The sequence below is a fragment of the Chiloscyllium plagiosum genome, chromosome 16 (genome assembly GCF_004010195.1).
Source record: "Chiloscyllium plagiosum isolate BGI_BamShark_2017 chromosome 16, ASM401019v2, whole genome shotgun sequence".
Lineage (NCBI taxonomy): Eukaryota > Metazoa > Chordata > Chondrichthyes > Orectolobiformes > Hemiscylliidae > Chiloscyllium > Chiloscyllium plagiosum.
Genome location: NC_057725.1, coordinates 49,088,089 through 49,160,177, shown reverse-complemented (window position 1 = coordinate 49,160,177; position 72,089 = coordinate 49,088,089). Strand labels below are relative to the sequence as shown.

The window sequence follows — 72,089 nt, the reverse complement described above, 5'->3', positions numbered from 1 at the left end:
GACATATATACAGAAGGACAAACTCAGTTTTATTTTATTAGTATATCATTAATTAATTTCTGACTGAATTTTACTGATGGTGATATCAGCACATAGATGTTAAACACAACTCTGTATTTTGTCTATGTTTAATGATTGTTATACTAACAAATGCTATTTAAATGCTTTAAAGATTCATTTTCTAAAATTATCAATGTTTTCTAGAATTACGTAGATAAAACATATTGAGTAGGACAAAACTACCACCGAAGCAAAAATAAGGTGTTTAGTTTTCAGGGATCAAGTTCTTTTCCTGTATCCATCTCATGACCATCCCAGAACATTATTTGTATCACACTGCTCATCCCCAAGCTCCAGTGTCTCACTTATTTAACATTGAATCTGAGGTTTCCATTTAGACTTACGTACCTTGCCCATGTACCCAATGCTTGTTGTGCTTCTTCATCTTATTTCTCATCAAGGGACATGGTAGCTGAAGATGAAAATAGGCATGTGTCACCTTGTGCAATGGCAGAACAATTAGACCATTCTATTCCTCAAGTAACATGCAGCCTACAATCACCCTTGTTTCTTTCAAGTATTTGTTTTTGTCACCCAGCAGGTTATTCTCTGCCAGTGGTATAATTAGTTTTCTTTTTCAGTGGACCTTCACCAGGTGACTGCTGGTCTTGCTGCCCTATTGGCCCTTCTGCTTTGCTTGTTGATAGCAGCCCCAGTTTCTCCTGGTGTACATTAGACCCTTCTGAGCACATCCACATTTTCAACCAGGCAAATCTGCTAGTAAATGGAAAAGAGCACAATGAATTACTGAATTGGTAATGTTTCTATTACAAAATTATCAACTGCTTGGTTTCCCGTGGCTTTGACTTCAGAGATTAAAAATGTTATATTTTAACTTTATGTATAAATTCTCATTTTTTTTAGTCCCCTTTCATTTTATAAGACAGACTATAAACTATAAACTATAAACAATGTTTCTGTTTTGAGTTACATGGTGTGATCCATGTCAAGAGAAACTTTCTAATGTAATAAATTACTGATTATTTCTGGAATTATACAAAGCTGCATATCCTTAAAACATATGCCATCTTGTTATAAAAATTATAAATGATGTTTATTTTGCTTGTTGTCTGTATAGGGTCTTTTAAGTTCATTAGCTGCTGTTTAAATGTGTTGGTGGGTTTGTGGGCTACTATGACGCCAAGAGGTCTGAGTAGTCTGGCAGTCTTTTCCGAGATGCCTTTGATGTAGAGTAAAGTGGCTAGGGTTTCTGGGCACGTTTTGTCTGTTTGTTTAGGTTTGTTGCTGAGAAATTGGTGGACTGTGTTTATTGGGTTTTTGAACATGCCATATAGGTAATTTTCTCCTGCTGTTCATAGTTCCTCGATGTTGCAATGTGTGGTGGCTCATTGAAATAATGTCCTAATGCGGCTTCGTTTGTTGATGTTGGGATAATTGCTTCTGTAGTTGAGTATTTGGTCCAAATGTGTTGTTTTTCTGTAGATGCTGGTTTCGTTGATGACCATATCTCCACGCAGCAAGACCTGGATAACAATCATGAATAGTTGGCATATGTTTCTGCCTTTAGTTTATTTCTCCTAGGTATAGTTAGGTATGAGAGGGCATCTCAGAGCTCAAAGATGTACATCCTGTTTTATGTGGAATCTCCAAAACACTGCAGTGTCCTGAAAAATGACATATGCAAGGAGTGCTGTCAGCTGAAGCAGTTCAAGCTTAGGAATTTGGACCTTGATTAGCAGCTAGAACCATTGTGATGCATTTGTGAGGTAAACCCCTACTTGGATAACATGATTCAGGCACTGATTACCTCCTAGCTAAGAATGTGTAGGCGAAGGGGGAATGGATGACTTCCAGACAAAGAAGAAGGACCATGCAGGTTGTCCAGCAGTACCCCGAGTGAGTCTCATGCTCCAATCAGTATCTCATTCTGAATACTGGTTAGGGAGATAGCAGAGTCAAGTCCACAACATCATAGTTGTACAGCTATATAGGAGCAGCAAGAACGAAAATCAAGAACACATCAGTATTCAATAGTCAGAGGTGCAGGCAGATCTGTACAACTACAGGTGACACTGCCTCCTTGGTACTCGGGTCTAGTTCTAGACTCCCCCACCCCAGGGAAAAGACTTTGTCTACTTCTCCTATCTAAGTCCCTCATGATTTTATAAACCTCTAGGAGGTCACCCCTCAGCCTCTGATGCTCCAGGGAAAACAGCCCTAGCCTATTCAACCTCTCCCTATAGCTCAAATCCTCCAACCCTGGCAACATCCTTGTAAATCTTTTCTGAAGCCTTTCAAGTATCACAACATCTTTCCGATAGGAAAGAGACCAGAATTGCATACAATATTCCAACAGTGGCCTAACCAATGTCCTGTACAGCCGCAACATGACCTGCTTTGGGCTGTGGGGCAAATCTGGAGCACCCTCGCACTGTGAGGGAGCAGTGCTAATCATTCAGCCACCGTCCTGCCTCAGAAATACCTGGATAATCTGGACAGGTGCACCTTGAGATCTAGGGTCAGTGGCCTATAGAAAATGTTTCCTAGTGCTGAAGAAGGGGATGTAAATTAAGTTAGCAGAGATTATAGACAGTAGGATGTCATACTAAAAGGAGGATGAAGGTATATAAAAAGCATCAGAAAGAACATATAGCATTCGAATTAGAAGTTATACAATATTATTTTGAAAAGATCAAAAAGAATTTGTATTGATGCCTTAGCACATGACAATCCAAGTTTATACACTATTGTCTCCACAAAGAAATTATCCACAAAACCAGGAGCATCCCTTTTTAAGTGTGCACTGACAGAACATGAAAACTGGTCTATCTAATTTGAATAGACCAAACAGAGGTACACAACCATAGAGAAGGAAGCATCAGTGATTATATGGGGAATTAATGATTCAGAGAGATTGAAATTTCAAATAGTGATGGATGACAAGCCTTTGATGATATTATTGGGATTGAAATAAATCTCCAAAATGCCTCTACACATTCAAAGATTCAGACTTAGGCTTTTCCGATCTGACTATGGGACAGTCATTGTTGTATTTGGACTTCCAGAAGGTTAAATTAAGGTACCTCATAAAAGGTTAAGTCATAATTAGATTAGATTAGATTACTTACAGTGTGGAAACAGGCCCTTCAGTCCACACCGACCCGCCAACGCGCAACCCACTCATTCTCCTACATTTACACCTTTACCTAACACTACAGACAATTTAGCATGGCCCATTCACCTAGCCTGCACATCTTTGGACTGTGGGAGGAAACCGGAGCATCCGGAGGAAACCCATGCAGACACTGGGAGAATGGGCAAACTCCACACAGTCAGTTGCCTGAGTCGGGAATTGAACCCGGGTCTCTGGCGCTGTGAGGCAGCAGTGCTAACCACTGTGCCACCATGCCGCCCTCTAATATAAGAACCAATATAAGAACCAATATAATAATATAAGAACCAAATGTGTTGGGGTGGTATTTTTGCATGGATCGAGTTAGCTGATGGGCAGAAAACAGTGTGTGAGAATAAGGGGCTCTTTTTCAGGTGGCAAACTGTAACCAGTGGTGTTTCACAGGGATTAGTGCTCAAACGATAACTGTTTACAGTTGACTTGAAGAAATGAAGTGAATGCACTGTGGCCAAGTTTGCAAATGACACAAAATTAGGTGGAAAGGCAAGTCGAGAGGAGATAAAAACAGTTTACAGAAAGGTTAGGTGTTGGGCAAAAAAGGTGGCAAATAGATTATAATGTGGAAAAATGTGAAGTTATTCATTTTTGATGGGAGAACAAAAGAACAGTATTACTTAAATGGAGAAAAACTGCAGAAAGCTGAAACACAGAGGGGTGGGAGGAGTGTTGTGGGGGGTGGAGGTGGTACTTGTCCATGAAACAGAAAGATAACAACAGGTGCAACAGGTAATCAGGAAGGCTAATGGAATGTTGGCTGGTTAGTGTTTGAATAGATTTTTGAAAAAGTCATGGTGATTTCAGTGCTGGGAAATTGCTCAGTTGTCCAAAAAATAAATGGAATGTTTTTCATTATTTCAATGGAGTTGGAATATAAGTGTAGTGAAATCTTACTGCAATTGCAGAAGGTGCTGGTGAGATCACAGCTGGAGAACTGTAAGTAATTTTGGTCCCTTATTTAAGGAAAGTATTATTTCATTGGAGGCAGTTGAGAGAAGAGTCACTAGGATGACCTCTGGTATGCAGGGACTATCTTGTGAGCAAAGGTTAAACAGATTTGAGACTGCACTCACTGGAGTTCAGAAGAATGAGAGGTAATCTCATTGAAACATATTCTTAAGGGGCTTGACATGGTTAATGCTGAAAGGAAGCTTCCCCTTATAGAAGAGTCTAGATCCAGAGGACTCAGAATAAAGGGGCACCAATTTAAGGCTGAGACAAGAAGAATTTATTCTCTGAGGGCTATGAGCCTTTGGAACTCCTTGTCATTGAGATCTATGGAATAAGGCTTTATATATATTTAAGAATCAGATACAGAAATTCTTGATCAGATGAGGAATCAAGGGCTATGGGAAAAAGCAGGAAAGTGAATGTGAGGACTGTCACATCAGCCACAATCCTATTGAATAGCAGAGCAAGCCCAAGGATCCGAACACTGTAGTCCTGTTCCTGCTTCTTATGGTCAAAGATATAAGTCCAGGCTAGAGAATACAATAAAGTATAAAACTGGGCTGTAATACAGATGTCACAGAGATAAAACAAGTGAGAATCACTTTAAACTTAAAAATGTTCAAAGAGGAAGTGAAATGGGAAATAAGAAGGCAAAAAGAAAGTAGAAAAAAGACTGATCAACCAACACAAGAAGTAAACCAAATATATCTAATAGGAATATAAATAACAAACGTGGTAAGAGGAGGTACCAAAAGAAAGTGTTATGTTGTATATGTGCAGAGGACAAGGCTGAGAGCTGTAGTTGTGGTGTTTGCAAAGGACTCAGTGAGACTCAGGTAATTCATAAAACTTTGAGGATTGAGTCCTGATTGATAGAGATTATTTGTAGAGAAGAGTGTGTGGTTAGTTAAACAGCAGGATCAGGCTAATGGCCCCGAAATAGAATATGCCATTTGAACATGAACTCACTTATCTTTACAACTTGTGTTGGATCCTTAATTTCTTTGCTGCACTGCAGCCTTGTCTTTGATGTAATAGTTGTGGCATTGGTCTCTGCACCTTGTTGTCCAAATGTCTCCTGAACATCTACCTGGAGTGCCTCCAGTCTCCTGCAGATGCAAGATGTCCCTCCTTCCCTCCACCTCTTCCACCAATGCAGTGCATGTTGTCTCACAAGTTCCTCAAAGTATAACAGTACAGATTCAGTTTCTAAATAACTTGCACCAATGCTTGAAGCTATAATTTCCTTTAGGAAGTGTAGGCTCACTATAAGTAGTGTAGCAACTCATTATATCAGGCCCAGTGCAGATTCCTGTAATCAATGGATAGCATTGTTTACTGTTGGCTACAATTGTAAAAAGCTACGGGCAGCACTTTTTTTTTAACACTGATTGCAATGACAAGGGAACAGACATAAGTTAATCAAGCATCATGATCCCTATACCCTTTCTCTGTGAGTGCCTAGTTCACCCTTCCCATGAAAATTTGTCGTAATGTGCTGAACTAAGTTATTGCCAAATTCTCTATTCTAAAGCCAGCCATGCATATGAAAGAACTTCACTACACTGAAAGCGTGCAACCATAATCTCATCATGTCTCAATTTTTATGTTGTGATGTCACCAAACAGTGCATATTATCATCACCCAATAGCTTGCTTAATATAGTTCCCTGAACAATTCTCTGCTCCCTTGCAGCGTTTCAGCCTTACAAACTACTCCTATGGTTTTTGTTGGACTTTCCTCACTTTTTACTCTTTGGTTCAGACTTATTGTATCAGACACACTACATATATATTTCAGCATTTATTTCTGACTTCCAGTGACTAGCAAAGCAACAGCATGGATGATAAGCAGCATTGGAAAATTCCTCTATTAGACAATCTACTAATCAGAATTCAGTGATTATCTCAGCCATGTGAACCATGGTTTTCTTCTTCTTGGAGGATTGATCCACTGTACTGTTTATATGCTGACTTGCTCCAGCTATACTCTTTCTTATTATTACCATTGTGACAGATATGGCTGACTGCAACTCCCCTTCTAGAGACTTGCACTAGACAATGATCCTTGACTGAGGACATTGTCATAGAATCCCTACAGTGTGGAAACAGGCCATTTGGCCAACAAGTCCACACTGACCCTCTGAAGAGTATCCCACCCAGACCCATTCCCTCCCCTATTACTTTACATTTCTCTTGACTAATGCATCCAACCACACATCCCTGGGCAATTTAGCATTGCCAATTCATCTAACCTGCAAACTTTAGGACTGTGGGAGGAAACCAGAGCACCTGGAGAAAACCCACACAGACATGGGGAGACCCTGAAGCTGGAATCGAACCCAGGTCCCTGGTGCTGTGAGGAACAGTGCTAACCATTGAGCCACTGTGCCTTTTAATAAATTGATACATACAATTGCCTACCAAAAAACAAGAACTCCCTATCACCTGTATCGTGTTTCCATCTCTGATAATCTGTAGAATGCAGCACTGTTCTTGCACAAGCATATTTCATCCTTAGCAGTTTTGCCAAATTCTTAGCAGTTTTGCCGTGGGCGGCACGGTGGCACAGTGGTTAGCACTGCTGCCTCACAGCGCCAGAGACCCGGGACTGACTGTGTGGAGTTTGCATGTTCTCCCCGTGTCTGCGTGGGTGTGCTCCGGTTTCCTCCCACCATCCAAAGATGTGCAGGGTCAGGTGAATTGGCCATACTAAATTGCCTGTAGTGTTAGGTAAGGGGTAAATGTAGGAGTATGGGTGGGTTTCGCTTCGGCGGGTCGGTGTGGACTTGTTGGGCCGAAGGGCCTGTTTCCACACTGTAATCTAATCTAAAATCAAATTCCCAAGCTGGGGTTAACTAACACTATGTGCCCCTGCTATGTCAAATCCAAGCAACAGATTTATTTGATTGAATCAGAGAATGAATCAATTGTTCAAACACTGACTCTCAACTTTGGTCAGTTGTTTGAAGATTCTGCTACTGAAGGATTATGGCACAATTCGTGATCAAATGTTGAGAATGGATCTTGCAACAAAGTAACAAATCCTGAGTAGTATCTCTGTAAGAAATGTCATTAAATCACTACATCTAGATTGAAGAAATCCCTACTGTTACCCTATCATCCCTTTGCAAGCAGTTCCATTATCATCCTTAATTACCCTCAATCTCTTCTCACCACACCCTCCCTTTACTCCCTTCCTCACACTCACTCCCTCACACCCATTCACTGCTCCATCTTCATGAACACCCACCCCCACACCCTTGACTTTTCTTTGCCTCTTTCCTCTGTACCTGTCTGACCCATTGATCAATCTATATCACAATTTCACTGTCACTGATACAAAAAAAAGTGAAGCACTCCACGTGCTGTAAGACGGAAAACACTAAAAATACTCAACAGATCTGGTGGGATCCCTGGAGAAAGAAACATTGTTAATGTTTCAAATAAATGACCTTTTGTCAGAACTGGAAAAGTTTAGAGATGTAACAGGTTTCATACAAGTAGGAGGATGAAGATAAAAACTGTCAGTAGGACAGCCAGCATGCAGTCCTTGGCACTATGGAGCAGGCAGCTCTCTGAAGGGGGAAGAAGGATTCAAAACATGTGGCAATAGACACGTTTTCAATAATTAGGGAAAGACTGTGTTCAGCAAATAGGAAGTCTCACAGAACTGGGACATCCTGAACTGGAAGGAAAGGATATTTGAGAAGTATTTTTGATCCATGTTGGGGTCTGTACTTTAGGGAGAGTTGGCAAGGGGTCCTGTTTGGAAAGTGCTGGGAAATAGGCTCTAAAATGGAGAACAGATTGACCATTTGTTAGCTTTGAAAAGCATCAAGAATATAGAGAAAAAGCAGGAAGGTGGCCCTGAAAAATAGGATCAGCTATTTTCATATTGAATGGCAGAGCAAGATTGAAGGTCCAAATGTCCTACTTACTCCTGCTCCTAGGAAGGGTTATAATCTCTGGATTATTACCCTAGTCACACACAAATTCATACAAGGACAAATGATTACAGAGATGGGTGAAGGAGTGGTATGAGAAAGAGGGGTCCCTGACACTGTTACTGGGGAAAGAAGGGATTTTAGCATTGGGATGACATCCACCCAGTTAGCTGGTACCATGTCTGATTGGACAAGATAAATAAATTGGTCATAAAAATTTAAAATAGTAAATGGTGAATTCCTTAGATGAAAAGGTATAGTTAGTAAGTTTGCAGATGACTCCAAAATTGAAGGCATAGTGAACAGCAAAGAAAGTTATCTCAGATTACAACAAAACCTAGATCAGATGGGTCAATGGGCTGAGGAGCGGTAGATGGAGTTTAATCCAAATAAATGCGAGGTGCTGCATTTTGGGAAAGCAAATCTTAGCAGGACTTATACACTAAATGATAAGGTCCTTGGGAGTGTTGCTGAACAAAGAGACCTTGGAGTGCAGGTTCATTGCTCCTTGGAAGTACAGTCACAGGTAGATAGGATAGTGAAGAAGGCATTTAGTATGCTTTCCTTTATTGGTCAGAGTATTGAGTACAGGAGTTGGGTGGTCATGTTGCGGCTGTGCAGGACATTGGTTAGGCCACTGTTGGAATATTGTGTGCAGTTCTGTTCTCCTTCCTACCGGAAGGATGTTGTGAAGCTTGAAAGGTTTCAGAAAAGATTTAGATGTTGCCAGGGTTGGAGGATTTGAGCTACAGGGAAAGGTTAAATAGGCTGGGGCTGGTTTCCCTGGCTAACAGATCAGCAATCTCTTTCTTAAATAGTACTTTGAAAACAAAAGAAATTGGAAAGGGTAACATTGGAAAACTGTGCTTTAGACATTAAAGGTAAAGGGAAAACTAAACAATGATAATGAATAAAGTAGGGAAGAGGAATACAACAGGTAAGGGTAAAGCATCTGGGCAGAAGAACAGCTTAGGGTGGGTAGCTCAAATAAGACAAATGTGCCCTCAGTTTGGTCAGTGTCAATCTTTTTAAATAGTGGGGCAGGTTTGAGAAACCAAATGGTCAATGTCTGTGCTCCTGGAACAGTTTCCAAGGATTGGAATGTAGTAAACATAATTCGAGTTTTTAAGAAAGCAAATGGGCACATACAAACCAGTTACCTTAACAGACGTAGTTAACAAAATCCATGTTGAGATGTGATAATGGAACACTTAGAAAATAATAATATGATCAATTGGAGTGAACATCTATTTAGGGAAACTATGTTTGACAGATCCGTTACAAGTTTTATTTTGAGAGTGTAGCTGGTAAGATGGATAAGGGCAATTATGCATTTGTATTTTCTAAAAGCATTTAATAAGGTGCCACATAAGACATTATTATGCAAAATTAGGACTCAAAACTGGGACCAATATATTAGAATAGGTTGAGGAGTAGTTAATAGAAAACAGGGTAGGAATACAAGGGAAATGTTCAATTTTGCGGGTTGTGATCAACAAGTACTACTGGATCAGTACAAGTGCTTCAAATATTTACAATCTATTTTAATAACTTGTGAGGTTACTGAGTGTTGTGTATCCAGATTTTACTAATACAAAGTTAATTAGGAAAGTGTGTGGTGTGGGAAATACATCAAGAGAGTAGAGAAATGTAGACAGGTTGGTTTGTGTGTGAAAGAACATATCCAGTGAAATGCAAAGTGGCAAAGTGTGACACTTTGGTTTGTTTTTTAAAAACAAAGAACTTTTGATTAGTAAGAGAGTGGGAAATATTTGTATTCAGAAGGACTAGGGTGTGCATAACGTGCAGGTATAGCCTTATAGTCTTACCATTTTGTGGTATAACATTTTCCTTTCCACTCCTTATAAACGGAGCCGTTGTATATTAATAATCAATTAATGGAATTGCTTCACTGAACTAATGTCTGCTCCATTTGCTTATTCATCAGTTGAATGATGACCTTTAGGGCTGCACTGTCAATACTGTACAGAGATATTGCTGCATCTTTTAAGAGAAAAGTCTTGTGGTTGAGACATTAAACAATGTTGTATCAGTGATACACTTGAAAGTGGAGAGGAAATAAGTGCCAACACTTTGCGCTGAGCATCAAAAACAATCTTTGTTTTTCTTTTGTGGAATGTTGCTTAGTGAATCTTCATAAAACAACCATTGTTTTTGAAAGTAATGCATCAGATGTGGAATTATGTGGAAGGTGCTATATTTCAAGCCACTAGCCATACTGATAAGTATCGCTCTTCAAATCTGATCAAATCATAGAATCCCTCCAGTGTGGAAGCAGGCCATTTGGCCCATCAACTCCACACCGATTGTCTAAAGAGCATCCCAAAATTAGAGTGGTGCTGATAAAGCACAGCAGGTCAGGCAGCATCCAAGGATCAGGAAAATTGACGTTTCGAGCAAAAGCCATTCATAAGAATTCCTGATGAAGGACTTTTGCCTGAAACTTCGATTTTCCTGCTCCTAAAATGCTGCCTGACCTGCTGTGCTTTTCCAGCACCACTCTAATCTCGGCAGCTGCAGTACCCACTTCTGCCTTGAACAGCATCCCACCCAATCCTTATACCCCTGCATTTCCCATGGCTAATCCACCTAGCCTGCAGACCCTGGATTGTGGGAGGAAACCCACGCAGACACGGGAAGAATTTGCAAACTCCACGCAGACAATCGCCCGAAGATGGAAACGAACCAGGGTCCCCAGCGCTTGAGGGAGTGAGCGAACCAGTGAGCCACCAAAAGGAGAAAAGAAGCCAATATATTTAAAAGCGCCGAAAGAAATACCCATGCTGTAAATCCGAAACGAAAACGGAAGTTGCTGGAAAAGCTCAGCAGGTCTGGTAGCATTTGTGCAGTGAAACAGTTCTGAGGAAGTGCCACCGTTTCTGAAACGATAACTCTGATTACTCTGCACAGATGCTGCCGGACCTGCTGGGCTTTTCCAGCAACTTCTGTTTATGTTTAAAATCGCAGTCCCTCATCAAAATATTAGCAAGTTCAAAATAACTTGAATGAGCAACCTTCTCTGATTTTTTTTTCCCCCAGTGTCTTGGGCTGCATTAAGCTGGCCAAGAGATGATCGGGAGCCCCGAGGGAGCAGGGTTTCAGGAGGAGAGAGGATGGTGCAGGCGGGGAGGAGTTTCTGAGTGCTGTTTGGTGCGAGGACGATGGATTACAATAAGTGGTATCGGCGGCTTCGCAAAGCAGCTGGGTGCCAGCGAGCTGGAGGAATTATCAGTGAGACTCTGAATTCAGTGCCGCGAGTCTAACAGAGTACGAAGGGACTGGCTCACAGAAGTTGGCAATGTGTCCATTTCGGGAATCAAACTCCCAACGAGACGTTTTGGCTGCAACCCCATCGGACTGAGGTTGTCATGAACGCTTTTATGAAAGGATCAGCCCCCATACCGTTCGAAAGATCCGGATTGAACCAATGCTTGCCGTCGAGGGCAGCGGCAGAGCCACTTGATTGGTGCAAAAACTCTGCTGATCTCCTAGGATACAGCATCGTATTAATGGTTAATTCTTGTAGGATCTTGCTGGGCGGGCTGGAAATATAAGATGAACTGCTAAAGCCAAGAGGGCAGGTAGAGGGAGAGAAGAACGTGAAGGAAGGAGAGATGGGGAAAGGAGGAGAGAAGGGGGAGGAAGAAGGGGGCTGTGAGAAAATGTTAACGCATTACACTTGGGAAGAGATTCAGAAGCACAATAGCAAGACGGACAAGTGGCTTGTGATTGATAGGAAAGTGTATAACGTGACTAACTGGGCCCTAAAGCACCCCGGAGGGATACGGGTTATCAGTCACTTTGCCGGAGAGGACGCCACGGTAAGGAAATCACCTTTAAACAACAATTCAATCCAGCAGCTCGATTGCCCGCTTGCATTCGCTCAGAGAGCGCAGGCTGTATGTGAAGTCAGAATGCACTCATGTACGGATGCATTTCCCGTGCGCTGTTGCTGTTCTTTGTGATCTGTTTATCGATGTGAGCTTTGGAATACTCCTCGCTATTGCTATTCACCACTCACAGGCATCTCCAAGAACCTTATCTTCCCCGGCGCAAATGGTCTTGCGCGAGTTTTTTTTTGGTGGAAAATCTTGATCTTTAAGGTGCGGAAGCAACCCCTGGTTTCTTGGCAGAAGACCGAGGTTACTCGAGTTCAGGGATCGGGAGTTACTCGCGGTCAGATGAATATGGGCCATCACTCTTGATGGAAATGCAATCCTTCCAGCCCGGGAATTGCCCATAGTTACACTCTTGGCGAGATCTAGATTAGAATTATAAAATTGCTAAATAATAAAAAAAAGATACTGGTGAAGACTGGATAAGTATAATTCAGACTGAGCCAGAGATCGTCGAGTTTTTTTTAGAAAACGAAGACTAAGCACAATTAGATGGGTCACTGATCAGAGTTTTCAGAGAGTGCTTGAACCTAATGAATTACAATTTCCAAAATACCGATACTTCACGGTGAATCCAGTTATATAGTTTTAAAAAATGATTTTCTCAATCATCATTAAGCAGCAACATCATTAATACATACAACCGAATCCAATCTCCAAAAGGTCCTAGAACCTCAATAAAAACAAAACCTGACTAATTTGGCCATAGTAAATGTATTGCTGTTGATGAGGACAATACAAATGATTTGGTCTTCAATTCAAATTTGTGTTTTAATGCTAAAATATATTTGCATAATTAAATCTTCCAAGGGTTACTGTATTAATAATCAATATTCATTCAGAACCAATTGCAAATAACCAAGACACACTTTCCAACTCCTACCAATTTCCATAATTATTGTCTCTCCTCTCTTGAAAGAACTAACCTTTTGCAGGTTACAGTGGTGCTTGTCAGGTGGCCATCTTCACATAACTGAGGGATTATGTGTGTCAGTGAGCTGTTTGGTTGTGGGGAACAGTACATTGTAGCCAACGTCAACTAAGGTAGTCTGCGCATGCCTGCAGCAAGACCTTGATAAGGTTCAGTTTCAGCCGAGTGCCAGGCAATCATCATCTCCAACAAGGAAAGTCTCAACACCTTGCATTGATATACAATGGTACATGCAATTGCTAGATACTCCATTATCAACATCCTAAGGGCTATTATTGACCAGTGAATAAACTGGACCAACCCTATAAGCAATGTGGCTACAAGAGAAAATCAGAGACTTGAACTTGTGCAGTGAGTAACTCACCTCCTGACTCCCAAAGACATTTCACCATCTACAGGGCCCAAGTGAGGAATATGGATGATTCATTTGCTTGAATGAGTGAAAATTTAACAGCACCCCAAGGCTCAACACCAGGAGCTCAGTTGATAAGATCCCTAGCTGCTATTTTAAATGTCCACTTTCTCTACCACTGTGCATAGCATTTGCAAAGTATGCTATTATTAGCAGTGCTCACATTCTGTTAATGAATAAAATAAAGAATGGACTCTCTAGTCTGGAACTGGACATTTATCAGAATTTAGAATTCTTTGATGTTAATTTAGAGCTCAAAATTTTGGTACAATTTTGCATCTAGTAACTAACAATGTTTGGTTGAATAATCCTATGATGCAATGCGCTTAAGGGTGAGGGAGTTCAAGTATCAACTAAAACTAATCCAAATAGTTTAATATGATGCACAATTTCAAAGAACTGAGAGATTCCAGTTCTAACCTTAGTGTGTACTGAATGATTTCACCTCCGCAGTTGATCTCAGTGCACTAAACTAAGGAAGAGCATAAAATAACAAGGGATTCCTGATACACCTGATCAGTATTCAGAGACATGTTTTAGAAAGTGTGTATGCATGCAATGGATCGAATCTTGTGGTGCAGTAAGACTGCCCCTACCTCTGAGTCAGGTAGCCTGGGTTCAAGTCCCACCAATTGCAATAACATCTTTGATTAGGTTGATTTGAAAAATCTATGAATGAAGGGGAGAACAGCATTGTGTTTACTTCAGTACTCTCCTGAGGTTGAATTGCATTCTAACTGGGATCATATGGGAAGAATAGAGAATTGGCTGAGGTTCTGGTGGGAATCATCTATGGAACTGTACAAGAGCATGAAATAACCCACTTGAGGGAAAATAGGATATAATATTAGCAACAATTCAGTAGGTAAAGTACACATACTGGATGTTGATTTTCTAGTAGTTGAGTTAAATCCATTTGACTTTCCTTGATTTGCCACAAGTGGACTAGCAATGGGTCCCTCACGATCAACATTGCAGTGGTAGTAACTTGACTAAATTATATTGTAACAATCTCTCTAGTCTTAATGAATGTTTTTTGTTTCTAAGCTTTTGTCAATAGATTTGGTAAATGGTAAACTCAGCATGGCTGTTAAGAAAATCTGAGTTGAAAATGTGCTGCTGGAAAAGCGCAGCAGGTCAGGCAGCATCCAAGGAGCAGGAGAATCGACGTTTCAGGCGTGAGCCCTTCTTCAGGAATGAGGAAAGTGTGCCAAGCAGGCTAAGATAAAAGGTAGGGAGGAGGGACTTGGGGGAGGGGCATTGGAAATGCGAAGGTGGAAGGAGGTTAAGGTGAGGGTGATAAGGTGAGGGTGATAGGCCGGAGTGGGGTTGGGGGCGGAGAGGTCAGGAAGAAGATTGCAGGTTAGGAAGGTGGTGCTGAGTTTGAGGGTTGGGACTGAGACAAAGTGGGGGGAGAGGAAATGAGGAAACTGGAGAAATCTGAATTCATCCCTTGTGGTTGGAGGGTTCCTAGGCGGAAGATGAGGTTCTCTTGTGGTTGGAGGGTTCCGAATACTGTTAAGAAAATCTGCGTTGTGTTGAGATAGCTCATTGCAATGGAAGCAGCAAAAGGGATGATTCAACTCACAGAACCAGAAAATCTTACTGCAGAGGGCCATTTGGCCTGTTGTGCCTTTTCTGACTCTGAAGGACCAGTTCAGTTTGTCCTACTTCCAAACCTTTTCTTCACAATGCTGTAAACTAGTCTGCTACAAATAGATGTCAAAATACATTTTGACTAGTAACTAAGGAGTCTGATTCCACCACAATTTAAGGTAATATGTTGCATATCTTAGCAATCTTCTCTTCAGAGATTTCTCCTCATATACCTCTAGTTCTTTTTGCCAATTATTTTCAATTTGTAGTTTTTGGATGCTGGTCCACTTGCTAGATGATTTTCACCCCTTTTTGCTGTATCAAAACTTCTGCTTGTAATTTTAACATATCTAACCCTCCCATTAACCTTCCCTGCTATATGGAGGACAAGTCAGCTTCCTCAATCTGTGCACATAGCTGAACGCACTCAGTTTGCAGTGTGGCAGAGTGGAGACAATAGTTTTTAAAAGCCAAAAGCACTGCGGATGCTGGAAATCAGAAACAAAAACAGTAGTTGCTGGAAAAGCTCAGCTTGTTTGGCAGCATCTGTAGAGAGAAATTAGAGTTATGTTTCAGGTTGAGTCATCTTTCCTCAGGAGATAGTTTGCTGGATTAGAAATCAAAGCAGAAAAATAATATTTCAGTAGTATTTTGGCCATGTCCCATCTGGAGTACTGAATTCAGTTTTGGGTACAGAACTTCAAGAAAAATACATTTGATTTTAGAAGGAGTACAGTGCAGAGTCACCAGTATTATATAAGGTCATCAGTGGATAAATTATGAAGCAAGTTTCATATAATTGACTTGCATTCTTTTCCATTTAGAAAGGTAAAGGTTGATTTAATCAATGTGTTTAAAATGTTAAATATCTATCTGGTGGGGCATCCAGAGCAAGAGTGTATAATCTTAAAATTCAAGTTAGGCCGAACAGATGAAATTGGGAACCATGACATCATGGAACTCAGTCTGTCTTGGATACTGGTGAATTGAAATTTTTAATACTGAGATTGATAGTTCTTTTAAAATGATGAAATAAAAGCATGTGAGAGATCAGCTGTAATCTGATTGACCAATTGAATAGACTTGAAAGCCTGAATAGCCTACTTCACTTCCTGTCTTCCTGTAGTGATTGAGAGAGACTCTTAGTGATTTTTCTTTTCTCTCTCTGTAGTGTATCCAGTTGAGTTGGTAGTTCAGGGAAAGGCAAGAAAGTGAACCTGGACGTTTTCCTGGTCTGTATAAATCAACTACAGGAAGCTTTTATCATCTGAGCATTCTTGGAGAGGTGCTTTCACTTTGAGCAATGGTATTGTTGGCCAAGGAGGAAAGCAGGAATTAAACCTATAATTAAGAGATTGATTTGAGAAAGGTAACCAGTTATTTTGTGCATTGAGCATTACCACATGCTACATGGCATATTGATATAAGGTTTGCACACACTGAATCCTTTGGGCACACAAATGAGTTCTAAGTGAGCAGAGTTTATGCTCTGGTAGCAGAGCCACAGTGACAGAACTTGAGCAAGGAAGAAGGTGAAGGAGACTCTAGAGGATTAGATATTTTCTGTTCAGAGAAATGTAGTGTTCACATAGTAACATTGTTTGTACTTTAAATCAATAGCTCTAATTAATCACCCAGACTCACCTAATTTCATAATTGCTAATCAAGACAGACAAACTTACATTGCTTATTGCTAATGGTTTGGTCTGCTATGACCTGGTTTAAACAATGCTGAAGAAAAGAACATTTTGTCAAAGCTTTTTGCCTTGCATTAATCAGAACAATTTACAAGAAAAACATGCATTGACCTGATGAATGCAAGTCAAGAAGCTTCAACAAAGTGCATTTTTGTTTGTTTTGACAATACTCAAGTTCTGTACCGCCAAATATTAATTGGTTTAAAAAAATCCTGCACTGCAAATTACAATTTTTAAGGGATGATTGGGAAGGGGAGAATGTTGGTGTCATAATTAAGTAAAATAAACCTCCTGTGATGTTTTGCATGTTAAGTTAAAGGACACACTGTTTCATTTAAGGATAAGCATGTTACATAATGCATTATGATTTCTGGTCAGTCTGTATCTCTTAGACCACAATGTATCATGAAGTAAACAGCTGTTCAGACCAATTGGATCATTGTTGCTTGATAAAGAAAGATGCTTAAATTGGAAAAGGGTTCAGTTTCACTCTCTTAAGTCAGAAGCACCTGGCATCTAGTTACTGTCTTTTTGTTTCTATTGTTTCTGTTAGAGTGTGATATCTGGACTGTCATGAACAAACCGTGAAGCAGATGTTGCATATTAGACGTTGAAATGTTCCATATTCTCTTTTTACCTTTCCTCAAGCCACTAAACAGAATTTCATCAGTCAACATTTTGATATCCATATTTTGGGACATAATAATTGATGATATGTCTAAAACCTAATATATCAATTTATAATGTGGACTTAAAATGTTGACTTAGGCAGGTTTTAGTGAACGTGGCTTTAAAATCTGGTTTAACTGCACATGCTTGTACAATGGTAAAATCACACTGTATCAGCAAAGGATTAGTTGATAAACTAGAAATCCAATCAGATAAAAAAAATCATTCATATGTTGAGAAATCAATATTATAATGCATTCATCTGTGATAAATGTTAGCTGTGTTAATGAATGTCTTACATGCATTAAACATTCATAGTCAGCAATGCATGGATCCTATACTGTAAGGAAGCTTTCACTAAAGTAATACAGTCCATCCTCATCATCTCTTTGTTTATACTGTAATATCATTAAGTTCCATACTGTTTTTGCGAATGGGTTTCATTGTTTGCCATCACTTAAGCACTAAATAATGTGTGAGTTTATTAAAATATTCGTGAATTTGTCTGAAATTACATCAAACTTCAAAGACAAATAACTATAAAGGGGGGAAACTTTAGACAAATTACAAGATGAATCTGTATATTATACACAAATAAATGTGAGAAAGAGAGAACCAGCAGCCCATCAAGTCTTACTCACAGTAATGATGCATGAATACCTTCTCCTCATCCCCAGCAGCCACAGAATGTCCTGGAGACAATATAAGAGAGAACAAATAGAATGGAATCAAAGTGGAGAAAAATATATATGTCTGATCCACTCCCCGCACCTCCAACATCAAGAAATCAAAATCATCCAGGCGACCACATTGACCACTTATACATTAATTGTTAGATCACTTCCCTTCTATGTGAGGTCTGCTCAAGCAAGAACTGACTCAGTTACCTCTTAAAGGCTCACCTACTGCATGAGCCAACAACAAATTTCAGAACTGAACTGTTCTCTGTGAAAAGAAGAATGGCATGGATTAAATGCATGACCTGGGCCAATACAATCTGACGAGTGAAGTAATATCTCAAAAGGCCCATGGTCTACCCTTTATATAAATATCTAACTTTGTCAGCCTGTCTCCAGGACTTCATTGTACTTCATTTTAACACAATGGTGTTGTGTTTTCATTGTACCTTTTTTTATGTGCATATTAATGAGATAAAAAGTTGCATGTAAACCTGTCATATTGTATTGGCATAATTTGTCCACTTAATGGCTCTGAGCATTCTTTCTATTCATGGCCAGAGCCTCCATTTAAAATGATGTATCATTTCCAGGAAAAAAAACTTACTGCTTAGAAATCTCTGTTATGCTTCTTTATTAAAAATTTCTTTGTGTTGCCCTGTCTCTTTCTTTTCTCTATAATCCAACAAATCTTTCATTCTCTTAGCTGTTTCTTTCTGCTGTCCATCACAGTCCTACACTGAACACTCCCCTGCGCCCCCAAACTCATTCTTCGAAAGCCCTAACACCCATGCTTTTGTCAGCATCACCCCAGTTCACATGCCAAGAATCTCCTTTCTCAATGTTCTCATACTCAGTCAGTGCCAAAGCTCTATCCATGGCCCTAGGATTACTCAATCAATATTAACAACTCATTCCCTATTTCTGGAAATTGGCACAGACAGCTCCTACATCCTGCTTTCCAGGAACATTTTGCCACAGGACCACCTTCTTAAAAAAAGTGAGAAAAAAATTAACTACGTAATTAAACATACATATGCAAATGATTACTGTCTGATTACTAATCCAGTTTTATACGAACACGCATGGAATAATGGAATTTGAGCTTGACAATATTAACACATCAGTTCTTTATTAAAATCAAAACTTGACTTATTTCAATCATCATTAAACTAGTTGCGATGATAAATTACAAGAGCTATAGATACATGACTCACATTAAGCAGCAGAATGAGAGATAAATATTACCTATTATGTTTAACTCAAATGATTATCGTGTAACTGAACATGGAGAGAAAACAGTAGGAAGAAATTTGTCTTTAATTGAAGTAGCAGTGTAGCCAAGGAGATGTGATGAAGGACATAAAGTTCAAATGTGACTTATTTATTGTTTCTTGTGGATGTTAACAGCACATGTAAAGTCTCCATTGCTCAAAAAAATCTGTATTGTTCCTGAAAAAGTTGAATATATCAAGAATGTGTTATCCATTTTTAGTGACTCTTAATTGTTTTTACAAATGTTTTCATTGGCTGCTAGTACCTCTCTTGCACTCCAGCACTTCCATTAGCTCAGTGTATCCTGCGACTCAGTGTGAGCACTACCATAAAGCGACCATACCACTGTCAGCTATGTTGGCAAAACCCATTGCCCAGACTGCAGCACTGACCTCACTGCGGGAAATTAGATGAAGTAGTGTAAAATGGCACTAATTGCAATTTTTACAGCCTTGATACATATGTGAATTAGGGATTGAGAGATACCACACAGATGCCCAGTTGATGTTTGGAAGCAACCATTGCATTAGTCCAGCTGTCTTGATGGCCACTGGGATAGGATGGCCATTCACCCTGCAAGTTCCAGGTCCTGCTGCAGCAGATGGCTGAGCTCTGTGGTGACATCCTGTGACAGCCGCAACCTGTGGTGTGCTGCACTTTGCTCACCTGGAGGAAATAGCATTGAGGATGATCGACTCTGTGACTCAGGTATTCCCTGTGCACTATTAGGGGATCTTCAGCTGTGATGTCTTCATGCAGAGGATGTTTGGCAGCTACTGAAGGTTGTTGCTGGTCCTGGGCTTGCTGCTGCATTTCTCTGTGCCTTCGTGTCACTGTGACCACAGTGACAATGACCCCTGACTGAGGCTGGATCCATTGGTCACAGTTCCAATGAACCTGTGTGGGGAATATCAGAAACAAAGCAACTCCTTAGTAATGTGAGCAATCAACATTCACATCACAAATGGTTTATTCTTGACCTGCATGCAGTGGCACATGAGGACTCCAAAAGGAGGGCTATGGAATGCCTTTTACATGGACCTTTGATATAGAGATGTTGTTCCAATGAATACAGCAGAAACCATGTCAAGTAAATACATTAGGCGCTGAATGATTTCTGACATCTTGTCACTCCATCCACATTCTATTTTCACAGAAGAAAGGCATACATTATATAAAGCATGTTGGCGAATACTTACAGTTTAAGATGAGAGGAAATCAGCACTGTTCCCTCATTCAGCCTTTGAGGTCTTGAGTTGTTCTTGTGAATTCTGGCCTGCAGGCTTTTAGTGTTGTCAGTGAGTACTTCTCCTTCACGAGATGACTGTGATTAACCGGTGGCATAGGGAAGATTACTTATGAGTAAGATTTGGATTCCCCATGATTGGACACTGCATACATTTTGCATATGGGTTATTGACTTCAATTTGAACTGTGAATGTACCTGATTAGTCCAATTACCACATTGTTCACAGACAGAAAAAAGAATGGGCTCACAAGGAAATAAGCATTCTGCCCACTCGGTATGTGGTGGCAGCCATTTTCCATTTTCACTCCACAATGAAGAATCACATGAGCGTGGAAGACAATGCAGGTTGTGATTGGCTTAGAAAGCCACCTGGTTATCCTGGTTATCAAAGCCACCCCACTCCTGCCAAGTTTCTTTCTTCCTTGCACACCCTGTCAAACCATCAGTTCTGAACTTCCACACATTCCTACACAGGTGTACGAATCATGACTTAATCTCCAACATTACACTCTGAACCCCCCTTAGAGCTGAGTCGCATGAACCATTGTCAAAGCTAGCCAGACCTGCAGGACTGACTGTGGCTCACTCTCTGGACTGTAGACATCTGGGTCCCCTGACCCTGACAATCCCAAATGGCCAACTGACTATGTCCAACCGCTGAACTGATTTTGGAGGCTGTCCTTCACTTACTGTACTGTGGTTACCTGACTGAAGGATGTCTCTCTTGATTGAGAACTATTACACTCAGACTTTGAGACATGGCTGCTTGAATGAAGCACATACAGTATGTTTGCCATATAAGCTTCTGTCACATGGTGCAAATGTAACATTGAAGCAAGTTGATGTAAACAACATGTTCATCCCCTGAATTGATCACTGCTGACAATCATGTAAAACTGTTTAGCTTTGTGTCTGTGCTAAAAGGCAAGACAAGACAGAAATGCAATGAGCCTTTAATGTCTTGGAGAATCGGAATTTTACTTATTGATGTCAAAAATCTCCTTTCTGTTGATCTCACTATACTTATCCAACTGACTCACCATTGTGCACAGCGTTCAATTTGTTCTTTAATAAATCAGAAAGGCAGACAAAATAGCTTCAAATTGATTTCAGAAGTCAAGTTGAGAAATAAACTGATCTAACCTCTAATTAATATGAATGAAGCAAGGAAACTGTTTGTAACCTTTAAAATTATGCATTAAACTGCAGATACCTACATTTCACCAGTTAAAGTTTTAAGAATTTGTTGGCGAAATGGGTGTCACTTGGTCCATCCTTAGTTGTCTTTGAAGATTATGCTAAGCTGCCAAGAGCCACAGGCAAACCCACAATGCTGTTTGAAATAGCATTTCAGGATTTTGATCCAGCAACAGTAAAGGAACAGCAATATGTTTCCAAGTCAGGATGGTGAGTGGCTTGCAGAGGAATTTTCAGATGGAGGTGTTCCCTTGTAACTGCTATCCTTTTTCTAGATGGCAGTGGTCCTGGGTTTGGAAAGTGCTGTCAAAGAACCCTTGATGAATTTATACAGTGCATCTTGTAGATGATACACACTGTCGCTCCTGAGTGTTGCTGATGGAAAGAGTGAATGTTTAAGGATGTGATGCCAATCAAATGAGCTCCTGGATAATGTCACACTCCTTGAGTGATATTGGAGCTGCACTCACCCAGGCAAGTGGTGAGTATTTCATCACATTCCTGACTTGTGCCATGTAGATAGTGGACAGGCTTTGGAGAATCAGGAGGCAGATTTCACATTGCAGAATTCCTGGCCACTGACCTGTTTTTGTAACAATAGTATTGAAATGCCTAGTCCAGTTCAGTTACTGGTCAGTGGTAATCCCCACAATATTGATAGTGGGAGGTTCACCTGTGGTAATGTGGCTGAATGTCAAAGAAAATGTTTCAATTCTGACTTGTTGGAGATGATCATTCCCTGGCACTTGTGTGATGCAAATGGCACTTGCCACTTATCAGCCCAAGTCTGATTCTTATCCAGGTCGTGCTGCGTATGGACATGGACTGCTTCAACAACTAAGAGTCACGAATGGTGCTGTGCATTGTGCAAACATTGGCAAATATCCCACTTCTGACCTTATGATGAAGCAGCTGAGGATGGTCGGGCCTTGGACACCTCTCTGAGGAATGCATTGCAGCGGTGTCCTGGGACTGAGATATTTAATCTCCAACAACTACAACTATCTTCTTTTGTGCATGTTATGACTTCAACCTAGGACATGGTGCTCTATAATGCTCCGATCCTTTATAAAACTAGAACCATGAGCAGTGTTTTGACAAATCATGTCTTGAAAATTTAAAAGTTTTCCTATACCTGAGGCACTTCATGCTTTACACTTGGTTCTCCAGTGATTTATTTTAGTGTTAACTTTAGCAGGAACATATAACTTAAATAATGAGCATTCGTCTTCCATGATCATGATGTACAGTACAATATAATCTGTCTCTAGTTGTGTCTGTTGATGGTGATGAGTTCTTTGTGGTTTAAAATGACAGGTCAAATACACCAGTTCAGTAACAGTAGAACCATACATTGTGTGCAACACTTCCTTTGTACTAAAACACTTTATCCTCCAGCTTGAAATGAGCAACGCTACTGGAGATCGGCGTGCATCTGTAAAGATTTTTGAATTTGCTGCAATTCAAAACAATGTCTTTTCTGGATGCGTGAGATGGAGAGAGAAACCAGGGATTTACAATTACCTACCAATCAGTGTAGAAACAGGATCCCTTTCACCTCAAAGTGTTCTTAAAATAATTAGTCTGTAATTTAAGCTCAGAATGCCCCTAAATTCAACAATTAAACATTGTGGCAGTGGAAATGGTTTACCTGAGTTACTCATCTGATTACCATATTGCTGGAGATCAGCTAATATTCAAAGAGTAAATAGGCACTCCCTATTAAAGCAGAAAGCAGTCAAGTTGTATGAGTGAGAAAGATCAGCATTTATTTTTTGTTCATTCAAGGGATGTGGGCATCGTTAGCCAGACCAGCATTTATTGCCCATCCTTAATTGCCCAGACACATTAAGAGTCAACCATGTATCCAAGGGTCTGGAGGTACAAGTAGGCCAGACCAGGTAAGGATGGCTGTTTCCTTCGCTATGGGGTTTTCTGAAATCAATACTATTGACCAGTAAGCCTGATATCAGTGATGGGCAAGTTGTTGGAGGGGATCCTGAGGGAGAGGATTTACATGTATTCAGAAAGGCAATGACTGCTCAGGGATAGTCAGCAGGCTTTGTGCATGGGAAATTGTGTCTCATTAACTTGATTGAGTTTCTTGAACAAGTAACAAAAGAGTACATGTGAGGCCAGAGTGGTGGATATAATCTAAATGTACCTAATTCAGGCATTCGACATGTTTCCTCATAGTAGACTGGTTAGCAAGGTTAGATCACACAGAATACAGACAGAACTAGCTGTTTGGACACAGAACTGAATCAAAGTTAGAAGACAGAAGGTGGTAGTGGAGGGTTGCTTTTCAGACTGAAGGCCTATGACCAGCAGTGTGCCACAAGGATTGGTGCCAAGTCCACTGCTTTTCATCATTTATATAAATGATTTGGATTTGAACATAGGCGGTATGGTTATTAAGTCTACAGATGACACCAAAATTGAAGGGAGTGGACAGCGAAGAAGGTTACCTCAGATACAACGAGATCTTGATCAGATAGGCCAATGGGCCAGAAGAGGCAAATGGAGTTTAATTTAGATAATGCTGCATTTTGGAAAGGCAAATCAGGGCAGGACTTATGCAGTTAATGGTAAGGTCCCAGGGCCAGTTGCTGAATAAAGAGACCTCAAAGTGCAGGTTCATAATTCCTTGGAAGTGGAGTTGCAGGTAGACAGGATAGTGAAGACAGCGTTTGGTATGCTTGCCTTTATTGGTCAGTGTATTGGAGTTGGGAGGTCATAATGCGGCTGTGTAGGACATTGGTTAGGCCACCTTTGGAATACTGCATGCAATTCCAGTCTCCCTGCTAGAGGAAGGACATGGTGAAACTTGAAAGGATTCAGAAAACACTTACAAGGATGTTGCCAGGGCTGGAGAATTTGAGGGGGAGGCCGAATAGGCTGGCGCTATTTTCCCTGGAGTATTGGAAGCTGAGGGGTGACCTTACAGAGATTTATAAAATCATGAGGGGCATGGATAGGGTAAATAGCAAAGGTCTTTTGCCCTGGACAGGAGAGTCCAAAACTAGAGGTTTAAGGTGAGAGGGGAAAGATCTAAAAAGGGCCTAAGGCTCAACGTTTTAACGCAGAGGGTTGTGTGTGAACGGAATGAGCTGCCAGAGGAAGTAATGGAGGCTGGTACAATTACAACATTTAAAATGCATCTGAATGGGTATATGAAGAGGAGGAGTTTAGAGGGATATGGGCCAATTTATTTAGGATATCTGGCCAGCATGGACAAGTTGAACTAAGGGGTCTGTTTCTGTGCTGTACATCTCTATGACTGTTTCATAATCATTTTTAGACTTTTAATTCCAGGTTTTTATTGAATTCAAATTCCCTCATCTGCCATGGCAGGATTTCAACCCAGGTCCCCAGAACATTAGCTGGGTATCTGGATTAATAGTCTTGTAATAATACCACCAGGCCATTGCTTCCCCTGATTTGTTCTTTGCCTGTGCCCAGTTGGCAGTTGGCCTCAGGAGGAGAAAATCAATCAGGATTCCTTCTTTAACCATTATCCAGTGATTCCCTCTGTAAATCCCAGAATGATATCTTGTGGGATCTTGCTCAATCTGTACAATAATCTTTTAAGATGTTGAATGCAGATGCGAACTAAGTATTTGGCATGGATTCTCTGCTGGTGTGTTGTGCAGACTAGCATCTCTAATTAATTAATGCAGAAAATAAAACTCAGGCAGAGTGGAGACATGTTTTAAATATCCCATTGCAATTATTCAGAAATCAAGTAGTGAATTGATCTAAACACAAAGGAGTAGAAGTGCCTAATTCACTGTCAAAGCAAGGGAGACAAATAGAGATTATTAAAATTCAGGTATCACAGAAAAACATGCACATTCCAGCCACTTGGCTGCTGACTGTAGGTCACTGGGCTACAGCAACAAGAGGCTGATTGTATTTGACATGGGAATATAGGATTATGCCAAGACCATGTGATCAGCTGCTATTCAGACAGATTCTTCCAGGTTTGAGAGGCGAGGGAAGCTGATGGAAAAGAAATTGTCAGCTCCTTTTGCTTCATTTTGATTGTTAAGGGGAAAGGTACATGGTAGAGGGTACCACAGAGGTGAGAAAGAGGAGTGCAGATAAGGGAGATGAACAAGAGTTGATGCCAAACTTGGATTTTAAAAGCCAGTGGATCATGAGGGCGAGAGAAGACTGAAAGAGGCAAGGAGTTAGTTAGCCTTAAAACAGCAAAATACTCTCGGGTCAACTGGCATTTGTAGAGGGGGCAGATGTGCTCAGGTCTTGGGTGTAACACCTTTTCCAACTCAAGCTGTAGTGAAGGAACCTTCCTACTGCATCAGTGTGATTGATTCTCACACCAGCCATCTTCATGGTGACTCCTAATGAAACTCAGTTTACTCCCAAATCATGTCAGTGACACATTGGATCGATGGTGCAAAAATAATGATGTCAGGTTGAATAATATTCAGGATTTCAAAATATAATATTACATACCTGTACAGGGTGTGGTTAATAGACTGAAACAATTATCATGATAAGACGATCATTCTCACATTAGCCAATGTCAGGGAGTTGAAAGTGTCTTTAAATGTGATGAATGCTCACCTTCCTACAGTTTCTAAAGAAAAATGCAAATAGAGGGAATTTGATTTTTTTTAAATTAGCTGAAATTTCCTCGAGGCTGCTTCTATCCCATTGCAGCCACTCTGTAGCATGTAAAAATGATTTTACAGGTCTTTGGAGTGGGGTAAGCGATTTGATCCTTCAAACACACCCCTGTTGTCAGAAAAATCCTAGCACAGAACTGGAAAAACTCCTGGGAGGAAATTCTCAGCCGTGGAACATGCTTAAAAGAATGCATCCTGAAAAGAATGACTCGGATTGACTGGGAGATAGAGTGAGTTAGCACTCTGACCATTCACCTCTGGGATCTGAGTTAAAATCCCAGGGGTGAGGACATGGAATTAGATTTGGACTGTGGGATTAAATCACCCTTACTGATGCTCAATAACAACTCTTCTCTGAAACAAAATTGGAAAGCCTCGATCTATTAGTTTTCCTGTTGGCCTATACAGAGACATAGTTAACATTCCAAGTCGAATTTGACTTGGAACTTTAACACTCTTTCTCCCCACAGATTCTGCCAGATCTGCTGGTACCTCTGGCACCTTCTGTTTTTATTTCAGCTTTCCAACATCTGCAAGATTGTACTATTAGGAAGATAAGAGATGCCTTGGATCCAATTTAAGCACCACTTGGCTTGTCGGAATGTTATGTTAAATAAAATTACAGAATTTTGCAGCGTAGAACTAGGCCAATCAATTTCCATCTCAATGGTAATTGCCAAGTTTAAACACAACAGAACCAGTTAGATGACAAAGCCTCTTAAGTGGTTTTTTTAATTGTTCCCTCAGGTTTGCAATTTATATACTGCTTAACTACATGAAAATGTTATGGCAGAACACCAACTCCCTGTTTCTAAGCCATGCTTCAGGTTCTATTTATTTTGCAATAAGGTGCGGTTCTTAGTTTTATATTACCTCAGTATTCTTGCCGTGTAACTGCTGAAAGAGTAGAACAGCTACTTTCAGTCAACTACAGTTTCAGGGAAAAATGAATAAGCAGACTTAAGAATTGTGCGCTCACCTGAGCTCATAGGGAATGCTAAACTGAAGTCCTACAGAATTAAAAATCAAATTAGATCAACCACTGTGACCAAAAGTGCTGGTGACCCATTTAGATCAGGTCATAGATTTAGATATACCAGCAGTGACTGCTTTTTTGGCCCAAGTGCTGCAGCCACGTTATAACTGTGAAGAAAAAGGTTGCTAAAGAACTGGAAGGGTACATGTCAGGATGAAATTACAACCCAAGGACTGATCTTTTGCATTGCAACAACTTGTACTTCCATATCCCAGGTGCTTCCTAGCGGTCAAACCTGTGGAAGAAGCAGATGCTAAGCAGCGGTCAGCAGAAAATTAAGAAAAAAGGACCAAAGAACTAGCCAAAGATAATGTTTTCAAATGTGGGGAGAATGTAAATGTGACATTGTCAAGACAGACTCATGGTAGCTGAAAGTTCATTAAAGTATTGAAAATATTTTTGCGAGTATCTATATTTGGAATGCTGCTTTGCAGGGAAGACTAGGATAGTCCAAAAGTACTTTATATAATTTTGCTGAACAATTCCTTTGTCTTTTGTATGAGGATTATGTGTGATGAGAGTGGACAGTTTCATTGCTATTTGCAGTGTTTAAAGCTTGACTTTATTTTGGCATTAGGTGACAGAGATTTGTCATTTTCAGAGTATGATGCAGAGGCTTGGAGATGCTATGCCGTTGTTGTGGCTGGCCTTCCGCTGTGGTTTAGCTGGCGTATATTATTGAAGTAGGATTGAGAGAATTTTATAACCTGGGATTACTTGGTGCTAATGCAGAGGAACAACAGCCAAATCGTTCCCTTGCTTAGTTTGAACTAAGCTTGCTTTGACTGACACAAATTCACCATGTTAAATGTATTGTCTTTCAGGATGCATTCCAGGCTTTTCACCCAGACCTCACCTTTGTCCGTAAGTTTATGAAGCCTCTTCTGATTGGTGAGTTAGCTCCAGGAGAACCCAGCCAGGACCGACAGAAAAAGGTGAGCTGTTGTTTCCTTTCATGTCATTGCTTGTTTTGAACAAGGTTACCACAATTTCCTTGTGAATTCTTCGTAGCACTTTTTTTTTAACTATTTGAAACATTAGTATTCTCCTGGATACTCTTTTGTAATGACCCTTCTGATATGTTTCTTGTACATAATTTGTCCATTCACAAGATCTTGAACATAATTAAAAATGCATGAATGTGAGGGAATTTTGTTTCCTCTTCCAGTAACTTTTGACATTTTGGGAGAAATTTAACCATGGTTGGGGGTGTAGGGAGTTGGAATCAGAGCCGTGGGCATCAAGACAAAACATATTGGGTATTGATGAGACTGTGAAATTGAGCTGGATTACTTTGCAATACTGAACCAGGACAGCTGCTTCCTCACCTAAATGAAAGATATTTTCTCCCAGGACTGGTTCTGAGAATGTGTTTCCATTGCTTTGGAGGTGATTTCCCATTTTGTGCTACTCAAACTTCTTATCAATTCAACAACACTTCTTTGCTGCCAGCTTTGCCACTTGTATCAGAGCAGCTTATACACCGCTTGAACCTCTCATGAGGAAAAGAGCAGCAATACCAACAACATCAAGAACAACAACAGCTAATGAACACAGCTCCCTTAGCAATCAGCTGCTCCATAGAACACTGAGGTGTCGGCAACTTCAACTCTGACCCCGAATACAGGTAATGGTTTGGCTTTCTGGACAAGGCTGAATAGCTGTGCATCAGGCAGCTCAAATGTACTTGACAGATGGTTGCTGAACTCCACATGCTCCTGGAACAAACCCTCCTTTCAAATGGACAAAGTAAGCATGCATTGCTGATGGTCTTCATGGCCAGGGCTCATACGGACACAGTTCAGTGAACCCAAATAGTTCAACTTGAAGCATTCTACATACAGCGTTCCTTCCCATTTTGATAGCACCAGTTGTTCATGTTCTATGCTGTTACTTAGAGACAGTGACGAAGATGAATGAACAATTAAGTCATGTTACAGTGATACTCTTGTAAATACCTGAGTATCCCTTGTAAAACTACAAAACATTTTTCGCTCTTTCCAGTGCTGCTTTTTGGTGCTATCTCTGTGGTTTCAGCAGTGTTTGAGTCAGGTTTCTCAGTTCCCAGTTTTGGCAACTGTGATGTTCATGGTCAGTGTCTTCTAGGTTTTGGAGCTCAGGAGGTCATAGTCAAAGAGTGTCCCAGCTGCACTTATACACAAGCAGGCTTAACCATCTGGATAGGAGGGAGTCCGAATGAGGAGTGGTGGGAAATGGAGTGAGAGTATGAATACTTTGAGCAGAGTCCCTACTTCCATGTGCTTTTTGACCATCTTCCTGCTTGTGACCCATCCACAATTCCCTAACAACCAAGATCTGGAGGTCACTTTGCAACACTTCTGTGCAACATTGAGCTAAGGTGAAGTCTTTCGGGTTCAGATGACAGAAGGCCCAGCATGCACTCAGTTGCCTGACACATCCATGCAACTGGCCAATCTTTCTGTGGAGATGGGCATTAGCAAATAACTGGAGCATCATGGAGCTTAAAATAGAGATAGACTCCTCCATTCTCTCAGACTGAAGTCACTCTGCTGACAGGAGGTCACACATTTTTTGCTGTTTCTCTAGAAGAGGCATCTTCATTGATGACATTATAAGTTCAGTATCTGCACTCATTTGAACTTAGTTTGAAGAGTCTTGTTCCCTCCATGAACTTCCATGCTGCTGTCTCTGTTTCCAATTAATCACATATCCTAGCCATTTAGGATATGTGATTAATTGTGTGACCACAAGACTTGGAGGCCTCAAGAATGGGTTTATCTGAGCCAGTTGAGGCTATACATCAATCCTGTTAAGACGGTGTCCCAAAATGCATGATGTCCTTTGAGAACACCTCACCCTTCTCTCATGCCAACTCCTACATCACTCTGTTGAAAGAAGCATGAGAGATTGAAGACATAAACATAACAAACAAAGGGAGAGGCTTCAAAGTGATAATTGAGCAGATGATCATATTTTAAAATCACACAACAAGTTTATTTGGAAGTCCAAGCTTTCAGAGTGCTTCTCCTTGGTTAGTTAGTTAGTGGTGACATCAAATCAAGATGTGTAAGTGTTGCCTGCCATGTGTACAGTGATATCAAATCAGTAGCCAGGTATCTGGGAGGCTCCCATCTCTCCAACCTCACTGGCCATGCATTCTGCCATTTTGTTGATCTCCCTCACCTCCTCTAGTGATCAGAGTGTCTCTTGGCGGAGGCTCAGACCCAGTTCTCTACTTCTAACTGAGATTCTGCATTGCCTTCTTCTAAAGACAGCAAGCAGAGAATTATGAGTATGAAGATTGAATTAATAACATTGATGCAGGGTGGGTATGAGTTGGCAGTGTGATGAAGGTGAATATTTAGACATGTGCGAGAGTAATGGTGGAGCTTCGTGTTTGTTCTGAGGAATGCTGCATAGGAGAATGCTCATGAAGTCAGAGTGTGAGGTGGGATATATTAATGTGGGATGCTGATCACTATTCCTGCTCTGGTTAGATCATCTGAACCTACTTTCACATTACATCCATGGGTAAGGTAGCAAGCACCTGAAATAACTGCATTGTAAGAACGAGAGTAAATCAAGAAACAATGTCAGTTTGTAAGAAAATAGTGCAATGTTTGTGAATGATTTTAATCTTCTGGATTGGGAAAGATAACATGAGGACCATTTCAACATGCATTCTGGACTTTTGAAGCTAGCAAAAGATGGCTTAAATAAATAGAGGTAGAAATTTGCATGAGAGTAAACTTGCAAGAAATGAAAAAGAGGCAATGAAAGCTTATACAAATACATAAAAAGGAGGAAAGTAGCTAAAGTAAACATGGGTCTCTTGGAAGGTGAGCATTTGCAATTAATAATAGGTAACAGAAATATTTCAAATTGAACAAAGACTTGGTATCTGTCTTCGGAGTAGAAGGTACTAAAAGCATCATAAGAATAGTTGAAATTTAGGGGGTAAAAGGGAGGGAGAAACATAAAACAACCACTACCAATAGAGGAAAACTTTTTTTTTAAAACTGAAGGACCTAAAGATGAGCAAATCCTTGATGGCCTACATCTTGGGGTCTTAAAAGACATCGCTGTGAGATAGGAGATGTATTTGTTGTTACCTTCCAAAATTTCCTAATTCCAGGAAGGTTCCAGCAGATTGGAAACCACAAACAAAAATGCTTCCCGTGATATTAGTATGGTAAAGAATGAACTAATTAATGGCAAACCAATCTTGAAAAATGAGTCATTTTCAGTTTGGCAAACTGCACCTAAAGAGACTGCGGACAGCTGCCTCCCTTGTCAGTACAACAGCTAATTATTGATTATTTTTATTAACAATATTGGTTTGAGCCCTACCTTGGCCGCATGCTTCCAGGCGCTATTCATATGTAGCACAGTAAACAGTAACTGTTAGCTCTGTGATTGCAATGTCACCATTCTCCTAGCTGCATTGTAAATTGACACCATATTAAAGGGATTGAAGTCACTCTACTCATCATCTTAAATAATTGAATGACCAGTGAGATTATGGCAGTGGATATTCCGTGTTGTGATATTAGCGGCTTTCATATCACAGGAAGATACATTAAATATATTAATCAGAAACTACAAGTAGTGTCTCTCTTAATTTTTCATTTCTACCAGTATCTAGAGGTCCAGCTTAGCCTGGATACATAGTGGAAAAACAGCTTTTCTTCAATCTCAGCAAAGCTACAATGTGGATCAGAATTGCTAAGTATACAATGAGAGGGATCTACTTTGATCTCCAGTTTATTCAGTGCAGCTGTTCCTCTTTCCAACAGATGGCTGGCTGAATTGTGCGCACTCAGTGCAGTGCGGTCCATGTCCCCTGCTGAATGAAGGGCCAGCCCAGAGCAGTGCAGAGGAATCCAGTGCTGACAATCCATTTGGTCTGTGCCACCATCAAAATAAAGTGGTGCAACCACCAAGTTTGTCCAGCAGAACGTGTGGGGTCAGGTCATAACTAGAAACCCCATTGGTCAAAAATAAAACACTGTTGAATTTCTAGCTCTTGGTAGACACTTCTACAAAGCAGAGGAGAAACAGCAGCTTGGAACCCTGTGAAATACAAGTCAACTTTGTCTTATCTAGGCTCAGATTCTCCACTGAGCTCCAAGTACATGAATCTTACCAATTCCTCAAAGTGAAACTATGTAAGCACAGCCAATTAGGCCGCATTAATATAGCAATGGCATTTTTTAAAAAAAACTGCATTAGTTTTTGTCTTATATCTAGACTGTTTCAAGAATCAGTTATTTATTTGATGGCTGAGCATCTGTCACAGTGTTTGGAGAAATATTGTGATAGTTTTCACTCCTTCCAACATCTCTTCCCTCCTCACTCCCTGTCTTTTTCCCTCCACCATGCCCAGTAAACTGGGGAGATGATTCCCTTTTATGATATAAGGTACCTATCATTATAGGTACTGGAATATCTCTTAACAGCCTGTATATGCTGCACACTTTCATGTCAACGTATGCCCAGTCAATGTGGGGCATAGAATTACATCCAAATGTTATATTTGGAGCAATACTGTTTCACAAAACAGGTTTTTTTAATCCACACTTTCTAAAATAGAATCTTGGTAAATTTTAATGAGGTGTTTTTAGTTTCTGGGAATGAGAACAGAAAATCAATATTCTTCTCTTTCAAGTGAAATGAGTAGCACCTGTATAAGAAGCTCTGAGCCATTGAACAGCCCATAAATAAGAATCAAGCATGAATTGAGGCTCCAGTTACCTGTGATATAGAGATTCCATTATTGCACTCTATAAGGCTTGTATCTGCTTATCAATGCTGAATAGCATTGGTAACTCTGCACTGGTTGCTATTTCACCTGGAAAGGATTTTGTACAATAACAGACCTAAAAAGAATTTGATCTTCCTTTGTGCTGTCATGTAGTCTGTACTCGTGTGGATAGGAACTAGCACCTCAGCCCCATTGTAATCTTAGCAGTTTTCAGAATATGGTTTTATATCACGCACATTGAAGTCAGAATGTCAGTACTAGCATTTGGTAATATTTCCATTTTTAGTTTCAATCCTGTGAAGATCATGTGCTCATGAATTAGATTGACATAAATCTCCCTCTACACTATTATATCGCAGATCATTTTGGTTAAATACAGAGCTAAATGCTCTCCCCCCAAACATAATGTATTAATGGAGGGAAAAACTTGCCCAGTTGATCCAAACGCCTGCTTTAATAAACACGTATGTTTCAAACAAGATCCTTTGAAACAGCATAGAGAAGAGACATTTTCTCTCTTTGATCCATGTTGGTTTTAAGCTAACTCTTTTACCTGCTTATGTCAATCCAATCCTTCATTTTGTATTGCTCCATACTGTGTTAGTCACACATGGACTGACTGGATGCACTAGCTATTTCTGATGAATGGTTTTAATTTTGTTTCCTACACTTCAAAAAGTTGCCCAAACAGTGAATGGAATGATTGTGGTTTGAAATGCCTCGACAAATAGTAAAGGTTATAATTGAGCATAAGGAAATAGAACTGAAAGTAAAGTTGAGAAAGAGATGGAAATGTTTGCAGGAGGAGATTTAGTGGCAAGACCACAGTAGCTGAAGGTGCAGTGGCTATGGTGGAATAATGAGCAGAGAATGAGGATTAAAATGATGAGTGGGATAGGGAGGTTCATGCAGGAAGCAGGTTGGGGAAGGTAATTGAGAAAGGTGACCTATTTTGCTTAGTTTATGTTATTAATAGAGCATAGAAATTTATAACAAAAGGTGAAAAGTGAAGATCAGTTGTATGGCTTTCAGTTGGGGACTGAACTAGACCTGCAAACATTAGACCAATAAACTCATCCCTTTAACCCTTTGCACCTGAGGACTGTACATTTTAAAAAGAATCCATGGGAGGTAGGCTACGTTGGCTAGGGCAGTTACGAATTAAGCACATTGCTGTGAACCTGGAGTCATATCTAGGTCAGACCAGGTAAGAGTGATAGATTTCTTTCCCTAAAAGATATGTGAACTAAATTCGGTTTTACAACAATCAATTAGCTTTTTGAACCAAATTTTTATTGAGTTCAAGTTTTGCCATCTGCCATGGTAGGATTCAAACTCATGAATATCACCATGACCATTACTAATGACATTACTATTACACTATCTCCTTTGATTCACCTTGTATAAAGACACTTAATGGTCAATTGGTTTTTGCACGGAAATAGAATGAGTTTGAATTCTACTTTTTATCTAGTGTCTCCAAGGTACCACACCTAATTTTGATCCATATTGAGAAAACCTGGCTGAAAACCCACCCTGTGAGTGGGTATTACAATAAAATGGTGTACTGAAGATTACCAGTACAAAACTGTCTTTAGTTTGTAACAAATTCGTCTGTTCTGGGAAACAGTGCCATAATTGATGGTTGTAATGATAAAGGAGCTTTTCTGAAGTTTGGCTAAGGAACTCTCTGTTCGCTTTCAGAGTGAGTTGGTTGAAGATTTTCGTGCCTTGCGGAAGACAGCAGAGGACATGAAACTATTTAAAACAGACATGGTGTTTTTCTCCCTCTACCTTGCCCATCTGTTTGTCTTGGAGTTTCTGGCCTGGCTAACACTGTCATATTTTGGAACTGGCTGGATTCCAACTCTCCTTACTGCCTTAATCCTGGCAACTTCACAGGTAAGAACCAATCAGAACCACATAATGGGATTGATGAAGGACATGATCCCAGGCAAAATGTGGGATGCCTAACCAGGACCTGGTAATGCACAGTGTTAGATGCTTTTCTCCAGTGTGCGAGCTCAACTTAAGAATGACCTCTTCAGCTACATTTTAGTTAATGTTCCTGGAGAAATGGAGGTTGACTAATCCCAATCTGGGACCAAATGGACACTAAATTTCACTGATCATATTTCAAGATTTTAAATTGTTCAGTTTCATTCAACTTATTCATTCTTTCCTCGCCTTACTCTTGACATAAAGTGACTAAGTGGTCATGATATGAGATGAAACAAGTGCTCTTTAGGAAGTCATGGATTAAATAAGGATTGCCAGTTCAGGATTTCAAGAAGAAGTTTGATTGTGACAAAGTTTTTTGAGGAAATTTAAGGCCCAGTCTTTGTCTGGGACAAGGAAGCCTGACCTGCACACTCAACCCATGTGTGATTTTATATTTTTTTTTATTTTTTACACAGTGATCAGGTACATAATGCGTTTTGCAATGAGGAGTGTGGCTGCAGAGACAGACTGGTTAGAAGGCCCACCTCAATTCTCTTAACACAGGAGGCAAGTTCCAAACATTGCTTGAAGCTCCCTTAAATGTCACCTTTAACCCCTCACTCTCACCCACCCATATCCCCATGCCCTCTCAAATCATTTATACCACTTCATAACCCCACTATACCTCTATTTATCCACCAATATCGTCCAGTATGCGCAGTGTACCTACCCTAGGGGCCATGCAATAGCAGTGGGAATATTTTAAAATTATGAAAAACGTTGAACTTGTATCAACTGAAAGCAAAGACATTAGCATGGAAAAACCAAGTGAAAAATCTTTTAATCCTTAAGTGTCTATTGGGCTAGCAAAGAAGCAACAATCCATATTAAAGGTGTGTTTTTATTATAAGCTGGTAAAAGTTTCAATACATCTGAGAGCACCTTCTGAGCTGTAGCATTTGAAACCAAGATTTGAGTGGGAGCTGCAAGCTGTGGAGGAGGAAGGATTAGAATTGTGTAGGGTTGCAGTGGTATCTGCAAGGAAGTGATATGGTAAAGCATGGATGGGAAGGAGTAGTGCAGAAGGGAAGTTCATCCATATTCAGGAGTATCCTGGCTTCTAGGGGGTCAGTGTATGATCACACCCGACATGGTCATCTCACATGCCAGGGGCTGGTGGGGGAAAGCTGGGCAGGTGCAGACTCATGTAGATGGTTTGGATGGGGACCCAGAGAGCTGCAAAGTCTGTGGGGTTAACGGGTTGGGTTACTGGAAAGGGGACTTGGATATTCAGGGACTCATGGACACTTTCAGGCATCGACATCATTTGCTCACCATCATTTTCCATCATGCCGGAAAACAAAACTGAGTAATGGGGAAGAAAGTGGCTCTGTCCAATGTTCCCTCTAAGCCAGTGTGCCATCCGCTATCGCTCACAGATCTTGGAGTTCCACACACCAGCAAAGCAAATGAGATGAATGTTGGCTGTGCCCACACTCAGAGTGTGAGTGATTCAATCTGTGAGGGAGGCTTGAACACCCACTCGATACTAGGGCTTTTAAAGAGAAAGAACAGTACAGAGTCACATGTACTGTACAGGACCCAGACCACTTCCTGGGTAACCATTACAAATTTCAGATCAGCCTACCCTGCCAGACTGAAACTGAGGACTGCAGGAAGCCATTTTTAAACTCCATATCCATGGAGCCAGGAATTCTCTCACTCTTGTGCACACAACCTGGAAGCAATCGTTGGAGCCATGGGTCTGTTTCCGAAGAGCTTCCAAAATCCTGCACTGCCAGATTGACATAGTATGTGGGAAGAAATCCATTTTTCATCCTCCATTTAAGATGTGGAACCTAACCTCAGCAGGACAAATGAGTGTTCATAAACTGCAAAAAAAAACACAGTGGGAAATGGAGGAATCCGACAGGCTGGATTTTATGTTTTGCGGCAGGTGAGGGAGATGCAATGGTACCTGAAGGAACCACTCATAGCCCTACCACTGTCTGTACGCTTCCAATCAAGCATTGAACAGCCAAATCAGAGGCTCCTAACCATACACCTTAAACCCTTCTCCTTTAGAATTTTGTATTTATTGTCAATTGAAAGTTGATAAACCCCCAGGACCTGATGGTCTGAATGTCATTGGTTAAATGATATAGAGATAATAGCGATAATCCATGCACTGGATTATCCTCAAAGATTCTGTAGATTCTGAAATGCTTTCTGCAGATTGGAAGATATCATCCCACAATTTGAGAACGAAACTAAAGACCTTTTAGCCATACAGTAGGGAAAATACTACAATCCTTTTGAAAAGATATGATTAATAGACAATTGGATGATAATGATCTGACTGGGCACAGTCAGCATAGATTGTCAAACTTGTCAGAGCATTTTGAAGATGTTCCTAACAAAATTGATAAAGAAGACCCAATGGACATGGTATACGTGGATTTTGAGAAAGTTTTTGATAACGACTCCCACAGGAGGCTAGTTGGAAAAATTGAAGCATATCAGATAGGATCTAATGTACTGGTGTGGATTAATGATTGGAAAAAAGACAGAGGAGGATAAGAATAAATGTGTCATTCTCTCATCAGTAGACTATCTCTAGTGGGGTATTGCAAGAATTAGTACTTGGGCCCCAGCCGATCACAATATATAACAATGGGAGATGGGGATCACAGAATCATTTTACAGTACAGAAAGAGGCCACTCAACCCATTGTGTCTGTACCAGCTCTCGAAAGAGCTACCCAGCTAGTCCTACTCTCCAGCCTTATCTCCATAGCCCTCTAAAATCATCACTTTCAAATATCTATCAAGCTCTGTTTTGAAATCACAGATGCAATATTTTCAAGTTTGTGGCTGATAGAGAACTAGGTAGGAATGTGTATTGTGAAGAAGATGTAAAGCAGCCTCAGGAGAATTTGGACAGGCTAAGTGAATGAGAAAGCGATGTCGGATGGATTATAATATGAAAAAGTTGAAGTCATCTACTTTGGTACGAGGACAAATGTGCAGTAAAAGGTTGGAAAATATAAATATACTAAGGGACCTAAATGTCCTTGTCAATAAGTCACTCGATGCTAATATGCATGTGCAGCAAGCAATTGCGAAGGCTAATGGAATTAAATACAGGAATAGTGAAGTCTTGCTTCATTTGTACGGGAGCTTGGAAAGACTTCAACTGGAGTATTATGTGCAGTTTTAATCTCCTTGTCTCAGGAAATATATATTGCCATCGAAGGAGTATAATGAAGGCTCACCAGGCTTGATAGCAAAGTGGCAGGATTGACTTATGAAGAGAGGTTGGGAAAACCAGGCCTGAATTCTCTGGAATATTGAAGAATGAAAGGTCATGTCAGTAAAGCCTACAAAATGTTTGAAGGGGTGGACACGGTAGATGGGTTGAAGATGTTTCCCCTTTTGAGAACCAAGGTGCACAATTTAAAAATTGTGGGGATTCAACTTAGGGGAAAGGTTTGTAATCAGGTTTGTGGAAGCTTTGGACTTCTATACCATATAGAGTTCTGGAGGCTCAGTCTTTGAGTATGTTTAAGGTAGAGATGAGTAGATTTCTGATTCCCAGTGGTGTAGAGGATTATGGGGATAAGGTAGGTACAAGGCTTTAGCAGGTAGGATTAAGGAAAACCCTAAGGCATTCTGTACTTATGTGAGGAACAAGAGGATGGCCAGAATGAGGGTAGGGTCCATCAGGGATAGTGGAGGGAACTTGTGCCTGGAGTCAGAAGAAGTAGGGGAGGTATTTAATGAATACTCTGCTTCACTATTCACTACCGGGAAGGACCTTGATGTTTGTGAGGACAGTGTGAAACACGCTGATATGCTCGAATACATTGATGGTAAGAAGGTAGATGTGTCGAAAATTTTGAAAAACATAAGCATAAGTATGTTCTCTGAGCCAGATGGGATATATCCAAGGTTACTACGGGAAGCAAGGGAAGAGATTGCTATGCCTTTGGCGATGACCTTTGCATCCTCACTGCCCACTGGAGTATTACCAGATGACTGGAAGGTGGTAAATGTTATTCCCTTGTTCAAGAAAGGGAATAGGGATAATCCTGGGAATTACAGACCAGTCAGTCTTACATCTGTGGTGGGCATATTATTGGAGAGGATTCTGAGAGACAGGATTTGTGATTACTTGGAAAACCATAGATTGATTAGAGATAATCAGCTTTGTGAGGGGCAAGTCATGCTTCACAAGCTTTATTGAATTCTTTGATGATCTGTCAAAATATAATGATGAATGTAGAGCTGTGGAATTGCTGTACATGGATTTTAGCAAGGCGTTTGATAAGGTTCCCCACAGTAGGGTCATTCAGAAAGTAAGGAGACATTGGATAGAGGGAAATTTGACTGTCTGGATACAATATTGGCCGGCCCATAGAAGACAGCGGGTGTAGCAGATGGAACATATTCAGCCTGGAGCACGATGACCAGTGGCGTTCCACATGGATCAGTTCTGGGACCTCGGCTGTTTGTGATTTTTATAAATTACTTGGATGAGGAAGTGGAAGGGTGGGTTAGTAAGTTTGACGATGACACGAAGGTTGGTGGAGTGGTGAATAGTGTGGAGGGCTGCTTAAGGTTGTAACGGGACATTGACAAGATTCAGAACTGGGCTGATAAGTGACAGATGGAATTCAACCTGGAAAAGTGTGAATTGGTTCACTTAGGAAGATCGAATTTGAATACAGAATACAGAGTTAAAAGCAGGATTCTTGGCAGTGTGGAGGAACAGAGGGATCTTGGGGTCCATGTCCATAGACCCCTCAAAGTTGCCACCCAAGTTGATAGGATTGTTCAGAAAGCATACAGTGTGTTGGCTTTTATTAGCGGGGGATTGTGTTTCAGAGCCGTGAGGTTATGTTGCAGCTCTGAAGAGCCCTGGTTAAATCACACTAGGAATATTGTGTTCAGTTCTGATCGCCTCATTATAGGAAGGATGTGAAAGCTTTGGAGAGGGTTCAGAGAGATTTACCAGGATGCTGCCTGGACTGGAGGGCATGTCTTATGAAGAAAGGTTGAGGGAGCTAGAGCTTTTCTCATTGGAGCAAAGAAAGATGAGCGATAACTTGATAGAGATGTACAAGATGTTGAGAGGCATTGATTGAGTAAATAGAGACTTTTTTCCCATGGCAGAAATGGCTATCACAAGGGGTCATAATTTTAAGGTGATTGGAGGAAGGTGTAGGGAGATGTCAGAGGTGGGTCCTTTACTCAGAGAGTAGTGGGTGCATGAAATGATTGCCAGCAGTGGCAGTAGAGTCAGATACTTTAGGGACATTTAAGCGACTCTTGGATAGGCACATGGAAGGTAGTAAAATGAAGGGTATGTAGGTTAGTTTGATCTTAGAGTAGGATAAAAGGCCAGCACAACATCAAGGGCTGAAGGGCCTATACTGTGCTGCGATGTTATATGTTCTAAGGCACTGAAGTATTCAATCAGTCATGAATGCACTGCATATGGTCGTATGTGTTTGTCTTTCTCAAGTCTCGCTTTAGGCTCACAAAATTCTACTCTTGTAATTTGGAGCTTCTATAAAAAAAGTGTAATATTTATCGTCAAATATGAATCACGCCTTGTTGGGAAAACATAACTTCTGTTTTCTGATGAGCTGTGATGCAAAATGGGGCTCCAAGCCCAAATGACACTGTTGGACAGCCTGTGTCAGAGGAGTAAATGTTGCACTGACAGCTAGACTTGTAAAGAATTGCTGCTCCTAAAATCATTGTTTATTAATCATTGAAGGCACAGAAATTATTTTTTAAAAATCCACTAAAATAACATGCAGACCATTCCCAGCCCAGTCTGCTGCAACATTTAATCATGATACCTGCGGCAGGTAATTTTTACTGTCTTTGGACTACCTCATTCTCGCTGATAGAAAAGACTCCCAAAACTCTTTATGTGCAATAGCTGGAAAGAATGCAGTGGACAATGGAAACATTTGACACTGGAAACTGGAAAGCTGCTTTTTGTCTTGCTGGTTACCTCTGGGCAGGCCATCAAAATTGAGCATGTTATTTTACCTCTCATACCCCAATCCTTTCCAATATTAAATGCAGGATTTTGCAAGTCAATTATCCAACTGCCTAAAGCAGTCAGAGTCATTTCTAAGCATGACATTTAAGGTTCTATTAAGTCAGTAAAAGGGGATTCTAATAAAGCAAAGAGAATACCTATTTCCACTGGTCACCAAGTCAGTTGCTAGAAGTCATAATATTTTGGCAAAGAAATAGAGAAGAAGGTTAGGAGAATTTTGAGAAAAATACGTCACAGAGTGTTGCTACTGGAATGATATAATACAAACTGAAATAGAAACAGTTATCAATAATGGCTTAAAGAAGACTGGTTAAATGCTTAATCAAAAAGAATTATGAAAACTATAAATGCAAGGAAATAGAAGTAAGTAACTGGCTCTTTTCGGAAACTGGTATGGTGCAATGTGCTAACATAGAGCCCGCTGTGCTTTACTATTTTAGAAATTGTGGTGAATCTAAATATGATACATACAAATCAGGGCTATACCCTGGGCAGTGTAATTTTGGGAATTTTGATGTTTATCTCAGAGATTATAACAATAGACAATAGGTGCAGGAGTAGGCCATTCTGCTCTTCGAGCCAGCACCACCATTCATTATGATCATGGCTGATCATCCTCAATCAGTATCCTGTTCCTGCCTTATCCCCATAACCCTTGATTCCACTAGCCTTAAGAGCTCTATCCAACTCTTTCTTGAAAGTATCCAGAGACTTGGCCTCCACAGCCTTCTGGGGCAGAGCATTCCATACACCCACCACTCTCTGGGTGAAGACGTTTCTCCTCAACTCTGGTCTAAGTGGCTTACCCCTTATTTTTAAACTGTGTCCTCTGGTTCGGGACTCACCCATCAGCGGAAACATGCTTCCTGCCTCCAGAGTGTCCAATCCTTTAATAATCTTATACATCTCAATCAGATCCCCTCTCAGCCTTCTAAACTCAAGTGTATACAAGCCCAGTCGCTCCAATCTTTCAACGTAAGATAGTCCCACCATTCTGGAAATTGACCTCGTGAACCTACCCTGTACTCCCTCAATAGCCAGAATGTCTTTCCTCAAATTTGGAGACCAAAACTACGCACAATATTCCAGGTGCAGTCTCACCAGGGCCCTGTACAGCTGCAGAAGGACCTCTTTGCTTCTATACTCAATTCCTCTTGTGATGAAGGCCAGCATGCTATTAGCTTTCTTCACTGTCTGCTGTACCTGCATGCTTGCTTTCATTGACTGATGTACAAGAACACCTAGATCTCGTACTGCCCTTTTACCTAATTTGACTCCATTTAATTAGTAATCAGCCTTCCTGTTCTTGCCACCAAAGTGGATAACCACACATTAAACTGCATCTGCCCCTTTGATGTGAAGGGCAGTGTTTGTCACTGGCCACCCGGGTGTTTTCCTATCTTCCTGGTGGTGGAATTTGAATAAAGATTCGTGCACTTTGTGTCTTTCACTGTGTCTCACACCTGCACACACACACCATGGGTGCTGGGGAAAAAATAAGCACTACCGCAGTTAGGCGGTAGTGTGGAGGGTTAAAAAAAAAAAGGATAAACAAGAAATTCACTTTGTGTCTCTCACTGTGTCTCACACCTGCACACACACACCATGGGTGCTGGGGAAAAAATAAGCACTACCGCACTTAGGTGGTAGTGTGGGGGTTAAATTATATATAAAAAAATAAACAGGAGATTAAATAAAAAAAAACAAGAAATTCAACCAAAAAAAAATAAACTGCATCTGCCCCTTTGATGTGAAGGGCAGTGTTTATCACTGGCCACCCGGGTGTTTTCCTATCTTCCTGGTGGTGGAAATTGAATAAAGATTCATGCACTTTGTGTCTTTCACTGTGTCTCACACCTATACACACACACCATGGGTGCTGGGGAAAAAATAAGCACTACCGCAGTTAGGCGGTAGTATGGGGGGTTAAATTAAGGGGTTAAATTTTTAAAAAAAGGAGAAAAAAAAAATTAAAGAAAAATAAACAGGAGTGTTTATATTGGAAAAAAAAAAATAAACTGCATCTGCCATGCATCCGTCCACTCACCTAGCCTGTCCAGGTCACCCTGTATTCTCCTAACATCCTCCTCACATTTCACTCTGCCACCCGGCTTTGTGTCATCAGCAAATTTGCTAATTATACTTTTAATACCTTCATCTATATCATATACCTTCATCTATATCATAATCTTTTGAGTAGGAAGAGCTTTTAGTAGCTTTGAAATATCTCCAGTGTATAGCTATTGATCAATTTTCCTTTTGTAAATAGTGCACCAGTCTGTTATCAAATGAAAAGGCAGCTTCAGTACGTTCACAGATATTGCAGGCTTCAGTTGTAGACCACCTAATGTCTCAATAGAAAATAGTCCTCATGAAATATTGCTGGGTTTTCTTGTTGGTCAGCAATTGTGGGTTGAGAGTTCCGTGAGAGCCACTGAACTGTGCTTCTGGGTAGGAACATTGTTTGTATTTCTCTCAGTAAGAATATAAAGAGAATAAAATTAACTTTGCTATGCAAATACCAAGATAAAAGATGTTCATTTTGTTGGATTGCAGGCTCAGTCAGGCTGGCTTCAACATGACTTTGGACATTTGTCTGTCTTTCGGAGTTCAAAATGGAATCACCTGTTACACAAGTTCCTAATTGGTCACATGAAGGTAATCATTGAGCTGGGGATTGGGATGATAAGAACTGCTGGGATTTGAGACATGATCTTCTTAAACAAAAGAGCTGATTTTAAAAAAAACATGGGAATAACTGCTGGATTTCCTCTAGTCTATTCACATAGACTCTCAGCAAATTGGCATGGCTTACAATTTTATTAGAACTAAGTTCTGTTTTACTGTTGATTCTGAAGAGAGCTAGAGAAATTTCAGTTTTACTGCACTCAGCCTTGTTATTTGTCCATAACACGAGGTTGCCTCCATAATTTGCATTAATGAAAAATAACGCCATAAGTCTTTGAAAATTCTTAGTAAGTGAGATAGCATTATTGTAGAGTATAGACATGGTGACATTTCAGGCATGCAGACCCTTTATTATAATTTTCCGATGTCTGGACACCTGTTCATGTCCCAGGATAGAGCAGGTTGGTATTTGGTTGGAGGATCACAATGATGGTGATGTTGGAGCAATAAAACTACCTCCAAGATCCAGTGTTGCAACATTTCTGCTTCACACCCATTAGTGTAAACATAGGCCCCGGACCATTTTGTAGTTTCCCAGTTTTTTATTTAACTTACTTTTCTGTTCAACCTGTTCAGAGATGTTATTACACACCTCTGGAGTAGGTGGTACTCAAACCTAGCCTTCCCAGTCCAGGTATAGGGGCGCTAGCACTACGCCACAAGAGAGCCCTTTTCCAGTTTATCAGTTCATGCTTCCCTTTCCATCTGTCATTCCCCATTCCTTAGGTTATTCAGAAAATGTCTGTGTCTTCCCTCATTAAGCTCATTTTCACTTCATAATATTCTGCTCTTCCAGATCTCCTTTTCTGTTAATACATTTTCCATCTCTTCCCCATAGTTACTTTTAACAGCTTATCCTGCCTTGTCTGTTCTCTCCTATGATGCTGATTAATCTGGTGTATACTTCCAGAAATGTTTGTTTCTGTTTCAGATTTCCAGCATTTTTAGTGTTTTGCTTTACCTCATAATGTCCCGTTACAAAATAGTTTTGATTTCATACTGCAGTAAACTGCTGTGTAACTTGTGAAACAGTTTCCTTGGCACTCTTTGATCATACTCATGGCAGCAAATTTTAAAATGTAGGCAAAGCCGTGGTTTAAAAAGATTGACTAGATTACTCATGCTTTCATTATTTCTGCTCTTAAAGGAAACCCAAAAAGGGCAGTCACTAACCTTAACATTGGAGATAGGATTTTTAGAGCTTGCTAAATAAGTATGCACAGAATTTCTTTTTCCTCTTGAAGTTAGCAAATTGTGCCTACCAAACCTAGCCGTTTTTTGTGATTCAGTATTTGTGGCACAGCCCCAAGTAAAAGTGGGAAGGAATGGGCTACAATTTTGACAGCTGCCTAGAGATGATCCTGACAATGAGCAATCACTGAGAATAAATGCCTACAATTATTAGACTCTAAGACTAGTGGGAATTGAGTGAGATATTTTGGCTTGTGTGGTTAACTGAAAGAGAATTTGAAGCTCACACAAGAACTGGATTTCATTTCAGTATATTGCTTTTGGTATATTGTGTGATACGGTATCTCTGTTTCAAGGGGGCTTCTGGAAACTGGTGGAATCACCGACACTTCCAGCACCATGCCAAACCCAACATCTTTAATAAGGACCCTGATGTGAATATGTTAAAGGTATTTGTACTGGGAGACACCCAACCTGTGGAGGTAATTACCTTTTTGTTGTGAAACCTAGGTGAAACGACCTGACAAATCTAAGGTCAGAAGGAGAATGTGAGGTATATAGACTATAGATTGATGTAGGGAAGGTGGTTCAAGGAAGGCAAGACATTCCATAGCTTTAATGACCTGGGTAAAGAAATGCGTTAGAGTAGAAGGCGTACAATGCATCCCGGTTTCAATAAAGTAAGAATTCAGGGAAGAGAGAGCAAGTTGTGTAGACCGAGATATTTTGCTCAAAGCCAAAAACAAATTCAACATTAGTGTACGCCAGGAAACACATTTTATCATTGCAACGGCCTTATTATAGCAATAAAGGAAAATAAATCTATAAAAGAATACTATATATCTAAAAGGACTGAGTAATGGCCTGAAATCTAATCGAGGGGTGCAGGTAATTTATGTCGAAGAACAGCGATGGTGAGTTGTGGATGCAGACTTTCGTCTCAAACACATTTCCCACTGGAGAAATGGTAGGTCTGGGATCAACTTGCCTGCTGCCGAGATGTTCTTTATAAAAGCATAGTTCTCAGGTGATCACGGTTGGAAAATGACTGAAAGTGACATTAGAAGCCTTTTGTCAGACACCTCATTTGATGATGACAGCACTAACCTGCTCATTGCATATGAATAATAAGTAGATTTTGAAAATTCCTCGGGTGCTTCAATTGAATGGCCATTATGAATGAAAGGAAAAAGCATGAGGCATACTGTGAGGCAGATACAACAGACTTATTTAACTAATAGAAATATCAGGACGTTTGTTCATTCTCATTCCTACTGTTTTCAATTGCTCGTGAACTAACTGAAGCATCTGAATAATTGTATATAGAAGGGTGAGTTCACAGGCTGAATCCAGTTGAAAGTGTGGATGATGCATTTGCATGTAATATATATTTGATATTTTGTGACTTTATGTTTCTGGCGATTAACTTTGTTCATAGGCAGCATGGGTTGAAGAACCAGGGAGAAATGTTGTAACTCTATTGTTTCCTGCTAGTGTAGTACCCTCCTAGGAGTGTCAGACCACAAAACTACCTCAGTAGAATAATAGATACAGGGAAGAGAGTTGTGTGCTGAAGTCTAACTGAAGTTCTTAAATAATTTTATACTGAAGGCCCTGAGTGGCTACTAATCTGATTCCACCTAATTCCTCTTTCATCACTGTAGTTTGGAAAACGGAAGATCAAGTTTTTGCCTTACAACTATCAGCACGAATACTTTTTCCTCAGTAAGTATTGCTTGCTGGATCAGTCGGTGAGATGTTGTCGGTTATAACCATTGTTTACTGATGTGGTATCACTTTCTTGCTCTCTCTTTTTAGTTGGTCCACCCCTGTTAATCCCGGTGTATTTCTACATTCAGATAATGATGACCATGATTACTCGTCGAGATTGGGTGGTAAGTGCACCAGAATGTTTAATACGAGGTTTTGATTGTCTTCTCCTGCTTCCTACTGTATCCCACTTTGAATTTCATGCTTCCTTCCCTCCACAGACTGCCTGGTGGCAGACTGGTGCCCCTCATTCATGGAATGAACCCGAGAGGCATGTCTGAGAAATGCCAAAATTATCTAGACCTGTGGGGGAGGGGGGAGGCAGCATCGTGTTTCAACGGTTAGCACTGCTGCCTCACAGCACCAGGCATCCGGGTTTGATTCCAGCCTTGGGCAACTGTGTGGAGTTTGCACATTCTCTCCGTGTCTGTGTGGGTTTCCTCCAGGTGCTCCGGTTTCCTCCCACAATCCAAAGATGTGCAAATTAGGTGAATTGGCCATGCTAAATTCCCCACAGTGTTCAGGGGCGTGTAGGCTAAATGCATTCGTCAGGGGTAAATGTAGAGTAATAGGTTAAGGGAATGGGGTCTGGGTGGGTTACTCATCGGAGGGGTGGTGTGGACTTGTTGGGCCAAATGGCCTGTTTCCATACTGTTGGGATTCTGTGATTCTATGAATCTTCCCTGAAAAGAAACTCCACCTCTTCCTTGGTGCTGACACCTATCAGGTTGAGGCCTTAGTTATGAAGGAAATTCTGGGCTCCTGAACAGATATACCACTGTAGTTTACTGTGGCAGATGGAGATTGTGTCAGCTTTTGCTTGTGTATAAAATGATGTAATACAGGATGCACTTGAGAGTCACAGGTTGGTACCCAAATCCTGGGACTTGGAACCAAGGAAAGCCGGAGTTTCAGCTGGATGCTCAGGTATTGTACATTGCCTGTCGATTCCAGCCAATTCCATTCCTCAGCTCACTTCCTCAGGAAGGCAGCTAATATAGTCAAAGACCCCTCCCACCCCAATTATAATCTCTTTCAAACTCTTCCGAAGGGCAGAAAATACAAAAGTTTAAACACACATACAAACAGATTCAAGAACAGCTTCTTCTCTGCTATCATTAGACTTCTGAATGAATCTCTCAAATTGTAAACGTAATGTTGATCTGGCTCTTTGCGCACCTTTTCTGCAGATGTAACATTGTATTTCTTGCTCTGTTTTATTACCCTAATGCATTTTGTATGGTACAATCTGCTTGTACTGCACACAAAGCAAAACTTCTCACTGTAATAATGTACACGTGACAATAGTAAATCAGTTCAAATCAAATAGTATCCTGCACTTGACTGATCACATAAGTCACACTCAAAAATGTTTCAAATTATGTAATTTGAATAGAAGTGATAGCATAAGGTAAGACCTGAGTGTTGCACCATCTGGAATGATTTCATTTTCCAGACATCAGAGCAAATGACGCTTTTTGCTTTAATTATATAATAGCAATAACACACCCTAAACCTTTAACACGTTTCAATTAGAGTGGTGCTGGAAAAGCACAGCAGGTCAGGCAGCATCCAAGGAGCAAGAAAATTGACATTTTGGGCAAAAGCCCTTCATCAGGAATCCTGATTCCTGATGAAGGGCTTTTGCCCGAAACATCGATTTTCCTGCTCCTCAATGCTGCCTGACCTGCTGTGCTTTTCCAGCACCACTCTAATCTAAATTCTGGTTTCCAGCATCTGCAGTCCTCACTTTTGCCCCTTTAACACATTTCGTCTACTCCTTTCCATCCTGCAGGATCTTGCCTGGGCAACAACATACTACATCCGCTACTTCAACACCTATGTACCCTTTTATGGATTTTTTGGTTCCATACTATTTGTCATCTTTGTCAGGTATGTTAAGTTCAAAAGAATTATTTCTGTCGTTTCAGTCACAGCCACCAATATTACAGTTTTTGGATTATAAACTGAAGTGATACCATGTTTAAAAAGTTGGACTGCGCATAAAGGCTGATGTAGCATTTTGGAGCAAGGGAGAGGAGATGTGACTAATGCAAAAAAATGTATAAAGGACACGTTTACTCTCCTTTTCTCTTATCTCCATAGGCTATGCCTATGATTTAACTAGTTCATTATCAGGCAGTCCAATTGCATGTCCAACTATCCAACCTGCTGTAAATTCCTGTTGTTATTGGTAAAGCCCAGTTCAAATGGGCTTGTGAAAACTGCTATCAATTTGAAGTGGTTCTGTAAAATAACATGGAAACTGAAGTCACATTTTAGCCCCTCTGCCATTCTGTGAGATCATGGTAGATTACAAAGTTTTAACTACCATTGTCTCATCCTTTTGATCAATAAAACTCCACCTATCTCAGTTTTATAATTAACAATTGACTTCTGTTTGTGGAGAGAGTTCTAAGCTCCAACCACAACCAAAGAATTGTTTCTTGAGTTCACTCCTGAATGGCCTAGCTGTAAGCTTTAAACAATATCCCCTAAACTGAGCCTCCCTAACCAGAGGAAATAGATTTTCTCTATCTACCTATGCCCTCCCACATTACTGTCAGTCTGGGTTTGATGCTGAAGTCTTTGAAGTGAGACTTGAAGCCACAGCCTTCTGACTTTCAGTGCTACCAGCTGAATCACAGCTGACACCGATGGCTAGAGAGCTGCTTCAATTGGTCTTCATTTCTGTCAGCTCAAAGGGAGAGAGAGAGAGAAAGAAACAAAGAGCTTCCTCTTCATGATTGCGATTTACTAATCCGTCTAAGACGTATTTCTGTGTGGTCATTTGCTGAGGACAGGTTCTTGCTCTGTGATACCTTTTGAAGCTTGCAGTGTCTGAACTCTCACAGAGCAAAGACTCCCAATGGTCAATCAGTTCCTATGAAATGAGGGTAGATGCCTTGAGGAGAAGGAGATTGAAAGGCAGGGAGTTGAAGGGAAAATGTTGTCTGGTCCTGAATGATGTCTGTTTAAAGCAAAAAGTGCACCTAAAAGTGGTTTCCAAAGCTGTTTAACAACTACAGACTCTTGTGCTATGGTGGTAATGTTCCTATCTCTGAGCCAGTGGCCTGGGTTCCAGAAATGTGTCGTAACATTTCTGAATAGGTTGATTTTAAACACAAAAATAGGAAATAAAAACAGGTACTGGCTGTATTGGTATAGAAGCATTAGCATCAGAAGAATTTTGATAGTCGTTCGATGCTTGACTATTGTGCTGGTTCTCTCTGCAGGTTCATAGAGAGCCACTGGTTTGTGTGGGTGACCCAAATGAACCATATTCCTATGACCATTGATGATGAAAAGCACAAGGACTGGCTCACTATGCAGGTAACTCACAGTTAGCTTTGGAACATCCTTGTGGCAGTTTGTGACACTTTACATCATAAAAACCCCCAAAGCATCTGAGTTTTTGTCCTGGGCTCAACACCCTGTGGTCAGGGGTAATTCAGTGCCCCCTACACCCCTGCTGTAATTTTTAATGAGCTAGCAATGTTAGTAACCAGGCTGGCTGCCCAGATAAGGGTGGGAGGGCGAGTTCTTCAGGTTGGAGGGCTTTTAAAAGATCAGCAGTGCCACCATCAGAAGTGGTCAGTGCTGATTTAGGTAGCCTCAAAATGAAGGCACCTACTAAAGAGATTTTATAAGGTGCTAAATTTTAAAAGGCCCAAGCTACTAGATTATCATTGTGAAGGGGAAACTCCTTCTCCTGTGGCTGCAGCTGTGAACCATAGCAACACTGGGGGTGGGAGAGAGGGGCATCTTCACTGCCACTGTGGGACCCTAACCTGCATCTCAGAGCAGCGCAACTAAACTGTCTTGGAGCTAGAGCCAGGACCATGGTGGGAGACCAGATGGTTGTGTGCAATTGTAGATCCATTCATTTCCAATTCTGTATCCTTGGGTGAATGAAAGTTCTGCTCTAAATGTTTGTAGACACTGCCAGATTAGAATTTTGTATTCTTGTTAAAACTGCTCCCACTAACTTGTAGCAAGTACAGACAAGGCAGATAAGGAGGGTAACTTGCAAAAATGACCATTTCATTGCAGCTTTTCCAAGTGTCTGAAATTGCTGTCACCATTAAAATGACTATCTGCATTATAGAGTGCAAACCTGATTGATTAATTGTCATCATAAAACTTGCTGCATCAGTGAAAGTTTGATAAGGAAATCTACATTGTTTCTTTGAAAGTATATAATATGGCTGACTGGGGAAGGATAGGGCTATGCAGAGTCAATTCAGAATAGGATTGGCTTTGACCATAATGTCTCTCTGCTGATATGTCATTGTCTAGTCTCAAATGGAGGCTGACAATGTGAAAAGGTCCTGGAAGATGGTTTGTTGCCTACAGGACATCAGCAAAAGTTCATTATTTTCAGTAGAAACATGAGGAAACAAAGAGAAAAGAGACAAAACAGGAACTTTAATCAGCAGGATTCTTCCATGGGGTATTTTGTTTCTGTGAGTTTAATGTCACTTTGAGATGTGGTACATTAGATCCTCATTAATCTGCAGAGAAGCAACTTCAATTATTAATGGGTGCTAGCCTTTGTTCTGAGAAACAGATTGAATTATACGCCTGTTGCTCTTATCAATTTCAGCTTCAAATTGCACTTACTTTGTTCTTCAGAATATTAAGAATACAGAAAGGAGCTCATTAAAATATTCATGTAACATAATTAGAATGATTATGGTTGATTATAGTTTCATAATGATACAGAAGCGAGAAGACATGATCACATGGATCCATGTCAACTATTGTCAGAGAGAATTTGACAATTGCACAGGGCAGTGCTTCTCAAACTATTTTCCAATATAGCCCTATTTTAGCACTTGAAAATTAGCGTGACCCCTGACCTAGGAAAAACAACACAACATAGTTGCATTCAGTAACACATATAATCATTAATGTTCACAGGTTACAGATCAACATATTAATAGGTCAGTTAAATATGGAAATACTTAATGCACTTTATTTACTCATAAAAGTTTCAGCCATGCTATCCATATTCCCTTGTGGTGGAAGATTCAGTGACCCCTCTCTCTCCGTTCCCCCACATGCACTTTGCAAACAGCTTCGAAGGGTAAGGGGTGTTTGTGGGCTCACTGTTCGCCTCTTGCTGTTTAGTGGATATTCAGTGAGCCCATGATTGTTCTGACAGAATCTCCTCGCTACAGTCACTATTTCTGTCTCAGAGGACTGGGAGCTTGTCACCCCCAAATATAACCTCTGCAACCCCATCAGTATTCATGACCCAAAACCTCGGAATTCATAGAAGTAAGGGATCACAAATTGAAGGGATACTGCCATATGGTAAAACACAAGAAATCTTGATATAAAACTAAACAGAACAATGTAATTGGTGATCGATTTCATATCATATCATCAGATTTGCTGCTCATCAGAGTTTGAATAACTCAGCGTTGAAGATAACCAAATTCAGCATTAGTCATCCCAGTGGAAGCTAAGGATCACATTGGCTCAGTGTTACTGTGACAATTTGACATAGTTGCCCCAAAGATTCCATCAGATCAAGCTAAGGTTTTTACATTCTTGTTTAGCAGATATCTTTGTATCCTCTTTGGTCAGAGGTGAGGTCCCCAAAGACTGGAGAATAGCCAATGTTGTCCCATTGTTTAAAAAGGGTAACAGGAAGAATCCAGGAAATTACAAGCCTGTGAGCCTCACGTCAATGGTAGGGAAATTATTGGAAAAGATTCTCAGGGACAAGACCTATACACATTTAAAAACACATGGACTTATTAACGATAGACAGCATTTGTTTTTGTGAGGCAAGTTGTGCCTCACTAACTTCTACAAGGTTTTTGAGGAGGTGATGAAGATGTTTGAGGGAAAAGCAGTTGATGTTGTCTACATTAACGTCATTAAAGCCTTTGGGAAGGTCCCTCGGCAGACTGGTTCAAAAGGTGATATCACATGGTAATCGCGGGTGAGCTGGCAAGATGGACACAGGACTGACTTAGTCATAGGAAACAGAGGGAAGGATGCTTTTCAGAATGGAGGGTTGTGGCTAGTGGAGTTCTATCACAGGGATCAGTTCTGGGGCCTCTGCTCTTCATGGTCTGTATAAATGATGTGAAGGAAAACATGGCTAATCTAATTAGTAAGTTTGCAGATGACTCAAAGTTTAGTGGAGTTGCGGATAGTCAGAGGATACAGCAAGATATAGATCAGTTGGAAGCATAGGAAGAAAAATGACAGATGGAGTTTAATCCAGATAAATGTGAGGTGATACATTTTGGAAGGTCAAGTACAGGTGTAAATTATACAGTGAATAGCAGAACTCTTAGGAGTATTGATATGCAGAGGGATCTGGGTGTGCAGATCCACAGATCACTGAAGGTAGCAGCACAGGTAGATAAGGCAGTAATAAAGGTTTATGGCATGGTTGTCTCCATTAAAAGGGGCATTGAGTATAAAGATAGGCAAGTTAATCTGCTGATTTCCAGAACTTCAGTTAGACCACACTTGGAATATTGTGTACACTTCAGGTTACCACACCACCAGAAGGATGTGGATGCTTTGGAGAGGCTACAGAAAAGGCTTACCAGGATGTCACCTGGTATGGGGGATTTTAGCTGTGAAGAAAATTTGGGTAGACTGGGCTTGTTTTCACTGGAATGCAGGAGGTTGAGGGTTGACCTAATATAAGTTTACCAGATTGTGAATGGCATGGTTACAGCAGAAAGTAAAAGTCTTCTTCCAGGATGCAGGGGTCAATTACTATGGTACACAGGCTCAAGGTGCAGGGGTGGGGAGAAGTTTAAAAGAGATGTGTGAGGCAGGTTTTTCACACAGAGTGGTGAATGCCTGGAACATGCTACCAGAAGAGGTGAAGGAAGCAGACACAATAGCAGCATTCAAGAAATATAAGCATATTAAGGGAATGGAGGGATATGAAGACAGTTTTAGTATGGATGGGCAAAATGTATTAATACAGGCTTGGAGAGCCAAAGGGCCTGTTCCTGTAATGTATTGTTCTTTGTTCTTATATAGTTATATAAAAACAAAGTAGTGCAGATGAAGGAAATCTAAAACAAAGAGAAAATGCTGGAAAAACTTAGCAGATCAAACAGCAGATGTGGAGAGAGAAACAGAGTTAATGTTTTGGGTTCGATATGACATTTCTTCGGACCTTCTGAGCTCTCTTTCTCGCTCCACAGATGTTGGCAGGCCTGCTGAGTTTCCCAGCATTTTCTGTGTTTGATACAACATAGTGTCAGCCGTGCCTGGACTAGTGCAAGTAGAAGATATTCAATATCAGGAAGGCAATGATATTTCAGGTTAGTCACCATTAGGAACAACAGCATATAGAACAATACAGCACAGAACAGGCCCTTCGGTCCTCGATGTGCCAACCTGTAAGCTAATCTAAGCCCATCCCCCTACACTATCCCATCATCATTCTTATGCTTATCCAAGATCTGTTTAAATGCCCCTAATTGGGATTGAGTTAACTACATTGGCAGGCAGGGCATTCCATGCCCTTACTACTCTCTGAGTAAAGAACCTGCCTCTGACATCTGTCTTAAATTTATCACCCTTCAATTTGCAACTATGCCCCCTCGTACAAGCCGACATCATCATCCTAGGAAAAAGACTTTCACTCTCGACCCTATCTAATCCTCTGATCATCTCGTTTGTCTCTATTAAATCCTCTCTTAGCCTTCTTCTCTCCAATGAGAACAAACCCAAGTCCCTCAGCCTTTCCTCATGAGACCTTCCCTCCAGACCAGGAAACATTCTGGTAAATCTCCTCTGCACTATTTCCAATGCTTCCACATCTTTCCTGTAATGGGGCAACCAGAACTGTACACAATATTCCAAGTGAGGCCGCACCAGCATTTTGTATAGTTGCAGCATGACATCACGGCTCCAGAACTCAATACCTCTACCAATGAAACCTATCACACCGTATGCCTTCTTAACAGCACTATCACCCTGGGTCAACTTTCAGGGATCTATGTACATGGCCACCAAGATCCCTCTGCACATCCACACTACCAAGAATTTTTCCATTGACCCAATACCCTGCCTTCCTGTTATTCTTCCCAAAGTGAATCACCTCACATTTAGCTACATTGAACTCCATTTGCCACCTCTCAGCCCAATTCTGCAGTTTATCAAAGTTCCCTTGCAACCTGCAACATTCTTCCACACTGTCCACCACTCCACTGACTTTAGTGTCATCTGCAAACTTACTACCCCATCCACCAATGCCTGTTGTCCAAGTCATTTATATAAATGACAAACAGCAGTTGTCCCAAAACAGATCTTTGTCGCATACCACTAGTAACCGGACTCCAGGTTGAATATTTTCCATCAACCACCACTCACTGCCTTCTTACAGAAAGCCAGTTTCTAATCCAAACTACTAAATCACCCTCAATCCTGTGCCTCCGCATTTGTCCAAAAGCCTACTATGTGGAACCTTATCAAAGGCTTTACTGAAGTCCATGTACACCAAGTCAACTGCCCTACCCTTATCCACATGTTTGGTCACCTTCTCAAAAAACTCAGTGAGATTTGTGAGACACAACCTTCCTTTGATGAAATCATGTTGACTATCTCCAATCAAATTGTCATTTTCTAGATGATTATAAATCCTATCTCTTATAATCCTTTCCAAAACCTTTCCCACAACAGATGAAAGGCTCACCGGTCTTTAATTGCCTGGGTCATCTCTACTGCCCTTCTTGAACAAGGGCACAACAGTTGCAATCTCCAGTCCTCTGATACTAAACCTGTAGACAATGACAACTCAAAGATCAAGGCCAAAGGCTCCACCATCTCCTCCCTAGCTTCCCAGAGAATTCTCAGATAAATCCCATCCGGCCCAGGGGACGTATCTACTTTCACACTTTCTAGAATTTATAACACCTCCTCCTTAATAATCTCAATCCTTTCTAGTATAAGAGCCCGTATCTCTGTCTTCCTACAGAAGAAACACAGGAACAAAATCTGAAATCTGAAATCAGGATTGGAAATACTATGCTAACTCTGCAGACTCGGTAAAGAGGGAAACGAGAGTTAATGTATCTTGTCTGTGACCTTTCATTAGAGCTCGAAAGAAAAATAAGAATAAGAGAAGAGAACACTGCAGTGGCCTATATCACTCAGGCCTGTATTCTGGGAGCATTGTGTGATGTTGTATTTGATTAATGTTCCTGTGTATGACGCTGTGAACTGCTCAGATGAGTTTTTGCTTATGATCCTCCAGGTTGTGAATTCCCTATCTTCAGTAAAAGTTCAGAAGTTCAAAACAAGCCAGTCATTGTTCCTACAATGCTTGATGATTTACCTGTTTTGCCAGGAAGATAAGTGTAGGTTTTGGGGGTCAAATGTTGATGCTAGTGTCCTAGGGAAAGAGGAATGATAACATCCATTGCTTGAATTAATCGCTTCATTTTCGGAGGACAAGTGAAATATTCTGCTGCTAGAACCATTAGATCATTATGAAACATCTTGATAGCTTACTTATAGATGTTCTTTTATCCCTTCCAAGTGAGACCATTCAGTAAACAACTTAGAGACTGCTTGCACTATTTAATTTGCACTGATATGACATGGTTTGGGATCCGATCTGTAATTAATGTCTTAAGAGGCTGGAGGTCATTTTGAACCTATGAAACTAGTCATTTGGCCCAATGCATCAGTTTCTTTTCATGGCATTTAGTCTGAAACAACTTTTCAAAAGGGAACTGGATTCGTTCCTATGAATATTGCTGATTAAGTGAGATTAACAGTAGTGATGACAATGACCTCCTCAAATTTGTTTGATTGACTTTGGAGAGGATTCCCATTGTTATCCCTGAATTGTCCTGGAGTTTTCTTTTCCACTTTTTTGCTACTTCCAGGAAATTTCTGACAGGGATCATGTGTAAATGATGAATAGGGAATCTACTAAGTCAAGGTGGGGTAGACATGCTGGACCAGTTAACTCTTTCCTGACCTTTTTGCATGGTTTTTCTCCACATATCCATTATGCTCCAGCATTCCTCTTCTTCGAACATAGACTAGGCTACAGATGTCAGACCAACTTCAGGCAGATATAACACCAATAAAGGAGCATACAGCTAGTGAAACAGAAAAGAGTAGGACATTCAATTCTTTGAGTTTGCTCCATCATTCAGTTGGATGGCATTTCATCTGTATCTAAACTCCATCCACCCATCTTAGGTCCATAATTCTTAATAGTCGTGCTGAAGAAAAATCTATCAGTCCTGGTCTTCAAATTGTGGATATGCCTAGACTCAGCAGCTTGCTCAGGAGATAATATCAGTTTTCCACTACCCTTTGTGTGAAGAAATAATTCTGACATCATTCCTCATCAACTTAACTCTAATTTTAAGGTCCTTGTTCAAAGTTTCCCAGCAGCGGAAGTAATTTCTCTCTCCATTTTGTTAAATCTAAAACACTTTAAACAATTCAATTAGATCACTCCTCAAGGTTCTGTAATCAAGAGGATATAAACATAGTAAGGGAATTTGTCCTGATAATTTTACTCATTTAGCTCTGATATCATTCTTGTAAATCCAAATTACACTTTCTCCAAAGCAACTGTATCCTTCCTGATGTGCAGAGGCTGAATAAATGCAGTATTCCAGGTTGAGTCTAATCAGAACAAAGGGTGGTTTAGCCTGTAATTTAGAAACTTGCAGAGTAACACTGGTGTATCGGTCACGTGTCACTCTATACAAGTACAACGTCACATCCCATGAATGAATGGAAAGAAGTACCTGAATACGGCAACCCAACTCAAGAATTTGGTAATGATGTAGAACTTATTTCCAAAACAAACATGGTTGATAGTTCACTTGTCACTGTCTCCTGAACTACAAGTTGGGATTTCACAGAGCAAGTCAGAGAAGCACATAATGTGATTCAGCTGAAGTCAACAAACCTGCTCTGTATTTTTCCTCACTCTTGTCAACAAAACAAATATAGTGAGAGTAGCTTTGTAAGAAAGACAGCTCAATTGTCTGACATTGAACCAAGCAGAGCTCTAATATATTTAGTCAATGAGCTGTAGCATTGAAATGTAGAGGACATCTTTAGCAGTTCATAGCATCATAAAATCCCTACAACGTAGAAACAGGCCATTCAGCTCATCAAGTTAACACTGACCCTCTGAAGAGCATCCCACCCAAACCCTATAATTGTCTGGAGGAAACACATGCAAATGTGGGGAGAAAATGCGAACACCACACAGACAGCTGCCCAATGCTGGAATTTAAAGTTAGGACAACAGGTTTCATCATTGTCTTTCAGGATGGCTAATAATCTATATTCTATTTTTGACTCTCCAGTTGGACTCCACATGTAATATTGAACAATCTTCCTTCAATGACTGGTTTAGTGGCCATCTCAACTTCCAGATTGAGCACCAGTAAGTGAATAGGAAACATTTCTAAGATGGGTTAGGTTTTGTTGGTGGGGTGCTGGTGGTGATGGTGGCAGTGATGGTGTGAGGGTGTGCTGCAGGGGGAACGTTTGCAGCTACCTCTTGAAGACCAAGGTCAGAATCAAACCTGATTGATTGGATTTTCTCAAAGACTTCTAAATAAAGTATACTTTCTGTGCCACAATTCTGTGCAAAATTGTGTTGTGTTGAGAAACTTGCTTTACCTTAATAAATGAAGCAATGACTTAAATAATTGATACATATATATGAAAATTATTTCCTGTTTTACTTTCCGAAATCTCTGAAACATGCTGTTTCATTGATGATTCTGATTTTAATTACTTATTTCATCGACTGCAATATTGTAGAACTACCTGAACAGAGTTATTAACACACAAATTCCATGTTTCATATTGTGAAGCTTATACTGACATTCATATTTTGTCAGATAGTTTACATATAAGATACACATTGAGTAACAGTTGACTGTCTTCTTTACCTGATCATGTCCCTATTTGGCATTGAGAGGCACTGTGAGAATGCCATTAGAAAATAGCCAATGTCAAGCCATAGAATCATAGACTCCCTACAGTGTGGAGGCAGGCCATTTGGCCCGTCGATTCTACACTGACCTTCCAAAGAGCCTCCCACCCAGACACACCCCAACCCTATCCCCTTAAACTTGCAATTCCCCTGGCTAATCTACCTAGCCTGTACATCCCAAGGACACAATGGGCAATTTAGCTTGGCCAATCCACCATCTTTGGTCTATGGGTGGAATCCGGAGCACCTGGAATAAATCCATGCAGGCACAGGGAGAATGTGCAAACTCCATACAGACAGTGACCTAAGGGTGGAATCAAACCCAGGACCCTGATACTATGAAGCAACAATGCTAACTACTGAGCCTGCATGCCACCCTGAAGTGGTGCAGGTGCTGGAGAAACTGATGTTCGTTCCAGAAAAGTTGGCACAATAGTTATCTAAACAGATTCTGATTATGTGGATCTATAGCATGTATGATACTTGCTTTGGTGCTTTCAAGCTGCCTTGGTGGTTAAAGGGATGCATCCAGTGTCATGGAGCAGGTATCTTACCACTCATTCTTCTAAATGCCAATGAAAATAGGCTCAACATGCCGAATCTAGCCTTATAAAATAACTCCTTCATCAAGCAAACCTTCTCTGAACTGTTCCTTTTACAAATATATTCCTTCTTAAGTAAGAAAACTTCAACTATACACCAGACCTCACACATGGGCTCAATAAATCCCTGTTTCGCAAGCAGAATCTCCCTACTTTTACAATTGGTTCATCATACAATAGAAGTAAATATTCAATTGGCCTTCCTAATCACTTGCTGCATCTGCATACCAACATTACATCATGTACCAGGACACCCAAAGTAGTGTCCTTGGTCTGGATTTTTCACTGGCCAGATAGTGGCAATACCAATGTAGACAGGACCCCATGGAATCCTCATCATAGCAGAGTCTGAAGGAATTGCCCAGAAAATGTAATTGTCCACTGAGATATTTCTCTAAATTTTGAATGTCTCCATTTTAATCAGAGACTTTAGATGTTTCTGATGAAATTACATAATATAGTTACTAAGGAAAAGTTAGACTATTAAATACATTGCTAAGTAACCATTGGCAGACTCTATTCTTAACACACACCCACAACGACACCTCTCCCAGACCATCTGAACCACACAGACTCTGACCCAGATGGGAATGGACACCCCTTACCCCCACCCCAAACCACCCCCCACCAAAATTCCTTTACTAAGAGATCATTAATGAATTCTGTCTGATTGTGCATTGACAGATCTAAAGTAGTCTGCTCCATAGTTCGCTCTAAAGTGTACTGCTGTAAGAAATTGTTCCAAATACACTCAATCAGCTCATTTTCCAGGTTATTGTTCTAAAATGATTCATTAAATCTCTATGAAAATTAAAATCACCCATGATGGTTGCAATGTCCATCTTACATGGGTGATTAATTACACAAAGCCTTGTAATAATCCACATTGCCACATGGACTGCAGTGATTCAACAAGGCACCACCCTCTCACAAGCAACCAGAGCTGATTAATATTGCCAGTCTCAACCAGTGACACCCCCATCCTGTGAATGAAGAAAAAGCATGGCTTGTTGCCAAGAACTCAGATGTTCCTGTCTGAGGAATATTTTATGAGGTGAAGGCTTTAAATGCTGATTGTGTAAGCTGTAGAGAACTTGCTAATAATTTGGAGGCTGCATTTTATCTCCACAGTTTGGGACTTAGCATACACTTTGACAATAGTTTTAGTTTACTTGCTTTCTTTGTAACAAAATAATGAGATTTGTTCATGATTAAAATGTGTGTACTGCTTTCTTCAACTGAGACTGATTTGGATGTTGTGAGAGTTATGGACCTTGAAGATATCTGTAACATATTCGAGCTGGGGGATGGGAGAACTGTCAGGCAGCTGGCCAGTTCCATTCGATGGTTTGGTGCATTCCCAAGGCTAGGCTCTTCATTAACATGCTGTTTGCGAGCTGCAGGCCAAACCTAGGCTTCCTACTGCTGCTCGCTGGCTTTGGGACTGCAGAAAGGCTGACAGGAAAGCAGTCCAGGGAGACAAAGGCCCACCTTCTTTTGTGGAACTTGTATGCTCCCTGGATCCACAAAATAAATTTTTCACATAACGGTTTTTTTCTGGCTGTCTTGATACAACGGAACGTTACATCTGGCACAATGTATGGTATATGAGCCCGATTGCTAAGAGAAATGAAGTCTCAGCCTGATGCTGGTAAATGTCTAGGTCCTGCCCCAGAAGGCCCTGATAACATAGAGTGCTGAGCAGAATCAGTGCAGTAAGTTTATCAAATAAATTGATTTTGATTCTACTGATTCTGCTAGATGAGTTTCAACTCATCATGTTGCCTTAAGCAGCACCAAAGAAAGAAAGAACCTAAGGCTGGAATGGGGTTCAAGGAAAAGGGGCCATACTTCTTGGCTCCAGTTGAAATATTAGCCAAACACCTGCCTCCTTTATAAATGACAGCTTTTAATTGTATTTTCTGTAATCCCCATTCTTTTCCAGTCTTTTCCCAACAATGCCACGTCACAATTACTACAAAATTGCCCCTTTGGTGAAATCACTGTGTAACAAGCATGGCTTGAACTACCAAGTGAAGCCTTTATTGCAAGCCTTCAAGGATATTATAGGGTAAGTAATGTTCACACCATTATCACCATGACATTTGTTGTCAAATGCCCAGTTTTCATAAGTTGACATTTTAGCTCTCAATTGTTGGGAAATTAAAGATGGACCCTAATTTCCTTAAATAGTTTTAATATACACACATGCACACAACCTCAAGATTATCAGGGTAAAGATGTTCAACCGTCTTCCTATAATACAGTTAAAAACTGAAAATTATTCTGTTTCAAAATAATGTGTTCTTATGATCTACTTGGGTAATTTGCTGAAGCCAAAGAGAGTCTTAAGAGAGTTAACTAAGCATTCATATAGATTGTCGCAAGTCTGCTGGAAACCATTCATGTTTAAGAGGAATCCAAACATCTAGCAATTTACAACATGAAAAGATTTCATATGTTTCAATAAAAATGTGTACAAAAATAAATTAAACAGCACTAACAACTTAACACTATAACTCATAAAGTCCTATACTGTAAATTCAGTTCTATTTGTTACTTCCTCCAAGACTTCAATTTACTTATAAAATCTTGAAAGTTCATTCCCTTCTTTAGGGATCAACCCAAAGGTATGCCTTTGAAATTTACTTTCATTCTCCTCAGTATTCCAGGTTTCTCCAAGGTACAAGATTTTTGAGGATCAATCCATTCACGTTTAGCTAAGTGACATTCCAACATTTCCTTAAAGACCTAAGGTGCTTTGCTGGCTGCCAGAAGATAACCAATTTCCCTCTCTCAGTCCTTCTAACTTTGCTGATTGATATCTGCCACAAGGCTCTGTGAGGACCACTGGAGATCACTTTCTCCAAGTTTCAACTAGGCAAAACTTCCAGCTTCTTTGCCTGACATAAAATCTAACTGAGCTTGAGCCCTGATCCACATTCCATGTGGGGGAGGAATAAAGTTAGGATCATCAAGTGTACGCCTGCCTAACATTCGTCTCCTTTAACTGTGCCAAGTCAATGAGCTCCTGTTTATAGAGTCATTGGGATGTACAGCATGGAAACAGACCCTTCGGTCCAACCCGTCCATGCCGACCAGATATCCCAACCCAATCTAGTCTCACCTGCCAGCACCCGGCCCATATCCCTCCAAACCCTTCCTGTTCATATACCCATCCAAATGCCTTTTAAATGTTGTAATTATACCAGCCTCCACCACATCCTCTGGCAGCTCATTCCACACACGTACCACTCTCTGCATGAAAAAGTTGCCCTTTAGGTCTCTTTTATATCTTTCCCCTCTCACCCTAAACCCATGCCCTCTAGTTCTGAACTCCCTCACCCCAGGGAAAAGACTTAGTCTATTTATCCTATCCATGCACCTTTGTACTAAGCCAAAACCACAGCTTCCTTTGTGAGGAAAAACAGCATAACCATCTAAGTCCCTGAGCTTATCTCCATGACAGTGTGGTATATTTAGAATGAGACAGAACATAAAAACAAGCTAATTAGCTTTACCTTCAACACAACTGTTTAATTCTGTAACCCATGTGAATAATTTATCATTAATGGAGTTTCATCACACCCCTCTCCTGGAAAACGTTGGCCCAGGTAACAAACCTTCACATTTACATGGCTTTTAACTTTATTTTCACCTAGAGAATACATGAGCAGTTTAATATTCTGATTTAAATCAAGGGTAGACCTTCTGGCTTCATTAAGCTCAGAGAAGACCCTGATAGTTTATTTGCCCACACCACAAACTCTGATTTTGTAAGATTCACATGGATTACCTTTTAACTTTTTGCCTTTACTTTAGGGGTCTTCATAATTTTTCTTCCCAGGGTTTTCTGTTATATTACATTTAACTTGAAACCATAAAAATAGATAATTCTGACGAATGTAAAAAAAAACTTGCTGAGATTTTCCAGCAATTTCTGTTTTTGTTTATGACAGAATATAGTTGGTAATGTAAAGTGTTGGCTGGAAGAAATTAATCATGCCTGAGCATACATGCCAACTGTGCTTTGTATTTGTCTCACTTTACTACTGTCTATTTGATATCCACTCCCAGTTAAATCCAGGCTAAAGGTTATGATATCTTGTCTAAGAACCCTACATTAGGCATACAGAATATGATGAAAAGCTTAAATCCTAATACTAATTCTTGGAGATACCATTCATGGTGACAATAAGTCCAAGAAGACCTCTTTTTATCCCTTCTTTTGTACATCTTTTGTTAACTGAATTAAGCATGCCTAACCAATTTGGTTATAGGCCCACAGGTTTAATTGGAAGCACACTAGCTTTCGGACCGATGCTCTGAAGTGTGTTTCCAATTAAACCTGTTGGCCTATAACCTGGTGTTGTGTGATTTTTTAACTTTGTACACCCCAGTCCAACACCGGCATCTCCAAATCCTAACCAACTTGGATTTTGATTCACATGTGCTAACTGTTCATAAGCAGTCAAATATAAGTGGTCCTATTTAAATTTCCTTAATATTTTGTGCATTGAGTTTAATTAAATGTGCCAATGATTTGTCTGATATGCCACTTTTCTCCTCCCAGGTCCCTGAAGAAATCTGGTGATCTGTGGTTGGATGCATACCTCAACAAATGAGGCTACTCAATGAATCCTCACTCCTCTCTCTCCCTGTCCCTGTCAGAATTCCAGTACTGCGTTGGAGTTCCTGTTTCTCTGAGTTTGTGTCCATCTCAAGTGGTTTTCTGCAGTATAAGAGGATGCTGCCACTGGCTTTCTGCATGACCTGACAATTGACTTGATTCTCAATTCATGGCTGGTGAAGAACACCTTGAAGTAAATTGTTCTGTTCCCCCTTCTCCACCGCCCTTCCCTGTTCAAGCATTGGCAGGTATCCACTGCCAATGGAGCAGACTATATTTTAATTAGATGAGACAAATGTAGGACAATGGGCTTGATTTTATTTTAATTTAGTGTGTTTACTGACACTAAGCAAGAAAGTTTTTCATGTTGTGATACCTCTAGTGTACTTTGTGGAGTAGAACAAGAAGTTATTACTGCATCAGCTGTGTAAATATTTAACCTTCAGTTAAATGTGCATCTGACATGCTCCACTGTAACCATAACCATTTAATAGGGGAGATCATGCAGTCATACAGAACAGAAACAGATCCTTCGGTCCAATTTGTCCACATCAACCAAGTTTCTAAACTAAGGTGTCAAAGAGGGATTACGTTGCATGATGCCAGTTCATCTTTTCCATCTAACTCTGGCAGGCCATTGTTTACTTAAATTGGTCTTTTGAAGATGTTGTTGATATTAATGCTGACACCTTAGTCACAGGCAAAGGTTGAGAATCTGCATTCCTTCTCTTTCGCAAACATTCCAAATAGTAACAGGTTGCTGTGATAGTACTGTTTCCAGAGTGGCCCTTATGGATGAGGTTGGGCAGATGGGATGCGACCAGCCTGACTACCAGCTGTAGTTACAGCATTGCCAAGTGTGCTTCAGAGTCTTACAAAGCAGGACGACCTGGGGTTCATGTGTCCAGTGCACACTGATCTCAGTTAAAGTGTCAATCTGATGATATCTGTACATCTGTATTGGCACATGTTTCAGTGGAGTTTGTAGCATAATCAGACACCAAACTTCTGACTGATTTAGGCTGCCACATTTAATATTAATAGACCAGATCGAAGGAAACAATTGTTGATTCTTGCCCGTGAATTCCCCTGCTGCCAAATGCTTTTGTGTTGATCTAGTTGAGGACATGATTAGATGCTCCTTTATGTCCGTTGGAGTCACAGAGTTTGCGTTCATTAAATATCAAGACGGACGCCTGGGATGGGATACCAAAGGGCATCTATGCCCATTGCACCTATACCCCAGCACAAAGTGCTGCCTCATGAACAGGTTATAGATTGGGGACAGAGGGTTAAATGGCTGCTACCTCTTGTTCAACACACACATACAGAGAAACAGAATGGAAGTAACATATTACCCATACATTAGGTGGTACACAAAGTAGATAAAATCAAGCCCTGCAATCCATTTACAAGAAAATATTAAAATTTCTACAAATGACCTGAGGAATGAATGGTTCTGTGGCAGTTTGGAGTGAGTTTCAATGATCTATGTCAGTTTGAAGTATGACATTTGGAAAATGTCAGTTCAAGCTGCCATTGACTCATTCTCGCTAAACTCTATTCCTTCCCTGCTTTCTGCAACCATGATCAATAGGTTCCCAACTTCTGTATTTGTCATGTGTCTCTACACATGATTTCTTATCCTAACAGGCAAAAGTCTCTTTCAGTCGTGTCTGTCCATAATTTATAGTAATGAGGAGGACAATGGTATAGGTAATTTTTTAAAATAAAATTACTAATCCTGTTTCTGGCATAATTGAAATAATTGTTGATTCTTTTTAATCTTCCCCATTCATTATTGAATATTTTTAACAAAGAATGCATTCTTTAACTAACATTAACAGCAGCATTACTTACTCACCCTACTGGGTACACATATACTATGCTGAATCCAGTTTCTGTCTGAGTTGCTTTGACAATAAACACCCCCTCACTATGCTTTCTCAATATAGAAACTAGGTTCTACACTAAGAGTAGAAAGTGAGGACTGCAGATGCTGGAGATCAGAGCTGAAAATGTGTTGCTGGAAAAGCGCAGCAGGTCAGGCAGCATCCAAGGAACAGGAGAATCGACGTTTCGGGCATAAGCCTGTTCCTAGGATGCTGCCTGACCTGCTGCGCTTTTCCAGCAACACATTTTCAGCTCTACACTAAGAGTCTACAGTTGCTCTCAGTGGCACAGACAAGATAAAGACAATAATGTCTCTGAGATATGAAGTGACCACTAACTAAACGTGGTTGAATGTCTTTGCGTTATTGAACTGAGCTATGGCACATGGAAAGGAGAGACTGTTTCTGAATACTAGACTGACATTCAGAGGGATGGTGATGTCTGATGTGTGTGGACCCCTTGGAGTTCTTTCAACATTCTCCTTCGCTGTCACATACAGACAGTGCTCTCTGTAAGGCTTATAAACAGCTATCTTTGTTTTGGGAATAACACAGAGTATGATTTGCTGAATTTAAAACGAATGGAAGAGGAAAAGCCTGAAATATTGGTAATTTTAAGCTTCAAAACAGTTGATTTCCAAGAGTACGATTCCAAAAGTGACATGATCATTATGGAAAATGAAAAACAGGTATTCATTGTATGTTTTAAAAGAACGTCCCAACCCAATACTGACTGGCCTAAAGCATGCCCATCATAGCTTGGGTAACAACAGAGTGTGGCCTGACCATAGCGATTCCCACAATCAAGCTCTGATTCTGATGAGAGGTAATTGTCATTTGGACAAGTAACTTACGATCTGATGCAGGCACTACGCTGTATCCCAGAAACGATCTTCTGCACTCCTTACTAAATCTCCAGAATTAGCAGCATTGTGTCTGCTAAAAATAAGTTGTCATCAAGATGAAACTACAAATTCATGCTAAAACAGATAATGTGACATTTTGTTGTAGACAGTTCTTAAACATTCCAACTCCCCTTGATATCCCATGGCATTGTCACTGCTGAGTCTCTACCATCAGGATGAGCCATGTACATATTACTCTTGTAGGTTAGAGGCTTGGAAATGTGTACCAAGTGTCTCGCCTCCTGTTTCCTCAAAGCCTATCCAGCATCTACACAGCATAAACTAGCTCTGTGCTGGAATACTCCACATTTGACCTGGATGGGTTCAGATACAACGCTACCACATGAAACTTGACACAATCTGAGGCAAAACAATTACTTGATCAGCAGCCCATCCACAGCCATAATTGTTACTTCCTGCAACTACTGTGTGTATGAAGGCTGCAATAAATATCATCCAAATGGGTGATGATATTGGATGAAATATGATCCAATATGATATTGAAGGAAAAGGATATGCAATTTCCTTCCACATGTATATTCCAAAATGCATTTGGAAGGAAATGAGCAACAACAATGTGGGAGTACCATCATCTCCAACTTCCCATATGTTATCCTGTTCATTGTTGCTGATCACACTCCCAACTTAACAGCATTGTGGGATATCTTCACCACACGAACTGCACTATGACCAAGTACCTTCACCCACAGAAATGCAATGCTTTTCTTAAGGGCAACCAGGGATGTGCACTACATGCTGGCTTTGCAGGTGAGGACTACATTCTGATAATAATTTAAAATAGGCCTGACAGGAGATGAGAGAATATCTGGTGGGGAATAGGTATTAGATTCTTCAATTTAATATCTCAGGACAATGTTCTCAAACATGTGGAACATATTGCAGTCAGCCATAATATGATTTTTATAGTCTGTAAACATTTAACTAAATTTTCTTCAATGTTTTCTGCAGTTGAACCACATTTTTTTTTGTGTGGGAGCAAAATTGGCAGATTATCTATTGGTGTTCATATATTTGATATGATCCACATTTCAACAGAGAAGTGATGGAGAGTTCTGGTACAGCCTCCCTATGCTGATAATTCCGCCTGTTACACATACCTGGGCTCAGGGGAAGCATGAATGGTCCCAAGCAAGGGATCAATCTCTCAAAAGGTAACTGGTCAAATACAGGCCTTGACTTCCACACCAAAATTGTACAATGCCTCTGCCTTATCCAATTTCTCCCCATCTGACTTGCATTCATATTTTTGACATTTATATCCCTCTTGGATTCTGCTCCAATTGTCCTGCAGATAAGCCACATCTATTTCACCTCCCCAGTTATCAAAATAACATTTATGACTGGGTTAGCACAGCACTCTCCTAAACAATTCAACTGTAGTGCTAATAGTAGAACAGAAACCACAACATTTGGGCCCTGACTCTTTATGGCAGTGATCCAATCTATTTAATCATGACCCAGTGTCAGCACAGTCTGAACTGATTTTTGAAAGAAATTGTTCATGGGATGTTGGCATTGCTGGCTGGGCCAGCATTGATTGTTCATCTCTAGTTCCCCTTGAGAAAGTTGGGGTGTGCAGTCTTGTTGAACTGCTGAAATCCAAATGGTGTAAGTACATCCACAAATGGCCTTCAGGAGGAAGCTTCAGGATGACCCACTGACGGAACACCAATATATTTCCAAATCAGAATGGTAAGTGGCTTGCAGGTCGTGGTGTTCCCTTGCAACTACTTTCGCTGTTCTAGATGTTAGTGGTCATAGGTTTGGAAGGTAAAGGTGCTGACAAAGCAGCTTTGGTGAAGTTCTGTCGTGCATCTTGTAGATAGTACACATTGCTGCTACTGAGTGCCAGTGGTGGATGGAGCGGATGTTTGTGGATGTGATGCTAATCATCCTCCTGGCTTGTGCCTTGTAGATGATGGACAAGCTTTGGGAAATTAGGAGGTGAGTTCCTTGCTGCAGGATTCCTAGCCTTTGATCCACCCTTGTGGGCACAAAATGTTATTCTTGTCTGGTTCAGTTTCTGCTTAATGGTAAACCTCACAATATTGATAGTGGGGAATTTAGCAATGGTGATGTAGAGGGGAAAAAGCACTGATAAAATTATGTTTTTCTGCCAAGTGTGGAGGATAGGAAGCATGGGATAAGGCAACCCCCAAGGCAATATCAGAAGGATAGCTGGCCTCTTGTGGCACAGTGATAGTGTTCCTATCTCTAAACTAGAAAGTCTAGGTTCAAGTTGCACTATCCCAGAGGTATGCTTGAACTGGTTGTTTCAGTAGGACAGTGTCTAAGTGAATATGGGATAATAAAACAAGTTTTCCATCAATATGGTTAGAATCAAAAGCCTAATAACCCCATTGCTTTTTCACAGATGAACCCCCACCTTTCTGCTTTCTACTATACTATAAAACTCTCTCACCCGGCAACATCTACAATCGTCTCTTCTATCCCTTTAAGTTGTTCATTTCAGTGACTTCAGTCAGTAACTTCTCAGCAAGTTGATTTCTTTTAGAATGCAAGTTTCCATCTCACTGATCTCTTACTACAATGTTTAATTTGTATCTCCTGTTTTTTGAACAGCAACAATTATATCAATTCCCTTCAGTAATCATGGATTTTTTTTTCCAAAATTAAACAATCCTAAAGCCCTTCCTTTCCTGATATTTTGAAATTATCTTCTCAGTTGATATCCATGGAGGAGAGGATGTAAAATTCAGTCTCCTTCCACATAATAGCAGTGTGTGCAATTGATAGATGATGCATTTTTTGTGTTGCTGAGTACTCTAGCAGGTACTTGTCATTTATAGTTGGGTATTGTTACGTTAACAGTGCATGTTATTTATCCTTTGTAAGATCCACTGTGATATATTCATACATTTATTTAAAGTTGTAAATCCAAAGGTGCTTCACAAGGTAGCAATCAGACAAAAATACACACTAAAAGGATGATGAGTGACTAAAAGACTGGTCAAAGAAGTAAGATTTAGCAGATATTTTAATGGAGGGAGAGGAGTAGAAAAGGTGAGAGGGAACTTTTGAGCTTAAAGTCTAGGCTGAAGGCAAAATCGTAAATGGTGGGACAAAGGAAGTGGAGGATGCACTAGAGACCCAAATTAGAGGAATATTGATTTCTTGAGAGTTGTGGGGCTGGCGAAGGTTACAGAGGGAAGAAGTGTTGGTTTAATGCAATGATATGAACATTATAATGAAAATTTAAAATTTTAATTTATATATAGATACTGGTAGACTGGGAGTCAATGTAAGTCAATGAGCATAGAGGTGACTAATGAGTGTGATGATGCATGTTACCCTATGGGCCACAGGATTGTGGATGTGCACAAATATCTGAAAGTTCGAAGATTGAATCAGAGAATGGTGACATAGTCAAATCTGGAAGTAAAAGCAATATGGATGAAAATCCCGGCAGCAAATTATCTGACATATATGTGTCATAGAGTCCTACAGCTCGGATATAGGCCCTTTGGCCCAAACTGGTCCATGTCGATCAATGATAATATGATGCAGAGGTTGTAAACAGTCTTTTTCAGTCTGAGACACTAGAGAAAGGAATGGAATTGATGGTTATGGAGCCTCCGTCTGGGGCTGAAGGTTTTCTTTTCCTTTCCAGTGGAGGAAATTATGGTTCATCCAAACCTGAATGTCAGACAACGGAGGAGTTAAGAAAGTTTGTGGTGAAGTAAAGTTGGGTGTGGTCAGAGTATAGCTGGAACCTGTGCCATGTCTTCAGATGATATACCAAGGAACAAGAAATAAAAGGGAATGAGGATACATGCATGTGGGACATCATAGGATGTGATGGGAAGAACAGGCATTTCAGTAGATGTTTTAAAGTGTGACTGGACAGGTAAAGGTGGAACTAGGTCAGGAAGGCTCTCTTAACTGGACAATGAAGGGGAGAGATTGCAGGAGGATAGTGTGACTGGCTATGTTAAAGATTGTAGAAAAGATATGAAATTTCAAGCGGAGTAGTGTACCAGAGTGACAGTCACATTGAGTGCTATAGTGAATGTGTTTAGGACCGTGTCAACTTTGTAACATGGGTGAAAACCTGATCAGAGAAATTCAAAATGGACTTGTAGGAAAAGTTGGTATGGATTTGGAAGGATGTAAGAGGAGACAATACAATCAAGGACTGTTCAAGAAATGAAATAATTTCCATAGCTTCAGGTTTAAAGGACAACTTAACATGATTAAAGCAATCATCAATCAATAATTTCTCATCAAGTAGGTTATTGTCGGAATGAGTATTTTGTGTCGGTGTTTACTATGGAAAAGGATATGGAAGATATAGAATATAAGGAAATAGATGCTGACATCTTGAAAAATGTCCATATTACAGAGGAGGAAGTGCTCGATGTTCTGAAACACATACAAGTGGATAAATCCCCAGGACCTGAGCAGGTGTACCCTAGAATTCTGTGGGAAGCTAGGGAAGCTGGGCCTCTTGCTGAGATATGTATCATTGATAGTCACAGGTGAGCTGCCGGAAGGCTGGAGGTTGGCTAACGTGGTACCTCTACTTAAGAAAGGCGGTAAGGACAAGCCAGGGAACTATAGACCAGTGAACCTGATGTCGGTGGTGGGCACATTATTGGAGGGACTGCTGAGAGACAAGATGTACATGTATTTGGAAAGACAAGGACTAATTAGGGATAGTCAACATGGCTTTGTGCATGGGAAATCATGTCTCACAAACTTGATTGAGTTTTTTGAATAAATAACAAAGAGGATTGATGAGGGCAGAGCGGTAGACGTGACCTACATGGACTTCAATAAGGCGTTCGACAAGGTTCCACATGGTAGACTGGTTAGTAAGGTTGGATCACATGGAATACAGGGAGAACTAGCCATTTGGATACAGAACAGGCTCAAAGGTAGAAGACAGAGGGTGGTGGTGGAGGGTTGTTTTTCAGACAGGAGGCCTGTGACCAGTGGAGTGCCACAAGGATCAGTGCTGGGTCCATTACTTTTCATCATTTATATAAATGATTTGGATATGAGCATAAGAGATATAATTAGTAAGTTTACAGATTACACCAAAATTGGAAGTGAAGTGGATAGTGAAGAAGGTTACGTTGGATTAAAACGGGATTTTGATCAGATGGGCCAATGGGCTGAGAAGTGGCAGATGGAGTTTAATTTAGATAAATGCGAGGTGCTGCATTTTGAGAAAGCAAATCTTAGCAGGACTTATACACTTAATGATAAGGT

The 72,089-nt window shown here is 40.5% G+C and overlaps 1 protein-coding gene across 3 annotated transcripts; it reads left to right on the top strand.

The window, feature by feature from the left end:
* The first annotated feature begins 11,612 nt into the window (after positions 1–11,612).
* Positions 11,613–65,792, top strand: fads2 (fatty acid desaturase 2). 3 transcript variants are annotated; one of them, XM_043706019.1, is made up of 12 exons: positions 11,618–11,950; positions 28,241–28,351; positions 34,867–35,064; positions 43,738–43,839; positions 45,417–45,542; positions 46,725–46,785; positions 46,879–46,955; positions 48,626–48,723; positions 50,067–50,163; positions 58,167–58,246; positions 61,352–61,477; positions 63,980–65,792. In XM_043706019.1, the coding sequence occupies exons 1-12, from the start codon at positions 11,744–11,746 to the stop codon at positions 64,029–64,031; spliced, it is 1,335 nt and encodes a 444-aa protein (XP_043561954.1). In that variant the 5' UTR covers positions 11,618–11,743; the 3' UTR covers positions 64,032–65,792. The 3 variants fall into 3 exon arrangements, with proteins under 3 accessions (XP_043561955.1, XP_043561954.1, XP_043561956.1); XM_043706020.1 differs by lacking the exon at positions 43,738–43,839 and having other exon boundaries at positions 11,613–11,950; XM_043706021.1 differs by lacking the exon at positions 34,867–35,064 and having other exon boundaries at positions 11,623–11,950.
* Positions 65,793–72,089: the final 6,297 nt, after the last annotated feature.

What these genes read in the sequence shown, in the direction of transcription:
- fads2 (XM_043706019.1), top strand. Translation starts at nt 11,744, where the DNA reads ATGGGGAAAGGAGGAGAGAAGGGGGAGGAAGAAGGGGGCTGTGAGAAA. An exon ending in GCCAGGACCGACAGAAAAAG is followed by an intron (nt 28,352 to 34,866) that starts GTGAGCTGTTGT and finishes GTTCGCTTTCAG; the next exon opens with AGTGAGTTGGTTGAAGATTT. An exon ending in GCCTTCAAGGATATTATAGG is followed by an intron (nt 61,478 to 63,979) that starts GTAAGTAATGTT and finishes TTCTCCTCCCAG; the next exon opens with GTCCCTGAAGAAATCTGGTG.